The sequence below is a fragment of the Vipera ursinii genome, assembly GCF_947247035.1.
Source record: "Vipera ursinii genome assembly, chromosome: 5".
Taxonomy (NCBI): domain Eukaryota; kingdom Metazoa; phylum Chordata; class Lepidosauria; order Squamata; family Viperidae; genus Vipera; species Vipera ursinii.
In genome coordinates, this window is record NC_139518.1 from 32671690 (window position 1) to 32743778 (window position 72089).

Consider the following 72089-nt stretch of genomic DNA (forward strand, 5'->3'; position numbering starts at 1 on the left):
GAGAGCAATTAGGGATAGAAGCAGGACTTTTCTAATTAAAATTGTGGGAACTTTTGCTGAATAGTGATTCTCAGAAAGCATTATGTAAGGATTTTGTCCATAGAGACAGGTATTACTGGGTAATATAGGACTATAGTAAATGTGGTGTGAAATTGTCATTTTAGTTCCACTTCTTGTTGACTGCAGAAAATCTATTCCTCAGCAACATTAAAAGATCTTTTGGTGCACCAAGAAGAAGAAACAAGGCAGCCTTGATCTCCCTGTATTTAGAGCTCTAGATTCTCTCACAGACTGTTAGATGTCAAATATTCCCTTTATTTATTTCCCTTTCTTATGCTTTTTATGTTTCTTATGATTCTTATATTATACCAGTTTTTGTATATCAGGCCACCAGCCAGGAGACTGGCAGTTCTAGTTCTGCCTTATCCTCAAAGCAAGCTTGGTGATCTTAGGAAGGAGGAAATGGCAGTCTATTTCTGAAAAAATTTGCCAAGAAAACTGCAGGGACATGTCCAGGTCATCTCCAAGAACTGGACACAATGTTTTTGCTAATGAAGAAAGCATACCCCAAATAATCTTTTCAATACAAAGCTGCATCTGAAAGCTATGAATTTCAAAGGAGGTCCAGACTGACTCTAAAGCAGGCATGTCAAACTCACGATGTCACGTGACATCGCAAGACGTATTGCGACTTTTTCCCATTGCCAGCAATGAGGTGGGCGCGGTTTCAGTAAGATGCATTAGACCCGCAGGCCGGCAGTTTGACATGCCTGTTCTAAAGTGTAAAATATGGTAATTTTTTATTAAAAGGCAAATCAAATCAAGATTCCTCTATCCTTAATAATATCTGATAATTACACAAAGATTATACCAACTCAATTTTGAATTGATAAAATACGTGTGTTTCTCTTTGTGCATATAAATCTCAATTCCTTTATTTTTGTGTAAACATACATACATGATACAAAGAACTGAGATCTATTCAAAGAGTGCTATCAACCTATTAGCCTAGATGTCATGTTCATTAATACAAATGTGTTTCAAATGGCTCAGAGCTGTTTTTAAAAATTTTACAGCCTTGTGTCATGTTGCCTACATTAATGGAGATACAGCTAACAATAAACTCAAAAGAATCTCAAATATTTTGTTTCAAGATAAAACATCTGAAGTAACTGCCAGAGTCTATTATCTCCAATACATAAATTTCTTTTTATAATAGCTGTGAGATTAAGTATTAAAAGTCAAACTCTATGACTAGATTTCTATGTAGATCTAAGATATAGTTTGTTTATCCAACATTTATTATATAATTGTCATCTGACAGTTATGAAGCATTTGTTCACAAATTACAATAGAAAAATTTACATAACCTAGTCCGAAAGAAATAACTGTTAGAATTCAATGTGATGTATCAATGTGATCAATATGTATTTATATTTTGAATAAAAATTATTAATGTCCCACACTTACAGAATTGTGAAAACTGGGAGATAATTGCCCAGCCATAGTATGGGAGCTTGAAGTTAACAGAAAAGGAGTTGAATTTCAGACAAACTCATCTGAGTTTATCTAACTTTTATGACACTTGTGTAAGGCAAAATGAAAAGTCTATTACTATCCACCATTGCATCTAGATTTAGCAGTTGAATGTTTCTAACATACTTGCAAGAACATAAAATGGCAGGCAGTTACAGCTCCCTGTTAAATCAATTGAACAGATTTTATATCTGTTAATAGATGAAATCTAAAATTCAACTTAGCCTTGTAGTGATTTAATTTTATTAACTCTTGAGTTTTCTACTTTTGGGTTATTATCAATTGATTACATTTGTTTCTCAAAATGTAGCAAGGAAATCTAGGTATTTCAAGATGGGAACAAATGGCAATATGCCATGACAAATTGATACACCACCACTATAGCACAAATTGATCTGTGTGAACACTACCTTGTCACTTCTAGTTCAACCTCTTCATTTTACAGATTTTTATCCTGTATGGGGGAAAAAAACAACACTGATTCCTTGATTTTTTTATATACACAACGTGGGTCGTAATCTTACTTACACTATATTGCCAGGCTATAGAATAGATCAGGGATAGGCAACCTTGGCTCTTTTATGACTTGTGGATTTCAACTCCTCTCAGGAATTCTGGGAATTGAAGTCCACGAGTCATAAAAGAGCCAAGGTTGCCTACCCCTGGAATAGGTTAATCTACACTGAAAATCAGTTGGACTTTTTAAATTAATAATTCATTACGTTTAAGCATTTAACTTCAACTTTTTCTGCATGTTGAAATTGGTGGAAACAACTTTCAAACCAGGCATGGAACATTGCAAAGGATGTGACTACACTAATGATTCAGAAAGAGAAGTGTCACCTGTAGTTCTACACATTACAAAATAACTTGTTCAAATGCACTGCACTGAATGGTACTGCACAAAAACATTTCTTCTCTTCTAACCTTACCTTCCTAAAAATTAAAGAGTTGAAATAATGAAATAAAGTTGAATGTCTTAACATTGTTACAGGTAGTCCTTGACTTACATTTGTTTAGTGTCTGTTCAAAGTTACAATAGCACAAAAAGGTGACTTATGACCTGTCCTCACACTTATGCACATTTATGTTGCTTTCACATCTGTGAAGGGTAAAACAATTAAATTCATACTGTAGATGTTTGTCTTAATGAAATATTTAAGACTGTGTAGTTGTTTTGTTTTACAAATCACTGGTTTAATTTTTCTATAACCTTTCATATTCTTGTGTCAGAAACCAAATGCTTAAGTTAAATTCCATAATATTCTATTTGAATCTGAATTATGAAGAACTCCACCAAGCAAATTATTATTACTGAGGATGTGTTTTGTATTCTTCACTTTCAGTATAATTCACATGGTTTCAAATTGTAGCCTTCATAGCTTCTCCCCACCTCCTATGATGGAATTCTGAAGTGTTCCTGAAGCTGTTATCTTTTTCTATTTTCACTCTTGCATTTCTCTGCTCAGCCAGTACAAGTATCATTTCTTGGAATTGTTCATCTACTCTGTTTTTGTACACATTGATCTATTTCTTGCCATGACTACTAATCAGAATCTTTGTATTTGAGAAGGAGTGTTGGGAATAAATGTACTTTCACTAAAAAAATGATACCGTTAAGTATAACTGAGTGCTATTGGTAAATACATCAGTTTAATTTGGAGAAGGTCCCATTAATCCCAAACATATCATTGCAAACTGCAAATAGGTCTCCTACAATGAGTCCTATTTAATAATGTCTTCAATGTTTTCACACACATGCATACAAATTCTTTACCAACAGATACTGTATGTAAATATACAGTACACATAATGGAAAACATCTATAGATTCCTGGTTATTAAACCACCTGCTCGAGGCTGCTCAAATAGATCTGGTTAAGTAATTCCCCTCTAAAGGCCATCACAAACATTGTGTCCCTTGGATCCTTAACCTTTAGGTAAGTCCACATAACTAAAAATGATTTATTCTTTCACTGTTGTCTTGACATTTTTAGTCTCTGCTCAGTCTTGCAGGAAACTCACTGCTATGCAAATACATCAGTGCTGTGATGGCTGCATTTGGTGTGCATTGCCCCATATAATTCAAGAAAATAGGTTTGTAGTAAGGATAGTGATCTTTTCCTTTATTCTTTTTGATGAGAATGCTTTTCCCTTGGCTAATGCTTTGCTATAGCTGTTTGCTGATGTGGGAAGCTGTGCATTTTTGTGGTTTCCCCCCCCCCCTCCTAGTTTCCTCCTTCTTGGCTTGGCTTGTTCTTCTCTTATTTTTAGTTTATTTTAACATGGAATTTTTCTCGCAGGCAAAACTAACTTTTATAGAGGAAGTAACAATGATATTTACCATAATTTTTATATATTGTCACACAAACCAAATCTAAGTTTTTAAATATGTAACTTTTGTTTGGGTTTAATTGAACTGAGTTGGGCCAGCTCTCCTATAACGATCTGATATTCAGTTCACATGTCAGATACTTGGTTGGGGCACAATGGGGGCTGTGATTGGCTTACAGACTCATATGTGTCATAATAAAATATTTGTTGGCATAATAAAAATCATGTATCATGTAGAGGCTCTTCAATGTTCTATGCAAGCATGGTCTGTCATTGGCTTCAGACAGCAAAATATCTTATGCTGGATAGATCTCTTCCACTGTTATTTTGTACCAAATAAACATATTTCAAAACTGATTTTCAGTTCCTTGATGGATAGCTATCTGTTTATCAACCATTTTGTTCCGTGGCATGCTATAAAGATTCAAACATCCTATATTTAAATAAATTTTGGCCACTTGAACTGTACTCATATTGTGAAAATATGGGTATTCAGAATGTTTGGATCATTATTATCACTGATGCAAAATGTTTCAAAGAGAAAGACAAAGCTATGTGAATATTTTAAAGTACCTTTTCTTTTTCTTTTTACTGCATATGGATTTCAAGTATTTCTACAACTTTATTAATACTCCACATTTTAAAGAGAGAAAATGGTCTAGTTTCAGTAATAAGAATATTTCATTATTTTAAAAAATAAGGGAAGAATTTGTTAATTTGTTGCTACCCATTTAAATGGATATTACTCAATTCATCCATAGAATAATTCTTAAATAAGTCATTTAGATCACTTGTTGTGATCTAAAAGTAATTACCAAAATTGTGAATAATTAAAAACAAAGAAAAATTGTAGCTTTTAGATTCAATGCAACAACTAGGCTTTATACTTGGATAATCAATCATTTGAACAATTTGAATAGTATTATATTTGCTAGCTCTTTTAGCAAAGCAACTTTTTTCCTCAGCACCTATACATTCCTTAGATATCTCAGTTCTTTAAATACTTTAAGGGGAAATAAAATGAAGAATGTTGATTAATTTATAAAAGACTCTTTTGTTTTTTTCAAAGGTAGAAAATATGACAAAACATATTCTGCATATTTTTGCTCCACTAGACTTGTAATAGCTTGCTTTCTTTGCTGGGGATTAATGATAATCAGAAGACCACCCATAGAAACACAGGATATAGATAATTGTGTGTGTATATTGCTAATTAAAGACAAAAAATGTAACTTGGTTTGTTTGATATATTGCATATAACAATCTACTTTTGCACAGTATCCCAAATATATTTTTTTACCAGTGATATTCACCTTTGAAGTTATGATGGTAGAGTTTGATAAATATGAACTGACAATAAGGCATTTTATATTTACATATGTACAGATCAAATGATGGTTCTTTTAAGGGATGCATGCAGTAACTGACCATCTAGATGGAGAAACATTAAATGCAGTTAGGAAGCATTCTATTATACAATAATTCCAAGTATCACTTCAACTCTGAATCAATAATATCTGAGTTAAGACTATAGAGACATGTCTTCTTGGAAGTAATATCTTTGAAACTGTGGCAGCTTAATAATCCAATTGGTGGCACATTTTCCATTTCCAAAAATGATGTCCATTTTGTTAATCTACTTCCCTGGCAGCCTACTGTCACCATTTATCTTAGAAGAAAACATTCTTGTTTTTTTTACAAGTAAGCTTACTCAAACAAATTCAGGATTGAGAGAATCCTTTGAAAGAAAAATGCTGTATAAATGTATGAGGTTATTATGTCAAAAGAGAATGAAGCTCTCCTTCAAAGTCTAGTCAATGTGTCTCATTCACTCTATTTGCCAGATTGCCTGGTGCATAAGACATTCCTGTCCTGGTGCAATTCTACATTCCTAATGACTTTTATTCAGCATTAATGTGGCTGCCATAAGCACCTCAGTAAGATTTTATTGCCAACTCAGCATTAAAGTATCATTATTGCAAAGTGTTACTGTAAGAGTGAATGCCTGCCAAACATTTCTCAGAAGAGCCCTGTGCTTTTAAGATAAGTGCAATATTCGCTGTCTTCATTTTCATGTAAATGTCAAAGATGAAACTTTTTATTGATTGGACAAAACAACTGTGAGCATCTGAAGAAGTAGACAACAAAAGTTTTAGGTATAAGAGGAATCTATACATTGCAAAAAGAATATTTGACTTCAAAAACCCTGAGTAATAATGGTATATGATATTGCAACTCCATTTTTCTAATGTTGTCTAAGTTTTGTATATGTAGCAATTTCTGCTTATATATTTTTCTTTGGTGGCCATTAATATTCTTAAAAATTGTTTATATCTTCATGCCAAGCCCTGAGATACAATGGATCAAATAATGTCAACTAAAATATCTTTAGTTTTATGTGTAAATTTTGCATAATGAGGCAAGGTGTTGTATTCTTCTGAAGAAAACTACATTCCTGTAAGAAGAAAAAGATAAAAGAAAAGCTTACATCCATGAGAAATAACTATTGTATGTACAGCCTATCTGTTTACTAAAATTTAGATAGAGATGCTAATGCAGAATGCTAAACAAAAGAATTAAGTGCACATTCATACTTAAATTCCAAATCCTTTACTAGCACAAACAAGGAAGAAATTTGTCAGAAAGAACTCATGGCAATTTTAAGACACTACTTAAAATCAAAAGTACTGAAAAGATTGATTGAACAGAGAAAGAGAAGGGAAAAATGGGCTGTCTGAATAGCTTTCATGTAAGCAACTTATTAAACCATTAGGAAAAATATAGCAATGATTGGGGCTATAAAAGTTTAAAACATTTGGGGAGTAGGCATTAAAGCACTGAAGTCAGAAAAAAATGAACAAAATAATAGATGTACAGTATTTATACCCATTATCCCTATAAAGTGTAATCTTTATGTGGTTCACTAAATGAATAACATTTTAAGAGATTGTCTTTTGTCATTTAATTTTGATTTTGTCCTTTATTAATTGAGTTTTCTTTGAGCAATAGAACTGAATAAAAATCCTTGTTCAGCATATAGCTAACTCTATACCACAATATTGATTTTTACGCTCACTAGCTTAGATTATTTGTATTTGAAAAGAACAGACATTGTTCTCCTTCACCTGAAATGAAGCCCAGAAAGAACGTGTACAATTCAATGCATATTTGTTCAAAATTAAGTCTTGCTGTGTTCAGTGAGATGCAAGTGGTCAGGTAAAGGGGTGTAAGTTTGCATTCCTAAGGCATTTCTTAGTTAAATGTGTTTGAGTCACTCATACTGAATTGACTATCAACTTTCTGTTTTAAAAATCAGCTGCATTTATGAGGTGGCTATCTCACATCTTTATTCCATTTGAATACTAAGAATGTCTCTTTAATGTCTCTATACCTCCATATTCTGTAAATTGTAAAGAAATCCCATTCCAAAGTACTCACAAAGGAGCTATAGAAAGTCTTAAAATCGGTTCTGTCAATCAAATCTTAAAGCTGTCAACTTAGAAAATTTGAAAGAGACTATCTAAAACTTGGAAAATCAAACTCTGAAGAACCAATCAGAAGCAGGAAAACTTCTATCTTAAATGTTATGTACTTTTCTTTCATTGGAAGAAGAAACTGTCCTGAAAAGAAATGACAGTCTTAAAAAGCTCTAGCAAAAATACAACTATTTTAGGATTAGAGGAAGCAAGATGAAAATTTAGAACATTGACTTCATTTATTAGATTATCTGAATTGCTAATGCTTATTTTTGTTTGTTTTTTTATCATATTTTCTCCTACCCTCCATTTGTATAAGTAATCCTGCACTGAAACAGCAGTTGCTGAGAGAAATCTCTTCAGATTAATTACACAATTCAACCTCTTACTATCTCATTTTCTATTTCTTTTTCACTCCCACTATTTTCCCAACATTGACATATACGTGAAAATAATATATAATATATATTACTGTATAAACCTAATTTTCTATATTAAATCAGTCCAGTTATTATCAAGTGAGTTAACCCTGACATATAAATGAAAATATCATCATCATTATCGTCACCACCACCACCACCACCATCATCATGTATAAGAATCATGTCAGTATTTTTCCATGCATCAGGTATTTTTCTTCTCTGAGGCATCTCGACTATAGTTTTGTTTCTTATGTAAATTATGACCACCAGCTTTCAGCATTTCAACTGTAACGCAGGCATTTCCTGAAGCTTTGTCATTTTTCACTGGTTTTATGGCACTTGGTACTTCCTCCACTAGGATGTTTGGCATTTCTTCTTTTGTGGGTGTTGTTATTTTTCAGTGATCTTCATCTTTGTATAGCTCTGAATAGAATTTTCTAATAATTTCTAACATTTCCTGTCTTATTTTACACACACACACACACACAAAGCCATCTTCACAGTTTAATGCAAAAACTTTCTTTCTTGTATTTATAAGCTTGAATTTTGTTTTATTTGTTTTCTTCAGTTGCCTTTTTCACAACTGATGTGTTTCTTCTTGGATACATTTTCTTATGGTCTTGCAAGGTTCAACATAATCCATAATTTATTAGTGAAACTTCCAGTATTGTCCGTTGTTTTTTCATTAAATCAAGTTTCATCAGATTTTTGACTGTACGAAGTGTTTTTCTGACAGTGCTATAGATGTAGCAGATTCAATGACATTTTTGACTATTCATTTTGTTCTGTAACATTCATCTCTTCCAAATCTTGCAATAGAGCAAAGTAATTTGATAGATTAATCTCAAAGTTGTTGTTCTCTAACAGCTTATCATTCTTTATTTTTGTTTTTCATGACATCTTTGTTATTTTCATATGCTCTTTTCAACAGTTTATCTTCACTTTAGCTTGTACCATTCTATAGCCACTTCCAATGTTAAAATGATGGATGACAGTACAACTGCAGAATATGGTATTATCACTTGACATGATGTAGTCAATTTCACTTGTGTACCCAGATAGACTCTTCCATGTCCATTTTCTGATAGCTTTTTTCTTATAAAATGAGTTCATGATATAAAGTTCCTGTTCTTCAGCAAACTCTACTAGTTTGTTGCCTCTATTATCTCGTTCACCACTTCCATGTGGGCCAATCACTTTTTCTCTAGGTATTGTTCTTCCTATACTTGCATTAAAATAACTCATTAGTATTTTGTATTGGCATTTTTCTTTGTCTTAAAGGCGAGCCACATCACTGTAAAACTCTTCAACCTCATCATCACTATAGCTTATTATTGGCGTGTAAGCTTGGATTATTTGAAGCTTGTATTGTTTGTTCAACTGAATGATGCATTGGGCTACTTTATCTGATATAGTTTCAAATTTTAGTACAGAGTCTTTCAGCTTTTTGTTGTTGAGAAAAACAACTCAACGACATCATCCATCTTCGGTTACCTCTAGTGCAGAGTAGTTGAACTATTACATTTAACTACATTTTTGCCTTTTCATTGTGTTTCACATAAACCAAAGATATCTCAATGCATATTGTTGAGTTCACTCAGCAGTTCTTCTAGTCGAGCATCCATTTTCATCGTTAGAATGTTGACCATTTGTATGTCAAAGTCCAAAGGCAGCCTGATTTAACCCGGTGATTCTTAGCAACCTTTGCCTTTGGGCAAGCCTTCCCACTGTCATGGGCAGTTGTCCCAGGGTCTCCTTGGAATGAGGGCAGTTTTGGACTTCCACTTCCCACAGCTAGTTTCGTCCTGCCCAAGGCACCCTAATGGGTTCGAAGTCACCCAAAGATATGACCGTGAAGGAGGGCTGCCCTGTTGATCACAAAGCAATGGTGGTTGCTTTGTTTGATCTGGGGGAAGCCCTCCAAACCTGACAGGAGAAAGGCTAGCATGAGATCAGCATATAGCCCAAGCTACTTGCACCTGAACATCGGTGAAGAGCGTGCTTGGAATTGGTGAGAGAACTGATCTTCTTTCTTCTATCTACTAATTGAAGAAAGATCCCCAAAGCAAGAAAACCTCCAGAAGTGAAGGGAAGGGATTATATCCCCATTCCCTTATAGATGGAAGCAGCGAATTAATATTAATATTAAGGAGGAAAGAGATATACTAAAATTTGATTTAAAATACTACAGTCTGGACAAATTTAGGAACTAAAAAACTGTCAATATTATACCCTAAAGAGTTTCTGATGTAATTATAAAAATATATAACAAAAATAACTTTTTGATTGAAAAAAAACTGGAAAAAGAACTGCTGACATCTAGTGGAGAATCAGAGCATAGAATACTAACAATAAGGATTCAGAAATTTGCAGAATGCCTAGAGATAAAGAAAAAGCTATTCCTTTGAATTGTAAATAACCTTGAAGACAACTAGAAACAAAGGAAGAGCCAGCTATAAGATTAAAAAGTGTCTGAAAGAAAAAACAAACACCTGGACTGTTATGTAAAAGAAAAACTTTGTTTTTTGACTAATCATTTAGAAGAGAATTTACAGGAAGGATTTAAAGTGGCTTAATATTCTGAACTGTAATTCTGACTGACTGATAAATTGACTTTTGAATTAAAATATTTATAAATATTTGAATTAAAACATTGATAAATATTTGAAGAGGGGGGACAACATGGATATCACATATGTATCAAAAAATGACAGGACACTACATTCAATACTTTCTCCTGAGCGACTTAGCCTGGAAAATCAAGGGCCTCCAGAAGTAATACTACAAGGCAAGATAAATACTTTCCAGAAGGAAATATATGTTATGTTAGGACAAATACAAATAACAGTAGACTCAAACCATGAAAAAAATACGAAACAATTTTGATATTTAAATAAGCATATTTCCAATCTACAATTAAAAAATACCTAGGAAATAATAATGAATGAACAAATAAATCAGATAACAGAGCACAAATTAGAAGAAAATGATCAAATTGATGAAATAACAAACGAAAAGGTTTACAATTCAACACAGATAGGAAAAAGTCTACAAGATTCTGATACAACAAGAAAAATGGAATGGACTATAGAATTACCAGGAGAACCATCAAAGTTGGGAGACAGAAAGTATTCATCTTACTTACTTCATATTTTTATTCCCAACAACATTTGCAAAAATATAGGAACTGCCGGGTAAGAAGATTACATCAACTTGGAAAACTATGTGGCAAAAGAAGACCAGAGACTTGACTTGCCCTACCAGATGGATTATTACATGAACAAACATTTGTTGGAATATGGCTAAAAGAATAGAGAACTTTGAACATAAAGGGGCCCTATAACAAGAGGGATAAAAGATTTAAGTAATATAGCATGTTCCATAATATATGAAATGCAAAAATAGTAGGTTGATATAACTTTTATTAATATAAGTGAAATATAAACTGATTAAAAATGATGTTATATTTAGATAATATAAGAGATAAAAGTATAGTATTTTTATAATGCATGATATAAAATGTTGGGATGATGTACTGAAATGTGAAAATTTGGACAGTTAGATGACTAACATATGAAGAAATTATGACTGAGAAGAATTGAATTGAATATAAGGGAAATTAAGCGAAAACAAAAATTACAAAAATAGGATGTATGCTGAACTAATGAGATGATGGTAATAAAAATAATATAAGCTGAAAAAATGTTATACATAGAGATTATTTTTATTTGTATAAATATAAAAAATACGTATATCTAATCATTTATATATTGAAAATATTAAGAATTATATTTTGGTTCAGGTTGAAGAAGGAGAATATAAATGGGAGAAGGGAAGATCAAAGAAATATATCATTAATTAATATACTAATTATGGAATTATCAAACTTCATAATTGATTGTTAATTAATTATTATTGTCTTTTTTTCTTGTTAAAATATAAACCAAGACAACATCCTGGCACTGGAGATTGTTATAGTTATAGTTAAAAACCAATAAAATATTTATTAAAAAAAGAAAGGGAATGAGGGCAGTTTTTGAAGTTGTATTGTCATGTGCAAGGAATACACCATAATCTGCCATGCTGGTCCAATGTGGATTGGCACATGTGATGAATGAATGAAATGAAAATAATACATTCTATAATATATATTACTGAATAAGCCTAATTTTCTATATTAAATCAGTCCAGTTATTATCAAGTGAGTTAAGTCAACAGCAAACAGGTATATGTCAGTTACAAGTGTTTCTCTTTTTTCTCTCAGTTAACTTTCTTTTCTTTTCTTTTCTTTTCTTTTCTTTTCTTTTCTTTTCTTTTCTTTTCTTTTCTTTTCTTTTCTTTTCTTTTCTTTCACTATTTCCAGTCTCACTTATGGTCCACTGTGATAAGTAGGTAAAATCCCCCACTGTTTAGTCCTCAGCACTCTTTCACGCACTAATTTTGTGGATTTTGTGACATTCATGAATTTTAACAATGCAAACGCTACCTAATGATCGCTAGCTACCCTTACATCTTCAACAGTCACTAGAACTGCCTACATCCAGATTAGTTATTCTACCTGCACCTATTATCTCCATCAGCGAAGTAAGTATAAATTCTTTTGTTTAAAAATCTGCATGATACATGAAAAGCTGACAAGAAACTATATTTGAGATCAACTTATCACACAAACACATTGGAGCTTCGCTTAGCACAAAGAGGAAATTGTTTTGGAATCGATGAATGGTGATAAAATAGTGAACTTGATCTCCTCAGGAGTGTGGACACTACTGTATGAGGAAGATCTAGAGAACCCTCTAAATGTGAGCAAGTGCCATTACTGTACATGCTTGCATGCAAGTAGTGACTGCAAAAGACAAATTTATGGCAGCCATTTTATTTTTGGTTATTAAATCTATGCAATCCTAAACTGACAGCAATATGAAGGTATATTGCATCCTACTGCTATGTTTGATGGTTTCATTATATATTATTAAAGTACAATATTTTTTTTAGAAAGCATAATTAAAGCAGAGCAATAAAGGGCTTCTTTGTTCTTTATGTCAATTTTCCATGCTTATAATATCTGAAAAGCGCTGTAATATGTTATATAGCACATGCATTCCCACCCATTTCCCGTGGCTGCCTTTTATATTTGGAATAATTTCCATCAATTTGGATCATACTCAAAGGAATATCAGTAATGGACATTTTCTTAATGAAATCAGAACATGCTTTATCAGTAGTTCCCAAATAATCACACAGTTTCACTTCCTTTTCAAATAGAAGCAATGGAGGGAAGAAGCTATGGCAATAAAAGATCATACATATCAAGCTCATAAAAGATTAAGTGTTGAACAGAATAGCCATAATATAATTTCAGTTCACAATCAAAGGTATTTTGAATGCTGAGATAGAGAAAATGATTGAAATTGAACCTCTCAAACACCCTCCCACCCAAAAAACCAATCAATGAGAATATAACCGAAAAGAGATTGTGAATGTATTGGTTGACACTGTATTTTTTGTTCTAAATATTTTTCCTTATATGTATGTGTGTGTGGTGTGCTATCCTTTTATATCTCAATGAAAAAAATGTCATTGACTATCTTTGGTAAAATGTTCCAAAATGATACAGAACATAGTGAGTAAGATCTTAATAATTGTGTATCTTTGTGCCATACTTTGAAGCCAATTATTCTCTTAAAATGTGCTGTTCAAGATTATATTTTGCATTGGTGGAAAATATATTCCTCAATTGCTATTACTTCTTTTCCTTTTGCTATTCTATTTGCATTAGTGATATTCTATTTACATCAATGAAAGCATCTCTTAGTAATCTTGCACTGTTTCCAAGTACCGTAGTATTCGATAGGCATGTTTTTGCTAGATGCTACAATAATAAAATCAATGTTATAATTAAAGTTATTTTCCTGTAAGATATATTTATGAACTATGAATCTGACAACCAGTTACTGAGAAGGGTAGAGATTAATAGTTCCACTATCATTTATAATTCTTTTGGCATGATTGATTGTTGTTGTGATTGATTATATTCACACTAAGAAATTGTATTTTTCAGCAGAATATAACTTATATCAAGAAAATTGATTACATTCTCCTTAAGCAGTCAGACCACAGAATGGAAATATTAATTAAGTTTATTAAATGCTGTATATGAAATGCTTGATTTGTTTAGATTAGCAGGATTTTTGATATTGTAGTTAGTCGTGATAGTCTAAGGTAGTCTAAAATCAGACATATTTTACTAAGACATAACTTTCATGAGCTACAGCTCACTTCATTAATCACATGGAATAGTGTCATCTACTCCAAGAATTTCATCTTTAGAAGCATGAGCATGATGGCCACACCTAGCCAAAACTTCCAAAAGTTAAGCAACATCAAACCTTTTTATCACTTGGTGGAAAAATGCTAGGGAAACTTAAAAGTACATTGGAAAGTTTAAAAACAATCTGGAAAGAAGACAAACAAAACCATGCAAAATTGCCAAGAAAAGTAACTAGGTAGGCTGAGTTCAATTTAAAGAGAATTGTGCTTTTAGTGATAAAAAATAGGAAATATTTTAAAATTGAAGGAGTGTCAAAATTTATAGATTCAAGTTAGAACCTTAGAAAACGTAACAATTTATTCATACTGACATGTAACTAAATTCTAGCTACCTCTTTTTTTACACACATGCACGCATTACTTCTACTACTGCAGTCATATTTTAATACTTTAAACAAAATGGCAGCCTGATTGATTGATTGATTGATTGTAACAGATGCCATATGATTATTTTCTCACATGCTATCCAAGAATAACAATAAATCAGCCTAATAATTAAAACAATCACCACCTATCAGGAAAATATTTTATACACTATCTTATATAATGAAAGTTCACACCACACAAGCATTTAATATGAATGCCACTTGAGGTTTAAACAAAGGGGGAGGGGATTGTGTCCATGGGTTAATAAATTCCATCCATCCTTGGAAATGATTAGACCTATCTGTACAACCTGGTTTTTAAATTCAGTTAACTTTTCAGAATATCCAAGAAAGTTAAAAAGAGAAATATATACCCATTTCATTATTATTATTTTAAAACTTTGTTTTAAATGTTAGAGAGTATTGTTTATCATATTTATTTTGCATCTTGATGTGCTTCCTCAAGCATTAAGAATATCCTAATGGCTATTACATTGATCTGATGATGTTCCAACTCAATTTTTGGAGGACAACTGCATCATCATCACCCATTCAGTCATGTCCGACCCTCAAACCCTCTATGGATCAGCACTCTCCATGCCCCTCTGTCTCATACCACCTCCTTCAGATCTGCCATGATCATCCCAGTGTCATACTTTATAGTGTCCAGCCAATGCATACTAGGGATAATTTACTTTTCTGTATATGTTTAAGTATAAAGGTAGACCTTATTCAGTGACTTCCACTCAGTGACCATTTGAAGTTATGTCCATGCTGAATGATGGGCTATACCATGGTACTTGTGGCCATTATAGTGTCCCTGTGGGCACATAATTCTGATTTGGGTGGCAACCAGTTTTCAGTTATGATGGTCACCACATCCCATTGTCAGTGATCACCATTGCAACTTTCAGGGCTGTCTTCTGCCAAGCAAAGCCAATGGGAAAGCTGCAGGAGGTTGCAAATAGTGATCATATGGTTGTGGGACAATGTGACTATGTGGGATTTACCCAACAATGGCAACTAGAACTATCACAAGAGCCACAATAAGTCAGTGTGGTCATATGACATAGCACCTTATGACAACATCACTTAGTGATGGATTTACTGGTCCCAATTACTGCCAAGAGGTGAGGACTCCTTGTACCATCGTGTATATTTTTTTTGCATTAGTGAAAGGCATTTTTTCCATACAGTTAATTTATCCTTATGATCTACCTTGCAATAAACTCAGAGTTGGGACATTAGGTCTTACTAATTTGGGAAATTGACGTTCCTTTTTGTACTAAATTAGATACCATGGAAATGTAGTGCCATAACACAGCAACTTTGATTTGTTTCTCAAGTTTATGCACATTTAACTTCATAGTAGATTACATATTTGAAAACACCAAGCAAATTCTTTCACTGAGAAACCAGATATATGGCTCTAAACCACATTACAGCTAAATAACTGCATGAACACTGAGCTTCCTGCATGAGGTTTATTCCTAACACTATTTTTCTTATGAAGTAATTTCTAAACTAATTTCTCATATTAAATGGAATTAGTGAAAAAAAATGCAGGGGAACTTATTCTCCCATCCTTAGATATTTAGAAGTGCAGAACATATTCATTTGTGTTCTTAGAGAGATTATATAGTGCAAAGAAATATTTTTCAGTCAAAATCTCAATGTTCTATTGATTATAAAAATGCATTTCAAACTTGTATCATGAAATCAGCAATCCATGCTCTATTTGCTGAAGGTATAGGTATGCCAAATATAAAACCAAGCCCTAATACACCCAGAGTTGCTTTGGATAATGAGATGGAATGCATATAAATTTAATAAATAAATGTTATTTTTTGTTTCCCTCTCTAAATCAATTCTATTCCCAGCGACTACATCCAGGCAGATTTCTTGATACCACACTAATTTCATCTCCTGTTTCTCCTCTTTCCTCCTCCTCTTTTATTGTTATTGATGCCATTTGATTAATTCACGTTTAATTTCTCTTCTGCCAATTAAGTTTAAAACTGTGACAAGATTGCACAATGGAAGCACTTAGGGCTGAATGATGACCCTTAGTATGTTTTTCTTAGAACCAAGGCTACAGACAAGAATAGGACATTGTTTAAATGTGTCTCTAACATCAAACATCAGAACTAACCCAGCAAAATATAATGGTTGATGAATTTTCTAGAAGATTATATACAGGGTTTTATCAGGAAAAAAAGTAAAGTCCTAGGGAACTATTATATTATTCTCAAAGAAAACCTTAGGGCAGCTTCCTTATCATTTCCTTATCCTAGAGCCTTGGTGGAGCAGTGGGCTGATGCCTCCTTAAGTAACACCAGCTGCCTGCAATTAGTGCAGGTTTGCATCCCAGCTGCCTGCAATTAGTGCAGGTTCGCATCCCACCAGGCTCAAGGTTGACTCAGCCTTCCATCCTTCCGAGGTAGGTAAAATGAGGACCCAGATTGTTGGGGGCAATAAGCTGACTTTGTAATAATGCCGCTTGGGGTGTGTGTGAAAGCCCTAACAAGCAGGCATATACATAGAATGAAGGCTACTGCTAAGCTTGTAAGCCGCCCTGAGTCTTCGGAGAAGGGCGGGATATAAATGTAATAAAAATAAATAAATAAAATAAATAAATTTTTACTTGATCATTATCAAGTCAGGGTAAAAATTGGATTAAATGGGGTTTGATTATCTTTAATTTTTTCATTGTTTGAAGTTGAGCTGTTAGGTTTTCTGAAATCTTGTCAAGAGAAAGAAGGAAATATTAGTGAATGGGTGATATCTATTGGGATTTCCTGGTCAAAAGAGGATTTCTTAAAAAGTGAAGCGTATATGACTTCTTTTTCAGGACAGTTGATGCTATTATCTTTTTGAGGTCAATTGCCTTACTTCTTCTTGGATCCACTCTCATCAATAATTCATAAATGCAAGATAGGTAAGAGTACAGATGATTTAATACAAGCCTGTTCATATCCTTGGACTGCATTAACTGAAATTAATTGAAATTGATCCAAATCAACTTTAGCTATATCTACTGAAACAACATCAATAGTGATGCCAATAAACTTCAGTTTGAAAAAGCCTGTTTCATAGACTTAAAATAGGAAAGATTGTTAGACCCACCAGTGCTGGATGGGGCATTTACTGTACATAAGATTGTCAAAAAGCTTTTCTGACTTACTTACATGCTCACATGCAACATAGTGACAGAGGTCTCAACAGGAATGTCACACGTTAAGTAGAAATTATTCAAAGTCCCCTTTGAGTTCCATCTGGAAAAAATAGCAGATATTGCAAAGCAGGAATGGAAAATCTTTGCATGAACATTTGCCCCAAAACTCTTTTTGTAGTCATCCTAGTATAAAAATTCAGTGGCAAATCATTGAAAGTTAACAGTGCAATCTGTGTTACTTTATGAAAGGATAATATAAAAGGCAGATATTCTAATTTTTGAATAGGGATTATTGTGTCTAGAGGTGAAAACAAACCAAGTGTCATGGTTCTGATAAATGAGACAGTTCAAACAAAATGCAGGCATTGTTTATCTAAAAAGTCTTGAAATGAAACATTGGCACTCATGGAGGGATGCCAGAATCTAAAATCTCCTCCCCCCAAACCCATCGCAACATACACAATTCCCACCCTTATCTACACGTCATAAATCACATTATCCAATTAGTTTTACATGTGAAGTTTCACTTCCCAGTCTATATGCGGGCTTTTCTTATCTTCTCAAAACACCCGGTCTTGACTATGTAAGATACTCTATGTTGGGCTGCCTTTGAGGTTGTCTCAAAAGTCACACCCACTACAGAATGTATGGACCAGTTTGTAATGAAACCAACTGTTGCAACATTGATTGCATGGTCACTGCAATAATTGTCAGTAAAGTGCATGCTATTACATATAAAATCCTAAATAACAGTGTATTTGGTTATGTTATGAACTACCTTATACACATACGGTTCTGTTGGTCCTGTAAGATCATTTAGAGGTAATACATAGAGGTTTATACCCATGAAAGTTCAGAGGCACATGAAGGCAGAACTTTTGGACACACGGCTGCTGTGTGTACTTGGTACTGAGCATTCTTTTGAAATGGCATTAGACAGTTAAACGTTTTGCAAAATAAATCAATAAATAAAATGATACAGTTGTGAAATTGTGTTTGTGTGAGAAATAAAGATCTGGATAATAGAAAGAATCTCTGTGTTAAGACGCCTTTAAAGAATCAACCCAGAGCCCTTAGCCAATAGTAATTTCAGCTCCCAGACTGTTTAAGCTGCTAATATTTCACTAGTTTTAAAACATCTGCATTAGGCTCACATTCATGTCAGGACTTATGAGAAGCACTAAGCCTTATAAAAATGTATTGGGAATAAATTTCACCAGAAAAAACCCAATAAAGTGTTTGGGAAAGCTGTATCTCTTGAAAGTTGTATCCCAGCTCCAGGTTGACTTCAAAAAAGGGGTGCAAGGCCCTAAGCTGTAAATTGATTATCACAAAGAATCTACATAATATAAAACAAAATAGAAACTCTTCTTTATATTTCAGTTACCTGGATTTTTGAAGTATAAGTGGAAATTAAAATGTCTTATCCTTCACATTAAACTGAAGGGGAGAGGGGTAGTATTACTGAATGTGCATGATTTTACAACAGTAGTGTTTTAGCAACAGTGTAAACAAAGCTGGTACACATTATTTGGAGCCCCATGAAACTCTGTACAAATGTTACCTGCTTTTGGGGAATAATTATGCACATTCTTTAGCTTCTACCAGTAATGCAAACAGAGGAGTGTAAATTGAGATTGTGCCCTCCTTTAATAAAATTCTTCCTGTCTGTGTCACAAATGTAAAAGAAAAAGTGACCCATTGCAGGATAAATATTGTAGAAGTTTGATCAGTTTGTTGGTTTGCAAATGTCACTTTCGTTCTGTTTTCCATTCTAAGCAACAATAACCTTAAACATTTAATAAGCAGAAAAATTAACACAAGTGCATTTTAGATCAGATTTAGCTGCTATTCTGCAGAATACAATCTTCTAGTGAATTCCTGCAATCTACCTTCTTTTGTTTAAAATCCTTTATTTAACAGAATGGAATGAAGCATTTTTTTTTGTTTTCTACCTCCTTTCTCAACTATTTAATGACAGCTTGAAATGTGTAAAGTCCTTTGAATACAGCCTATTCTCTGCCACTCAAAGTCAGAGAAATAAAAAGAATTCATGCAGAGCCTGACAATTTTTTTATAGCATGTTCCCGAACACTTTCAGCTATTGCAATATAAGAGCAGCTTATATTGGATAACACCAAGATTCCTCTTAGTTCAGCATTTTGTTTCTCACTGTGAATAACCAGGTATCTCTGAGTTCTTCAAGCAGCAGGCGACATACCCTTCTCCTATCATTGTTCTCCTGCAATTCATATTGGGAGGTATGCTGTCTACATTTGGATCAAGGGCAAAATAATTCATTCAGTTTCTCTGAAATCTTCTTATCCTTCTTATTCTTTCTGAATACTTCCCTGGCTAGTTTTCCATCTTAAATGTATTAAAAGAGATTCTCCCCATAGCATTTTTTTGCTAAATGCTTTTGAGATCCTCTCTTTGTATTATCACCTTTTTTGCTGCTTTTGTTTTCATTGCGTACAGCAGACTTTCCATTTCCTTAAGGAGCCCTTCTTCACTTTTATGTTTGTGGCCAGATATTGCCACCCGTGATGATTCTATGGAGGAATATAATGCTTTCCAGTATGTTAAATTATACCCTGTTTGTCACAATGTGCTCTTTCCTGTCCTTGTTATAAATTTGTATCCAGGAATGAGTATATTGCATTGATTTTATTCTTTTCCACAAGTTTCTGTTATATTCACTCTTAGTGGCATTTGGACAATCACTGCTTTCACAGAATGATGAAAGCAGTGTCATGTGTGTAGGGCCATACCTTTGGGACATTTATGCTACATTGTAATACATGTAGAAAAGGGTAGGAGTTGCATTGCAATACCACTTTTGTCAGATCTCCTCCTTCCTCTGCGGATGATGCTTGGTATTATATCGTTATTCACATTTTTAAGCAAGTACTCTTAGTTCAATAACTTCTAACAGTGGTGTAGTAAATTTATGTACTGCGGAGTTTTTCAGGAAAATTGATGTGGGCAACTTTTTTTTGTTCTTTTCATTTTCTGACTGTCATGTCTGATCATTAATTCGGTGGTGAGGTCTGCTCCTCCTAGTGGTGCCTCTGGATACTGCCCGATCGCCAGGGTGGTGCTAAGTTGAACACAGACCAAACCGATGCAGACCCAGGTGAGAAGCTGGTGGGTCAGCCTTTTTGTTGCAACCAATGGATCTACAGCCATCTCCTTCAAAATGCAGACATGACCTGGATGCTGCATTTGATTGTGCAAGATGGCATCCCTTTCTCCAAGGGATCAGTTAAATGTTGCTCTGCTGCTTTGTGATTTTATGTGCCAGCAACCTGATTCCATTTTGGTACAATGACTGTCATGGCTTATTCTATGTAATCAAATAAGATCTGTGTTTTGACACTGATGTGTCATATTTAAAACGATTTGGAGCCAGTACTCCTCAGTGTCAGTACTCTTCATTTTTGAATCCCAGAACCACCCAGTAATTAGTACCCAATTAGCACCAAGCGGTTCAGTCTGTCCAGACAGCTGCAATATGTGAGTTGGATTAAGAAATAAAAAGATCTATGAGAATTCATGCATCACAAAGATCCATGATTTTTTGCATCACAGCAGCACGAAGTAGATTATTGATTGTTATGGTTATTCATGAAGATAGATCTGATATTAATTTGATGGTTTCAGATGGTTCCCACCTAGAAATTATTAGGATCCATATGAGATAACAAAAATCCATATAAGATTTCCCCAAATGTAAGTAAAGTATTTGTTTCACTTTCACAAATTCCATGCAAATTTTATTCCTTGTCATTTTAATTTCTCATTCATTCATCAGATATACAGACTTAAGAATAGTCTTGTTTAGATCAAGCCAAGGACTCTTACTCCAGCAGTTTGGCTATCAGTATCATAAAGATGTCCCTTCTCTGGTGGGAGATAAAGGCATACTCCTGTCCATCCTTTATTCCGCTGCAGCTGATAATTGAGAATGTGCTTCAAACACAGAGATATCAGTGTGTATTCAGGGTCAATAGGCCTCTCTAGACCAGACCTCCATGAATTTTTCCAGTCCTTTTAAAAAGCCACCTATGTTCATGGTCATTACCACAACTTGTTAATCATTTATTTGGTGTGTTCTCCTTCAATTATCTTAATGACCCAGTGTTTTGAAAGAGGAAGAAACACCTTTACCATGCTACACATACATACACATAATTCTGCAAAGTTATGAAAGAGCATGCACAACCAAATAGAGTAGAAATACAGGTAGTCCTTGACTTATGACAGTTTAGCAACAGCTCAAAGATATGACAGCATTGGGAATAGTAACTTGCAACCTGGACTTGTGCTTACGACCATAGCACCATCCCTGCAGTCACATAATTGAAATTCAGATGCTTGGCAACTGGCTCACATTTACAAGTGGTTACAGTGTCTTGTCATGTGATCACGATTTTCAACTTTGTTGTGGATTCATTTAATGGCCACCATAGAAAGTGTCATAAAATCTGGTCTGACTGGAATTATACGATTTACAATGGAAGTACTGGTCTCAATTACAGTTGTAAGTTGAGAACTACTGGTACAATAAGTAGAAAAAGAGAAACAATATGCTTTGAGAATAGGTTCATTGTGAATGTGTATTATGTATTCCTATGTATATAAGTAATTATTATTTTATTCTGTGATATATATGATTGCATGGTATGTTTTCTCATGTTTTGAATTTTACCTGTCCAAATGAAGGATTTCCTATTTGCAGATTTCTACCCATTTTATTAGCTTGTCAAGATCTTCCTGAATCTTGATACCATTTTGTGTTTACTTTCCCCCTACATTTTTGTCTTCACATTTGTATGTATGCATAGACATTTCTGCTTAGGCTACAACAGCATAGCAATTGTCCATGCATGTATAACTGGGGATATGTTTTGAAGCAGCTGTGGAAGACTTCCAATGGGAGTTGTTGCTTGAAAAGCTGAGGAAGTGTGGTTTGCTTCTTCTGACATATCTTAAGAAGGATCTCCCTTTGAATGCTGACCATAACTTTAATTCTTAATCCCCGACAGACTATCCAACATATAGTGAGTGAATGCACTAATAGAAGATACCCAGGAGATTTTAAGGACTTCCTCTGCGTAACAACGGCAGCTACTGACTGGATCTCCAAACTCGACATTAAACTCTGAAATGTTATTTCTGTTTTCCTCTTAGGTTTTATAATTGCTTCTTTTTTAAAAAAAATTGTTTTAACTGTTCTAACTTGTAAATATGAAGTTCTTTTAATTCTGTGTGCGACCAGCCATACGCTAAATAAATAAATTCATTATACAAGTTCCCCTTCTTTCTTGCTATTTTCCCAATTTAACACAAATATAATTACTATGCACCTCCTGTATTATATGTATAAACATCTTTACTATATAAGTTAACAAGTTATACGATGAGGAAAACTGATTTGACAGGAGAACATGCGGGAACTTTGACAGCTGTCAAAGTTCCTCGCAGGGCGCAGGCGCAACCACTGACAGCTCGCGGCTGTCAAAACACCAAGCCATGCGGAAGCCGGAGCTGTCAAGCACAGACGACGCGGATTGGTCGGGAGAGACGCGGCGCCAAAACGAACAATCCTGATTGGCCCTCACTGACAGCCACCGGCTATAAAAGCCGGGCGAGTTATTCTGTTTTGCCTTGCTCTAAATAAATAGTTGTTAATGTAGCCTGTCGTCCGAGTGGTCCTTCGGCTACTTCACTGGCGACGAGGATGGGATCGCTCCTGAGCTGAAGTCACGGCCGTGGAAGAGAGTTCCCGGCCAGAGCTGTCACGGAAGTTTTAACTTCCAACGGAGCGAGACCTAGGACCGGACGACATGGCAAACTTCGGCCGCATGAGGGAATTCGATACCGCCATCCCGAGAGATGGCAATCACACCTGGGACAAGTCGAGGGATTTCTCCTCGTCAGCAAGATCACCGAAGACAGAGCAAAGGCCGCCGCGCTGCTATACATCAGCGGACCCCCAGTGTACGACGCTGCCGTCGGGCTGTTTAGCCCGGTACCCATCACCGAGGTCTCCTACGCGGACCTGGTAGACCAGCTCACGAAGCATTATATGCCGGCCCGCTCAGAACTGTACTGGCGGGTACAATTCGCCCTGAAGAAGCAACGACCCGACGAACCCGCAAACGATTTCATCGCCGGGGTCAGACATGCCGCACGGAACTGCCGTTTCCCCGACCTAGAAGACCGCATCAGAGACCAGGTGGTGATCGGGTTGAGGGACGAACGTCTACAGAAGAAGCTGACATCCAAAACCGACATGAGCCTGGCTGAATTGACCAGAGAGATCATGGCCTACGAGTATAACCACAAGAAGAAACCGTCTACCACGACCCCCGAAAGCTCTGCGACCGTATACCAAGAAAGCGCAACGCTCAGCGACAGCGACGAGTCGGTGGACTTCACGGACGGGGAAGCCCTTCAGCGCCGAATGGAACGCAGACAACAGAGAAGAAGCGACACATCGGAGCGCTGAAGATCCAGGAACCCCCCTCCGCCACCGCCGCGCTACGAGCAACGGGCCGCCTGCGCCAGCTGCGGGGGCAATCATGCCCGAGGAAGCTGCCGGTTCAGAAATGCTAAGTGCCACAATTGCGGGAAGACTGGCCACATCAAACCGGTGTGTCGCAGCCGGGGCCGCGACAACGTCAATGACTTGGAGGCCAATTCCCCAGGTAGGCCAGCTACCCGGGCCAACAGAGGAAAAACGACAGGGGGCCTAGTAGAAACCATAGATAGGGTAAACAGCTTAAGCTCAAAGGTGAGGATCAGGGTAAAAATTCAGGGGGTGCCCTGCCTCATGGAGGTAGACTCCGGGTCGGCAGTCTCCTTAATTTCATTTGAAACGTATAAGGGGATCTGCCAACAAACCAAGGGAAAAATTCCTCTGAAACAAACCCAGGTCCATCTAGCAGATTTTCAAAAAACCCCTATTCCTCTGGAAGGGAAGGCTAAGGTGGCTGTGGAATACAAAAAATTCAAGGGCCCTTTAGAGGTTCTAGTAACGCCAGGGAACCGCACCAACCTGATAGGACTGAACTGGTTCGGGCCTCTAGGAATCGCCATAACGGGGGTAAATACAGTCCAATCACCCAGTCTAGAAGCAGTCTGCAACAAGTATGCAGACGTCTTCGATGGCACGCTAGGAAAATACAGGGGTCCCCCCATCTCCTTACAATTAAATCCAGCAATCCAGCCCATAAAGATAAGAGCTAGGAGAGTACCCTTTGCCCTCAAGGGAAAAATAGAAAATGAGCTAGAACGCCTCGTAGGTCTCGGGGTGCTCGAACCAACGGAGGGGGGAAGCTGGGAGACCCCAATAGTTACCCCTGTTAAACCTAACGGGGAAATAAGATTATGCGCGGACTATAAGGCGACCCTCAACCTAGCGCTCAGCCCCCATGCTTACCCGGTGCCAGCGGTAAGGGACGTTTTTGCTTCCATCCGCTCCGGCGCCATTTTTGCCAAACTTGATCTCACGCAGGCGTATTTGCAACTGCCTGTCACAAATGACACCGCGGAAGCCCAGACAATTGTCACCCACCGCGGTGCCTTTAAAGTAAAAAGGCTCCAATTCGGCATATCGGCAGCCCCGGGTATCTTCCAGGGTATCATGGAGAAAACCCTGAAGGGAATACCCGGGGTCTGCCCCTATTTTGACGATGTGCTCATCGCCGGAGAAAATGAAGCAAACTTAGCTGACAGACTGTCAGCTGTGCTGAGCCGGCTCAGAGAAGCCGGTCTCAAACTTAAAAGGGAAAAGTGCTCCATTGGAGTCACTTCCACAGAATTCCTAGGGTACAAAATAGACGGCCAGGGCATCCACCCCACCACCGAAAAACTAAGGGCTATTCAAACAGCACCAAGCCCAAAGAATAAACAAGAACTCCAAGCCTTTTTAGGATTATTAAACTTTTATCACGCCTTCCTTCCCCACAAAGCCACTATCGCAGAGCCTTTGCATAGGCTCCTGGACAAGGGAACTGCCTGGTCCTGGACCAAAATACACGAAAATAGCTTCCAATCATTAAAAAAGATTATTTGCAATAGCTCAACGATCACCCTTTTTAGAGAAGACACACCAATATGCATCGCTTGTGATGCATCTCCCTATGGGATTGGGGCAGTGTTAAGTCATTTATATAGGGACGGCACCCAAAGACCCATAGCCTTTTATTCACGCACTCTGTCAAAAGCAGAAAGGAACTACGCACAAATAGACAGAGAAGCCCTAGCAATAGTCGCAGGGGTTAAAAAATTTCACGACTACCTCTATGGGAGACCCTTCACTATATTCACAGATCACAAGCCCCTGCTAGGGATATTCACGTGGAATAAAACAACACCTCAGATTCTCTCACCAAGAATTCTACGGTGGTCCACGTTCTTATCTGCCTATTCCTATCAATTAATCCATAAACCAGGGAAGGAATTAGGTCACGCAGACTGCCTCAGCAGACTGCCAATTCAGAACAAGGACCCAGACCCAGCCCCAGCTGGTCTGATTTTAGCAATTTCACAACTCCCAGACTGTCCCCTCTCTGCAAAGATTATAGCTAATAACTCAGCTAAAGACAAAATACTCAGCAGAATTCTCAGGTGGGCCACAACAGGGTGGCTAGCACAAAACCCACACTCCCAATTCCAGCCATACTTCAACAGGAAAAATGAAATATCTTCACATAGGGGATGCCTGCTGTGGGGAAATCGAGTCATAATACCTAACAAAAACATAAATCAAACATTAGACATCTTACATGAGGGACACCCTGGCATTGTCAAGATGAAAGCGATGGCCAGGAGTTATGTCTGGTGGCCAGGCATTGACAAAGAGATAGAAAAATACGTGGGAGGGTGCTACACCTGCCAAGCAACACGGAACGAACCACCCCAAGCACCAATTCACAAATGGGAAACTACAAAAAACCCATGGTCACGCATACACTTAGATTTTGCAGGACCTATCCAGGGACAGAGTTTCCTAATTGTAGTTGACAGCTATTCTAAATGGTTAGAAGTCACTCCCCTTAGAAAAACTACATCAGGAGCCACAATACAAGCCCTAAGGAAAATATTCGCCACACACGGCCTCCCAGACACCATAGTTTCAGACAATGGCCCTCAATTCACCTCTCGTGAATTTCAGATCTTCGCTATGAAGAATTGTATTAGGCTGGTCACGTCTGCACCATTCCACCCATCGACGAACGGGATGGCAGAAATTATGGTGCGTTCCACAAAAGAAGCTTTGAAAAAATTCGTCAAGGGGAACTGGCAGCGACGACTCAGCCAGTTCCTAATGTCACAACACGCAATGCCATGCACAACAACGGGCAAATCACCGGCGGAACTAAGATGGGGGAGAAGGCTGATAACACGGCTCGACAGATTACATCCTGACACTTTCCCGGAAGAGAACGAGCACCCCCAACCAAACCGTACACTCACACCAGGCCAAATGATATGGGCACGATCTTATACAGATAAAAACAAATGGGTCCAGGGGACAGTGCTTAAACAAACAGGACCCATTTCCTATCTCATATCCACACAAACTCACGGCAATCTACGCCGCCATATAGACCAACTCAGACCCAGACAACCACCACACACCCCAGAACCCCAACCGGAGGAACATGACCAACAACCCCCCCCAGAAATACTACCGATGCCTAACCAAGAAGAAGAGGGACTAAGAGATGCGCTACCAGCAGAACCAGACATCGCCCCACTTCCACGCCGCTCCGACAGAAACCGAAGGGCCCCCGCCTACCTAAAGGACTACCAGTGGGCAGGTTCCAACGATCATGGGGGAGGGAACACTCCAGGGGAGGGGTAAGGGGTGTATTATATGTATAAACATCTTTACTATATAAGTTAACAAGTTATACGATGAGGAAAACCGATTTGACAGGAGAACACGCGGGAACTTTGACAGCTGTCAAAGTTCCTCGCAGGGCGCAGGCGCGACCACTGACAGCTCGCGGCTGTCAAAACACCAAGCCATGCGGAAGCCGGAGCTGTCAAGCACAGACGACGCGGATTGGTCGGGAGAGACGCGGCGCCAAAACGAACAATCCTGATTGGCCCTCACTGACAGCCGCCGGCTATAAAAGCCGGGTGAGTTATTCTGTTTTGCCTTGCTCTAAATAAATAGTTGTTAATGTAGCCTGTCGTCCGAGTGGTCCTTCGGCTACTTCACCTCCTACGTCAAACTCTGTTTTGACCAGCAAGTCTTCTACTCCCAACTGTTTCCTACTACTTATATCTATTTAGTACTTTCAGAATAAGTAGATATACTGTACATTTGAGTAATCGACAAGATCTGCTGTCTTTGGTGAGTAAAATGGTTTTAGCAGCAGGGAGGATGAAGAAGTGTAAAGAAGAGAGCAGAAACAAAAGAAAAGGCAGGGCTGGAGAAAAGGAGGCAAAATTAAAAAGTGTTAGCAGAGATAAAAAATAGCAAAGCAATAGAACAATTAGATTTATTACGAATAAGGTGCAAAGAGATTGGAAGCTTGAAGTTACAAGGGGAAACAAACATGCACATTAGAAAAATCATATGAGAAATTAGAACATTCCAGCAATAAAAGGGGAACAAATGGAAGAACTTTCTAAAGTGATAAAAACAAACTAATAAACCAAGGCAATGGCAAAAGAAGGCCAAAGGAGAGGACATTAAAGAGAACAAAATGGGAATGAAAACAACAAGCAGGATCAAGGGGAAAAGAGGGAACATTTAAAAGAAGAACTAGTGGGAGCAGTAGAGGAAATAAAAGTTAAAACAGAGGAGAAGAAAGATTGAGATGCATAAAAGAGGAACAGAGTGGTTTCAAGACAGAATCTAAGAAGGCAATAGCAGCAACATACTGTATATACTGAGGAAGAAAAAGAGAACACACATATTTATACTGAGCTTTGTTTTTATCACTCAATATTCATTGAAGAAGTTGTAGGGAGGAGAAAAAGGCAGCCACATCAAACATAGTTTGCCATTTCCCTCCAATGTCTGCCCTTTTGCTCATTTGTAAATGTTCTTTCTTTGTTTATTTCAAAGCAGTTCTATTTGTGCCCAAAGGTTGTAGTTGTCATGCCTTAGTTGGATTTTCTCCCTAAATCACTGATTTTCAGCCAGTAGTAAACAGATGACAGGAGAATTCAGAAGCAGATAGAAACTCAATCACTGGAACTTTAAGTGTTTAAAATTTACACATGATAAGTATAACAGCAAAATGGCAGTAATCTTACCTGGGGAAAAATGTTTTCTTTATTTTTTTAAATCACGATATATTGGGGTTGAGGTTTTTTTAGTAGATAAGTGGTATCACTTTATATTAAGATATAATAATAATAATAATAATAATAATAATAATAATAATGATGATGATGATGATGATGATGATGATGATGATGATGATGATGTTGGGAATCACTCCCGTTGTTATAAATTATAATGGAGGAATTCTGTTGCCTACTGGGTGGGTGTGGGTGTGTTGCTCATGGAAGATTGGGTGGGTGTGGCCAAGGTGGGTGTGGTCACCTCAATGTCGCTCATGGGGAGGGACACCTGTGGGGGACAGCTGGTTGAAGAGGGACAGTTGCCACCTCTGAGGCATGGTGCGGGTGCCCACAGGGAGGGCTCTGAGTGCCACCTCTGGCACCCGTGCCATAGGTTTGCCACCACTGGTATAGAGTTATACAATGTTAAACATTTCCATGATCTAAACTCGGGGCCAGCTCCAGATTATAAGGGCTGCCTTATCATGCTCTTATTAAGAACTGTTGAATTCTCTGTCTGCCTCTCCACTTGAAGTCTGCTTTTGGTAGATATATGGACCTTCCCCACAGACGACAAAAGGAAAGCAGATGAGATGGCTGTGGTTTATATGGAAAGGAAGTAATACAGATAATGGTGGGGTGATGGCAGTTTTTGACAATTTTACTATCTGGTGCTGTCTACATTAGATTATAATTGATGGGGTGCCCTCAAGTTGATGTTGATGCCAAACAGCTACAAAGACAGACCTTTTCAAGGATGATTTATCCCCATCCTAATACTTCAGGTCTTTCAACAATGCACCCACTGTCTCTATAATTGGCTCTGCCCACTTTGCTATTTCTTGACCACCACTTCTTGTTCCTTCCAGTTTTTCTAGAACTATGGATTTCTCAAAGGAGCTGGGTCTTCATTTAATGTATCCAAAGTATGATCATTTGAGCTTTTTCACTTGTGCTCTGAGTGAAAATTCTGGACTAATTTGCTCTGTGATGCATTTGATTGTTTTCTTGGCTCCTCCCAAGAATCTTCTCTAATATCAAAATCAGTTTCTATTTTTCTTATGACCAACATAAGCTAAACAAATAGAATACTTATATTGGTATTCAATCTCTCTATTTTGAAAATCTAATCAAAATATTTTGCAATCTGTTCAACACATTTACTGAACCTAAACCATAGTGTTTTCTTATGTTGTTTGGACCAGCTTTCCTTTAATCCTTGTTTTCAGCAGGTGACTAATTTTCCAGTCTCTTTCACTTTTTTTTTATTAATCACTTATAATTACTGTAGCGCACTCTAGTATAGGCTTGTTTCGGACAGCATTGTTTACACATCTTTTTTGAAGGATGCTTTCCATAAGGTATGTTGTGATTGATTCATCTTTTTAATAAAATGTGACATTGTGCAGCTTTTATGTTTGTCCCTAGGATGCTCTGGATGTGTTACTGCTGACTTATTTCCTCTTTTCTCCCTCCAGCTAAGTGGCAATCTGCCATTTCAGTCAAAGAGCAGAAAGTATTCTGCCTGAGTCACAAATCCAATTTTCTAGAGTTCCTTTTTTGACATGACACTTCCACAGCCCACATTTCTAGCCATTTGCAAGCCATCCCAGTGTGGGTGGGTTTGGTGGCTTTTTAACCTCTTTCTTCTTTGTGGAACATTAAGATGTGTTGACCTAGAAGGATGTTTACATTTTAATTCCCTTGCTGGAAATCTTTTTATTACCCAGTCCTTTAAGAACTGTGACTAAATGGAATCTTTTTTATAAACAGAGTATTGCAAAAGAAGAAAAGGTTAAGGTAGATCCTACCTGCCTATTATGCATCAGCAGAAATTAAGAATATTATTTTACTCTAGTAGAAAAAATATAATATACCTTATTTAAACTCCTGGATAAGAATTAATGACATTTGCATATATCCTACATAAGACTGTACTTTTTATAGATATTGTGGAAAATCTGTTTAATATAATTCTATATGGAAAATAAGGGATGCGGTGGCTTAGTGGGTTAGGATGCTGAGCTTGTTGATCAGAAGGTCGGCAGTTTGGCGGGTCGAATCCCGAGTGCCGCGTAACAGAGTGAGCACTTGTTACTCGTCCCAGCTTCTGCCAACCTAGCAGTTCGAAAGCACGTAAAAATGCAAGTAGAAAAATAGGGACCACTACGGTGGGAAGGTAACAGCGTTCTGTGCACCTTTGGCGTCTGGTCATGCCGGCCACATGACCACGGAGACGTCCTCGGACAAGCTCTGGCTCTTCGGCTTTGAAACAGAGATGAGCACCGGCCCCTAGAGTCGGAAATGACTAGCACGCATGTGCAGGGGAACCTTTACCTTTTTTATATGGAAAATATTTATTGTTTAGTCTTGAACTCTATTTTATATGGTTTTATATAATTTACATTTTGCTCTGTTTTTTTAACTTTTGTTTATGCTACTTGTTTCTATCTTTTTATTCAGTTTGATATTTGAATATTGCCTTTTTTGTTATAGAGTGAAACTATTTTTCTTTTAAAAGGAAAGTATTTTAATATTTGTATATTTCAACAGTTTTCAGTGGTGCAGTTAAGTGATATTATATTCATAATTGAAACCAACTCAAAAACAATTTGGCATTTGTACAATGTGGTACTAATTATATTAATTTTTTATTTTACACTAATATCACCTTTTTCCCTGACTGAGTTATAGACTATTAACCAAAGGATGCTGCTTCTTTGTACAATCATGTCATAATATACGTTGATTCCTGCCTCTAAATATTTTTTTTAAAAAAATATTAAGCATTAAAATTATACAGATAAAAATTAACACAAACTGAAAAAAGAAAAGAAAAAAGATAGGGAGTGCAAGGAAAAAAAACAATAATTAAAAAGGAAAAAAGAAGAATACATTAAAGAAATAAAAACATATATAAAGAAATAATTTTCTTCTTTATTGCAACAAATGTTAACAATTCTTACAACTTATCATCTTTTCTTAAAATAGGAGAAACAATTCTTCATCTAAGATCTCATCTTTTATCTATAAACAAATCCTTAAACCTTGTTATTCAGTCTTCGTCAGAAAAGATCCATTAAGAGTTAGAAGTAGTAGTAACATGTATTTTAACCTTGATCAAAGAAACCAACTTTATATTCCTCCCCTTTACATCTAACAGCCTTGATTTTTAATTCCTTCAAATAATAACCTAGAACTTGATTTCTTTTCTTTTCTTTTCTTTTCTTTTCTTTTCTTTTCTTTTCTTTTCTTCTTTGTTCACTGTCCCCTAATCTTTCAAAAGGTCCCTTTGTAAATCCACTTTTTTGGCTTGCTATTTGTATGTCCCTTTTAACTATTAAAATGTCTGTTGGTTTCATTTACATATACAGTCTACTTAGATGACAAACATTCTTAAAATTAATTTTTGAATCTATTGTTCACAAATATCCTTCAATATATCCAGAGTTAAAGGATTTTGCTTCATTCTGTATTGGCAGATCAAATTTAAGTGATCTTCTCATTTAATTTAATCTTTAATTCCTCTAGTATTCTTCTAGTATCACTGGAATATGTATCTATTTAAACTCTATTATTTTTGGAAGTTAAAATAACAATTGTTTCCCAGAGGAACAATTCTTTTAATTAATTTCATAATCTCATTTCAAATCCCCATGGAACCTTAGTCCATTTATCACTTTCCATAAACAATGTTCTAATCATTCTTTTGCTATTTATTCACAAAAAATTCTAAGTCTTTAAATTCATACTTTAAAAGTTCTTCCATTAAGGATTGAAGGAAGCTTATTCACTGAATGCTATCAGACTTGCTGCTCTGAAAGTTCTTAATATTGGCAAAACAATATACAAGTAATTCCACAAGTGATTAAAAATGAGCTTAATCAAAGCCAATTTTTGTGTCAGTGTTGGCTACATTAATGACTGTGGGTGAGTTGGAATCCTTCAATATGGGGCCACTTCACCAACAATAAAAAGCTTGGTTCCTGCAGTCTAATCATAAGGAGCAACAATTCAGATTACATGTGCACGATCTCACAATCTCTTCTTTCTTCAGAGAGGTTTGGCCAGCCAGGATCCACCCTTTGGCCGCCAATGTCTGTCATAATACCATATCTTCTCCTTCAGTGATATCTAGATCAACATCTCACTGGAAGTGATCTCTCAAAATCTTTAAAGATTGCATAATAATATTTTTGAACATAGACTAGACCTCCTCTGTTTGAATTCCTCTGCATATGTGGATTTCAACTTCAGAAATGTTCCAGGAAGACTTTGTAAGCTGGAAAACTGAAATCAGCAGACTGTCACATATATAGGGAAACCATGAAAGCTGAATTAACAGTTGTTTCTATATATATAAATTTATCAATACAGGTGTTCATTGATTTGTGACCATTCATTTAGCAACCATTCAAAGTTACAAAGGTACTGGAAAAAGTTACTTACAATTAATGTTCACACTTATGACAATATCTGTGGTGACATGATCTTGATTTGGGTGTTGGCAAGTGTCATGTATTTGTGATGGTTGCAGTGTCCTGGGTTCATGTGATCACCATTTTTGACCTTCTGAAAAGCAGAGTCAGTGGGAGAAGCTGGAAGCTTAATGAATGCATGAATAATTTTATGACTATGTCAAGCAAAGGTGATACAATTGGGTGTGATCACAAGATGATTCATTTAATGACCACTTTGGGATTGAAGTTCAAGTTCAAATTGTGAAAATACATTAGGTCAAGAATTACCTGTATGTGTATTTTTTATTTCATATTATATATTTTTAATTCAAACTTTTTAAATAGTTTTATCATGATTTTGCTTATAAAGCTTTTTTTAAAGAAAAGCAGGAAGAAATCTGTTTATTCAGATTGTTTTTAAGTTCTGTGTTATCTTCTGAAAATTGCTTTTTAGCTAGTTTTAGAATGAATGGATATACTTTTTTCCCCCAAAGAAACTGATAACGACTGAGTATTTGTAGAACATGAAGGAGACTGGTGGTGGGTTGCTGACTAATTGTATAATAATAATAATAATAATAATAATAATAATAATAATAATAATAATAATAATAATAATAATAATAATAATAATAATAAAAATATAATATAATAATAATAATAATAATAATAATAATAATAATAATAATAATAATAATAATAATAATAATAATAATAATAAGAAGAAGAAGAAGAAGAAGTTGGAAGGGACCTTGGAGGTCAGTTTTTGCCAAAGTCTCTAGTAGCTTGCTTTAACTAAATTAAGGTTTGTATGAAAAATCTCTATATTACATTTCCATCTTTCATTTATATAGTTTCTATTATTGAAAGGCCCAATGTATATAAAGCTTTTTTTCATTATTCACTTAAAGAAAAGTCAGTTTAAATGTAGGAAAATATAGAGCTATTGAGAATTTATGTTATATGTTAAAAATTACAAAATAAATTCTTACTGAGCTCAGGGGAATTGTTTTCTGGTATTATTGTACAATAGCAACCTCTTTTTCCAGAGGCTTAAAAACATGCTTCACAAGTGAAATTAGTTTATTCTCCTGTCTTCATAACAGTGTGTGACTGAGAATGTAGACTTATATTGTGAAATTATAACACACTTTTCTCACCTAGCTTATGAATCACGTTTGTTGTAAATGCCATCATGCCAGCTTTTTACACACAGCCAAAGTTTCCTTCATCCTTCAAAAATATAACACTGTTATAAGAGAAAAATTTCTAAATGCAAATCTTATTAAGAGACAAATATAGACATAAACAACCTAAGACTAACCAAATAATTGGCTGAGTATTTGATATCCAGCAACAGTTGGAGTCTGAGAAAGCTGACTATACTGGATTCCATTTAAATGCAAAATTTGGGGTGTGCATAAACAGGACTGTTCTAGAATTGCTGCTTAGACTGAATAAGACAGTAATAATAAATTTTAAAAAGTCTAGCAGAAAGGGTTTGATACAGGCATAGATAAGCTGTCATAGCAACCAAATGAATTTTGTGTGGAATGCTTTTCTATTATTCATCTTTGTGTTGTTAATTTTATAATCAAGTGAAATGTGTAAAAGGATTAGGAGTACATGGATGTCTATATAAAGAATTTGGTAGGAGTGTATGTGAAATAAGAAATGTTTATTTGAAGATTGGCACATTCCATTGTATAAATGCTGCTTATGCAATAGATCTACTGAGCACAAAAATAAGTTGTTTGTAATACAGTAGTTGGCTAAGAGTCAGTTCTGAAATTTGATCTTTACATGCTGGGGTATTAAAAAAGCATTCCCATCAATCATGAGTTTTTATCAAACAAGCTTAATGTCAAACAACTATCAAGAGTTGACAAGATTAATTGACCTATAGAAGTTGACTCATCAGTGCAAATCAAACTACTCCACTGAATACCATGTTTAAATTGCATACCAGCTACCCATAACTTTTTGAAAATTAAATTTGCTTAAGATAAAGGGATAGCAAAAAAAAGGTAGTTAACATTCCCCAGGAGGTGCCATTTAGAATTTGGAGAGTTGCAGTTCTTTTGGTAATTCACCTTTGCAACACTCATTGAAATTTTTTACCTATTAACTGCTAGGGTCTTAAGACTAGACAGCAAGCAAGGGGCACTATTCTTCTCTTTCTCTCTGCTCTGTCTGACTGGAAGACTTTTAGGTGCGCCTTCTCAACTTGCTTCCTATAGGAAGACTAATTTTTACTACTTCTTTTCTGCTCCCCCATGATGGTGACAAAAAAACTATGGGAGTTAAAATGTGGAATTTGAAGAAGCAGGATAAAGAAAATATGAAAGCTTTTGAACTTTGTTGTGGAGAAAATTCCTAAGAATACCATGGATACAAGGACAACAAATAATAGATCATTGTACCAAGGAGTTTAACTTTCTCACTAAAATATAATGTTGTTACAGATTTTTTTTAAAAAAATCAGGATTGGGTTGTTAACTGGGGTTATTATATCAACTCTACACAAAATTGACAGAGCTCCTCTATGCAGAGTCTATGTGATAGGCAAAATATAAATAAAACCACAATGAATAATTGATTCCTGAATTCTAGAACAATACTATCAGAATTTCTTCATTTAAGATTTTTTTTCTTAGACTTGTCAGCTGAAACTCATCTGCTATAGGTAAGGTAGTCTAGATAGGGACCAAAAAATAAGCAGTCAACAACATGTGCAAAGCCAGATGAGATTTCCATTTGTGCCTTAATGATTGTTCCAGATTGAGGAACCAGGTCATATTCAGCATTTTTATGAGACCAGATGGAGCTTTATTAGCCCACCATATTACCACTTGACTCTTGTTTTGTGGTGGTTATAATAAGTGCCAGATACTTTTTTTGAACTTTTTTCCTCTCATTCAATTTGGAAAGAAAAAAAAATGTCTCTATTTTTCCCTTTCCCAAAAGAGAACATTTTGATATTTGTTCATGGATTTTTATACTTTGCTAAAAATGATTAAGAGGTGGTGGACAAGGGACTGCAGCTTTCTTGGTTTTCCATGCCTGAGTTATATCCTTGATTTTTTTTATACCAGGGAGCAGAATTTATAAGCAAGACTGCTTTACAATGAAGACAGATGACTAGAGGGAAAATCCTATCACTACTTTCCATAATATGGCTATCTACAATGATAATATAAGAGAGTGAGAGTCTAATGTTCCCATTTTTGGAATGACATCATTATAGCACAGGGGCTACATTGGCTGGATCCTACTATCTATGGTATCTAAGACACCTATGTCTTATACTCTTCACATTTTACTATATGCATACTAGAGGCTAGAAGGTACATTCGCAGACATGTCAAACTCGTGTCGTCATGTGACTTCGCACAATGTATCGAAGACTTTTTGCCATTTCCGGCAATGGGCTGGGTGCAGCTTCCAGATGACGTGTCCAGCCCGCGTACCAGCAGTTTGACACCCCTGTTCTACAGCATTTAATATATTTAGGCTTACAGATTTCAAATATCCTAAATATTCATAGTGTATGAAATTAAATCAGAATTGGGGAAGCTGAGGCCTCTGGACATATATTAACATTTTAAAAATTTGAATGTGATTTGCAGATCCTTTCAATGGTTGTTACCAAATACCATTTGATAGTATCAGAATTAAAATTCCAGGTTTTTGTTTTGATTATTGTGCATATTTATGCATTTTACCAATAAGATTCAATAATTACTAATTAATTATATCCTGGGACTTAATACAACAATAATTAGAAACTGGATTAACTGAAAGGGTTCAAATGGCTTTTGTATACAAATTGTACTGGTTTGATTCACTTAAGGCAAAGAAATATATTATACACCATGCAGCAAAGGCACGCACAGTTCTTTCAAGTTCCTTTGTCTACCTCTCAATCTGTCATGCGCTTGATAGCTTTGAGAGTGTAAATGCTTATTGCTTACTTCTTATTGTAACACATTATCAATTAATTGCTCACAAATCTCTGCTCTTAGTCTATGTGTAGGTTGTAAGGAGTGGTAAATCATTAACTTTCAGTGACAGTCTGTTTGAATTACAATACTAATCTTGTAAAGTATGACATTTGCAAGTTTAATTAGCTGAAAACAACAGTTTTGTCTTTCCAAATCCTGCTGCTAAGGCCAAGAACACCTTCTCAACCCTTTAGCCTCCTTATAACCCTTTCCCCACTTATTTTTAATTCATAGACTGTCAGCATATTGCCTAGAGAATTTTTCTCACTGGAGTGTTGTCTACCTTTCCCCCTGTCAAGTGCCAGGAAATCAGGAGATTCAGGCAGTTCAAATGAGTATAAAGATTTATTGCAAGCTTAACTCTCCACAAAATCTGAGCTACTAACAGTCAAGGGAAATGACTGGAATTAAGGAATTAAGAGACATTCAAGGTGGGAATGACTTATGACACATTTGACCTTCCCTCAGGCTCAGCCTTGTCATCTCCTACACTATCTTGCTTATAGCTGGAATCTTGAGATGTCAGAATACCTATAGGAAGAACAAAGTCTTTTCCCTTCCTAATTAATGAATGCCAACAGATACTCAACTCAAAACATGAAGACCCAAGCACATGCCTGTTGACAAATTTGCATTATTTAACCAAAAAGAACAAGAAAGATGTACTGAGCACATCATGAAAAGATGTACTGAACACATCATGAAAAGATCATTTACACAATCAATACAACACTTGATCCCTTTCAGAACTATTGGACATCAATCCCACAATCAAACAACTAGCCAGATAGGCTTGTATATTTTGGCAACTGAATTTCAAAACATTTAGATAGCGTGAAGGCTGATACAGAAGATTATTGATGAATGTGCTTTCATGGCCATTTGTTGTGGAACAGAATATTAATTTGTGTGCCATATCCATTTTCTTCTTACTGCATCCTATGCCACAATTACTTTTTCTTCAGTCAATGTCCTAGGAAAGCCACAACACTATAATCATCCCTCAAGTTAAATTTTAACAAGGTAGTTTTAACATGTTGGCTAACAAAGATCATCTATTTATTTCAAAGACTGAGGATAAACCTCAGGCAAATGCTCTCAGTGCTCTATAAAATAAGACCTCATAAGACTATAAAAAATCCTCTCTTGTGTGTGTTATAAATTCAATTACATATTCATTTGATTGCTTTAGGTTATATTGTGCCAAAAAATTCCATAGAAAAACAAAAGGAAAGAGATGTGTTACAGATTCCTAGCTGATGGTCCACTTGCTTTGTAATATTATTATGCTTACAACCATCCTATTTAGATTGGATCTGTTTTCTTGTATATAAGTTCCCAAAAAATACATAAATAAAATAAAATCAACTACTCAGGAAGAAATGGTGAACTGAAGATGACCATGGTGGAATAAAGAGCTGGGTGAGCAGACTAGCAATTCTAGTCCTCAGGTAAAGGGCAGTATATAAATGCAATAAAATAAAATAAATAAATAAATAAAATAAATAAATTTATCCCTAGATAAGAAGACTTGAGATCACTCACAAGTGCTTTAAACAGCTGCTCTCCATGTGGAGACTTGAAGACAGTAGTCACCAGTGGTTTTAGAGCTCTGGAAAATGAAAGGATAGCTATCATTTTGAAACCTTGATCAGTACCTTTGAAACCTTGATTACCTTTTCTAATAACTTTTGGAAATAGCTTCTTAGTTCTTTTTTTAGTTTTTAGGAAACCATAAGCCTGAAAGCAGGGACGCGGTGCCTCAGTGGGTTAGGACGCTGAGCTTGTTGATCAGAAGGTCGGCAGTTTGGTGGGTCGAATCCCAAATGCCACGTAACAGAGTGAGCGCCTGTTACTCGTCCCAGCTTCTGCCAACCTAGCAGTTCGAAAGCACATAAAAATGCAAGTAGAAAAATAGGGACCACTATGGTGGGAAGGTAACAGCCTTTGGCGGCTAGTCATGCCGGCCATATGACCACGGAGATGTCCTCGGACAAGTGCTGGCTCTTTGGTTTTGAAATGGAGATGAGCACCGGCCCCTAGAGTAGGAAACAACTAGCACACATGTGCAGGGAAACCTTACCTTTACCTTTACCTAAGCCTGAAAGTGAGTTGATATTTTCCAAGGACTTAAATAATAAATAAATAAATATCAAGGTGTGATTAGAGTTTTGATTTGGAAAGTTACAAACACTAGGGATTTATATGGATCTGAAATAAGTTTTTGGAGTTAAATATGATAATTATCCCATCATGGCTGATTCATCCCTGCTTGCAACCAAACAACAGAAACAGGGAAGGATGAAGGAAAGTATTGGAATTCAATGGAGGCTTGGGAGGAAATTGAGGAATGTAACTGAACTGGAATAGTCCCAACACCCCAAGGTCAAATATGCTGGGAAAACTCTGAGGTGTACTCAGAATGTTCCCAAAACAAAATGAATGCAATTGATTGGCGGACAATAAACTGTTGGGAAGTCCAGAGAAAAAGGTGATTTTACCTATGTTGATTTTCATGTGAAAACTTTAGAACTGGCTTTGCTACTTCTGTACCTGTGTGCAATTATTAGTAAAATTATACTCTTGGTAAAATAATGTTCTAGGAGTTTCTTTGCTACATTTACCAATAATGTGAAAAAAAATTTTTTTTAAAAAAAAATAGGATATGACTTTGTAGGTTGAACATTAGAGGGAACTAGAGGGATCTAAATGTTACAATTAAAGGAGAAGAACACTTAAATTCATCTTACAAATACAGAATGAAACAAAATATTTTAACATTGAAGGTTTTATCACTGGACACATTGAAGGATATCTTTGAACAATGGACCTAGAAGTTAATTTCATTATCATGAACCAACACCACACTGGAAGTCAGCATGCTCCAATGCTTGTTAGGGATGGCTTGTTTGAGTTTTCAAAACGTCTCACAGTAGATTTCTGAACTGATAGTCGATCCACACTCCATGAACTTCACTAGCAGTACTCCTTTGGCATCTTCACATTTGGCAGGATTTTCTATGGAACCACTTCTGGCTCATGATAATGCTTGCCCTCACTCTGCTAGATTCACCCAAGAACTTTTGAAGCAGTTCCATTGGGACGTTTTTGATCACCACCCCCAATAGATCACATTTGGCGCTAAGTGACTATAAAAGAATTTTCAAATCTTGTATTTGGCCCCCAAGCATAATTTCTGCTTTAAATTTATGTACATTTATCATTTCTATACATAGTAACTTACAGTGATGAATATTGTGTAAAAGGTAACATGGAATTGTAAGATCTAAGGAAAGCATAAAAAGCTACAAAATATTTTGTACCATAATTGTCACCCTAAAGCATAAATGAACAAATTTAAACAGAGCTCCAAACAGAAGAAAAAGACAGAGGCAAAAAAAAGTTTTCTACTATTAAATGACTGAAAATTGTAAAATATCAAGCACTGATATAATTCTATAGTTGCACAGATTGTGATCTTAATTACACTTGCATGTAGCCATTTTGATGCACTATACCTGTGGTGGATTAATTTTTTAATTAGCATATTCTTATCATAATCCATTTTAATAGAGAAGTTAAATATGCCTCATATAGGAGCGAAAAGCAATATTTTAGAAAGTAATGGTGATATTAAGAAGTGGGGGGAGGGATGGATTAACCATGAAATCCAAAGTGAATTAATATTAACTAAAACTAAAGTTGCACAAAGAATATATTAGCTGAGTATGTTAAGGAGGAACATATAAAGGCAGACCATTCGCCTATTTATCTACTCTCATCTATTCTGTTCTAAGAGTTCAAGAAGTTAATACTCCCAGAAGATGCTAGGAACATGATCCTTCCTCCTAGTATGCTACGTGTTGTTAAAATTTTACAAGAGGCTCATGTTTTTCCACAATGAAGGGATACATTGGTAACAGAAATGCCAAAGATTATTTAACTATGTAGATTTTGTGGAGCAAACCAAGGATGTCTACTTCAATTTTTTTTATTTTACTTTCTAATTCTTAAAGATTAGACAAAATTTTAAGAAAGGAAGTGTGAGTGAAAGCAAGGATAAGAAGGATAAAATCACTTTTAAAAATAAGTTAATTAGCAGTAAGTTATCCAAATGGTTCAACCTCAAAATACAGCAACCTCAACTATAACCTGAAAATAACAAGTAACTAGACAATATTTCTTTAAGAGTATGAATGGTCCAGAGGAGACATGTCAAACTTGTGATGTCACGTGATGTTGCACGATGTATTGGAGCTTTTTCCCCATTGCCAGCAATGGGGTGAGTGCGATTTTGTTGTGACACATCCGGCCCGTAGGCCGGCAGTTTGACACCCTGGTCCAGAATATAAAACAAAACACAATTGCTTTGAAGAGTGTCATTTTGAGTTTTCTTGCTGTTCTAAGTGGGCTTGAATCCTGTGATATGATTGGGTTGTTCTTCCTTTCCTAGCTGTCTCATAAAAGCTGTGCAGAGCTTTGGATTAAAAAAAGAAAAAGATACATGGATGAATATAGCATTTATCTGCAAGTACTTATACAGCTGTAACAGTCATGTCCCTGTTAGTTTGGGATGACATGAGATTGGAGTGTTAAAATGAAAGAAACAATTAGCAGTGTACCAGGCAGAAGATGACTACAGCCACATGTCTTTGATGCTGATTTTTTTAAAAAATAAAATAAAATTATGAGCCATCAAATCAATTCTTAGTAACCACATACATTTTCTCTATGATGAACTGCTTCTAACCTGGTCTTTGTCTTCTAACAGGGCACTTTGTCACTGTAGCTGAGTTCATCGGCTTTGCTGCTGATCATTGTCTTCTCTTTTCTTTCATTTCCCAGCATTACAAATTTCTCAAGGGAAAATGTCTCCTTGAAATGTCCCTAAAATGATGATTTGAATTATTAGAGTCTCGAGTGAGAATTCTGGTGCTTTGTTGTACAATCCATTTGTTTCCTTTCCATGGTATTTTCAAGACTCTTCTCCAACATCAGGGTTCAAAAGGCTCAATAATCTTGCCAACCTGTTTCTTTAGAGTCCAACTTTCACTTCCATAGAATGTCATAGGGAATACGATTGCTTGCATTTCTGTGATCTCTGTAAGTAGACACACAGTTGCATAGAATTCTTTATTGGCCATGTGTGGTTGGACATACAGTACAAGGAATTTGTCTCCAGTGCATAAGCTCTCAGTGTACATTCAAGTAATAGTAATAATCATGATCATATACAACTTGACCATATACAACATGCCTTGGTAAGGCCACACTTGGAATACTGCATCCAGTTTTGGTCACCACAAGGTAAAAAAGATGTTGAGACTCTAGAAAGAGTACAGAGAAGAGCAACAAAGATGATTAGGGGACTGGAGGTTAAAACATATAAGGAACGGCTGCTGGAATTGGGTATGTCTAGTTTAATGAAGAGAAGGACTAGGGGTGACATGATAGCAGTGTTCCAATATCTCAGGGGCTACCACAAAGAAGAGGGAGTCAAGCTATTTTCCAAAGTGCCTGAAGGCAGGACAAGAAGCAATGGATGGAAACTAATCAAGGAAAGAAGCAACCTAGTACTAAGGAGAAACTTCCTGACAGTTAGAACAATTAACCAGTGGAACAACCTGCCTCCAGAAGTTGTGAATGGTCCAACACTGGAAGTTTTTAAGAAGAGACTGGACAGCCATTTGTCTGAAATGGTATAGGGTTTCCTGCCTGAGCAGGGGGTTGGACTAGATGACCTCCAAGGTCGCTTCCAACTTTAGTATTATGATTATGATTATGAAAATACATTCATCATAAATCATGAAATACAACACTTCATCATAAATCATAAGATGCAACACTTAGTGATAGTCATAGAGTACTAGCTAAGCAAACAACATAATCATATGAGGATACAAAAAACCCCCAATATAAATTGTAAGATACAAGCAGCAAAGTTATATAGTCATAAGAGATAAGGATAGGTAATAGGAAAGTTGAGGAGTATCATAGTAATACCGCTGTACTAAGTATTTTGACAGTGTTGTAGGAATTAGCTGTTAAGCAGAGAGACGGCATGGGGAAAATCTGTCTTTGTGTCTGGTCATTCTAGTGTGCAATGCCCTGTAGCGTTGTCTTGAGGAAAGAAGTTGGAATAGTTTATGTCCAGGATGTGAGGGGTCTGTACATATTTTCACAGATCTCTTTCTTGCTCGTGCAGTATACAGGTCCTCAGTGGAAAGCAGGCTGGTAGCAATTGTTTTTTCTGCAGTTCTCACTATGCGTTGAAGTCCATGTCTGTCTTGTTTGGTTGCAGTTCCAAACTAGACAGTTACAGAGGTGCAAATGACAGACTCAATAATTCCTTTGTAGAACTGTATCAGCAGCTCCTTGGGCAGTCTGAGTTTCTTGAGTTGGTGCAGGAAGAACATTCTTTGTTGTGCTTTTTTGATGACATTTTTGATGTTAGGTATCCATTTTAAATCTTGAGATATTATAAAATCTAGAAACTTGAAGGTGTCTAGTGTTGATTCTGTATTGTCTTGTATTGTAAGAGGTTGTAGAATAGTAGGGTTTCTCCTGAGGTCTACTATCATTTCTACAGTTTTGAATGTGCTCAGTTCAAGATTGTTCCAGACGCACAAGGCTAGTTGTTCAACCTTCCATCTGTATGCCGATTTATTTTGTCTCAAATGAGGCCAATCACTGTTGTATCATCTGCAAACTTGAGTACTTTAACAGAGGGGTCTGCATTTATTTTCCTTAATTTTTTCCACTGTACTCCTTGACTTTTATTACTCAGACATGCAGATCTTTTGCATTTTTGGCTATCAGCTGGTGTCAACAGGTTCCTGATATTTCTTCCTTCTATTTCAAAACTGCACTTATCTTTTTCCAAAACAGCTTCCCTTAATACATATTCTGCAAATGGACTGAATAAATAAGGGGAAAGTATACAGCCTTGTCTTACTCCTTTGCCAATCTGGAACTAGTCTGCTTTGCTATCTTCTGTCTATATCATGGCTTCTTGTATACAAGAAGAAAGGTACAGTGGTTCAGGGGTTTAAAGAGGCTGGATTTATCTCTCTGCAAGAAGGTTGGCTCTCTGCATTTCAGCAGTTTGAGCCTAGCAACCACATGTTGGAGTGAGCTCCCAACACTTCACTCAGCTGTCAAGTTAGCAGTTTGAAAGCATGCAAATACAAGTAGATAAATAGGTATCATACTGATAGGACTAAAGGCAGAATCAAGAAGCCAACCAGCACCATACTGGCCAGAATGAGAAGCAAAGACCAGTTGACAAAAAGCTCTGGATGACACTGACACTCCAGCAGAAAGCCATTAGCTGTTTTGTGTGCAGAGCTAATTTTCCCCCTGTGGTGCACTCTGGATAGTATGCAAACATGAACTGAATGTGTTAACAATCTCAGGCAGTCAAACTGCTGCTCTGTATTAACATTGTAGACTCCTGGCTCTCACGTACCTATGCCATATGCTAAATAAGTAAATATAAGAAAATTACAGTTCAGACATAAGGCTTGGTAATGCTGTTTTGTAAAGTCAAGACTAATGTGTTGTTTTGTTAAACTTTGCGTTTCTTTTCCCAATATGTATATTTGTATGCTCTGTTGATGTTGAGCTTCAGGGCACATTTAAACATACAAAGACCATGTACTGGTTTGGACTGGCTTGTTAAGCTTTGTTACGTATAGTGTGTGCTTACTCCTTTTGTAATATTAACAGTCATGCAGTTAAAAAGAATAAGTGGAGAGCCTGCATACAAACAAAAACTTAAAGAAAAGAAAAGAACAAGAAAGTTAGGCTTATCTTGAATTTCTGCTTAACATATAAACCACAAAATGAAACCATGCCAAATGGGTTATTTAATTTTGCTAAACAAGAGGGCTGCCAACCAGTATGTATGCAGGCTTTTTTAAGCAAATTATTAAGAATGCTTCGTATAAGAGATGTGTTGATTGAAAGGAATGTCTATACAGAAAGAGATGGATGTTTTGATCATATAAGCTGACTTAGTATCCTCTGCGGAAGCTTTCCACTGACAGAATTCTGGAAAGGGGTGAGGCAGAGCAGGTGATAGCCAGAAGATGTTGTGAATCCTGTTTATATAAAGCCCTCATGGCTCTTATACATGTGCCCAAACTGTATACTAATCCATAAAAGAGTAAGATCAGTTATAGATCCCTTAAGGGTAAGAAATTATATGAAATCAGAGCAAGGAAGAACAGAAATCCTCAATTACTTTAGTAGTTGTGAATTGTTAAAACAATTATCAGTTTTTACATTTAACCAATTTATTAAGGAAAACACTCTTTGTTTGATGAACACAATATTTTATCTAATCACACAGCAAATTTAGAGTGTGCTTTTACATATAGTTTTAGCACAATGCTTCTTGTACAATGTTATACAGTATAAATCACAAAAAAATGAAAACCTAGTTTTTCAAAATGATTAACTTACCCAACTGATGCAGTAGTTTACTTTAAAAAAAATGTTTGTCCAATAATTGTTTATAGTCGATTGTTCTAATAACTGTGCTAAGTTGAAATTATTTTTTTCATACATATCTGTAACTCAAACTACAAGTTTTCTAGTAGGCCTAGGCATATTTCAAAATCTCTTCATAAGATACATAGTATATTAAATGTTTACTATAGGTAGTCCTTGTTTAACAACTTGGGTAACCATTTGTAGTTATGATAGTGATGAAAAAATAGTTTTGCAACCTATGCCCACATTTATCACCTACACAGAATTGCTCTCTCTCTCTCTCTCTCTCTCTCTCTCTCTCTCTCTCTCTCTCTCTCTCTCTCTCTCTCTCGCTCTCTCTCTCTCGCTCTCTCTCTCTCATGTTGTGATTTCAGTCAGTTAGCATGTTTTCCTCTTTCTGACCAATTTTTTCTTCTCCCTCACTTGCAGTGTAGAGCCTTTGCCTAAAAAAGTAATCAGTCTCTGAGCTGTTTTTCCACAGCACAGTGGAAAGTTCTAACAGCACAGTTAACAAGCTCAGCTCTGTACCTTAATTAGTTGATTAGAATACTATAGCCACTTGTGTTGCTGCCTGACACTGAAAAGACCTTAATCAATTTCACACTAAGGCTTTTGTTTGATTCTTAAGTGGTTTGTAGCTCACAGCTGCTAGCACCCAGGGCAAACAGTGGCACTTTCCTTTCAATTCTTATAATTCCCCATTGTATACTTGCTTACTCTCTTGTAATCCCTTCCTCGCCAATGAATGCAAATATATACCTTCCAAAGAGTGAGGTAGTGGAAAAGAAAAGTATAAGATTTGCCCTTTTAACCAGCTTCCTCATGAACTGAGTTCTAGAATCCTTCTCCATCTTTTGGACTCACCCAACTGTTTTTGGGTCCTTTCTTTCTAACCCTGTAATGCAATGGAAACATGAAGTTTAATTATTTATTTACTTGTTAAATTTACTTGCCACCTATCTCATGGGACTACTGTAGGTGGTTTATAGCAGAAAAGGGTAGAAATGAAAAGAATATAAACAAAACAGAAATAAAATAATGAACAATAATATAAACAATGAAAACAAACAAACGGAGAATTCATCAATATAACAAAAAGATGGCCGGGTGGAGAGCAGAGAGCAAGGGGATAGGTGGAATCTGCCATCAATCCAGAAGCCATTTCCAGCATGGAATTCTCCCATTAGTTCCATAGGTCAAGTGGTAGAGCCAAGTCTTCAGGCTCCTGTGGAAAAGTGGGAGGATCAAGATAGATCTTACCCTAGAGATAGGATGTTCAAAAGGCTGGGTTCTGAGGCAGAAGGTTCTTCTGGATCTCAAAAGTTGGAGTTCTTTGGCCAATGGGATCTATAGTATGTCCTCTCTGCCAGTACAAGTACAATGTGCTTGTCCTAGTGGGAGAAGTTCTTAAGTTCTTAAGCATAGTCACATGGTTTTTCACTTAATAACAGCTTCACAATGACTGAATTACCAGTCCCAATTGTCACTAAATGTGGACTCCCTTATTAGAAAATAAAAAATATTCAAAATCATTTATACTGGTGTGAAAATGTGCAATGAATAATTTTGCCTTAAATTGGAATTTAAATCCTATCACTGAAATATTTTAAAATGAGGGATTTTTTTTACATTCTTTCTATACAAAACAATATGTAAGGATCTCAGTGAAGTGATCATCATTTCTGAGGACTGTGAAAACTAATCAAGCAAAGCAAAAAAACCTATGTTCTAGACTTTTTCAAACTACTGCAGTCTTATAGCAAAGAACAACAAAGTCAATTTCAATATTTCACTTTGTCTAAATTGCTGGGCATAGCACTCCCTGCTTATATAAGCCAAAAGTCAGTAGAGTATGTATGTATGTATATATATATTATATATACCTAATAACTCTTAAAATATGAATCCCAGGCATATTTGTGCAATGGTATAAAATCCTTGAACTCTGGGATAATTGTAAAACAGCTGTTTATTGTTTAAGAACCATAAAACAATAAAATCAACCATTTATAAAATCTAAAAATTGACTGTCTTAGCTTTTGCTGATCCACTGTCAAAGTCATCAGAGTAGGTATTAGGGGGTGGGGAGTTTGCTTATAAACCCAATTGACTTCGTGCCCTACTCATTGATCGTGTGATAGGCCCACCCGTCTTTCTTGCGCCTGGCCATCTGGTGTTGTTACTGATCTGTCCTCCAATTCCCTTCCTCCCATAGCCATTGCTAACTGTGTATCCTGATCCAGTGATATGCGTGTCTTTCTGCTATCACCCCACTCTCCTTTCTCCATTGTGTCCACTTGTCACCCCTGACCTCCGTTATTCGCTCCAGTCATTTGTCTGAAATGGTATAGGGTTTCCTGCCTGAGCAGGGGGTTAGATTAGATGACCTCCAAGGTCCCTTCCAACTTTACTATTATGATTATGTGTCCTTCCCAGCTGGTCTTTGGATGCAAATGTGTGTGCACATTGTCTTGTCCGTGCTCGGCTAATGGGAGTTATTGCTGGATCACCCCTCGCTTTGCTCTGCTGTGCGATCTCGGCATGCTGTTTTTCATCTTGCTCGTCTTCCTCCTTGCAAGTCATGCCGTTCTCATCTCCTTGTCATCCTTGCATCACTCTATCCTCATCCATTTGCAGAATCCCCTCCAATCTTTGGGTTGGACACATCCATATATCAACCTCACCACCCTGCCGCTCCTGCTTGTCATCACCTCTCATGGTCGATCCCATTTCCTCTGGGCACCCCCTGTCCATCCATATGTGTATTGGACACGGTCCTCTCTCCACTTGCCTCATCCATATCTGGTCATTGTAAGTTGTTGCTGGATCATTTCTTATCTGTTCCTTTTCTCTAAACTCGGAAGGATGCTGTGCATCTGGTCTTCTTTCACTTGCAAGGATCATGTGGTCCCGATCTTTCTTAGTTTCTTAGTCCTGATCTTTCTTTCCAAGTGTGGGTAGTGTTTTTGATTACTGTTTGTGCCCCTTCAATGCCTGGTATGCCAGTGGTAATTCTATGTGGCAATTAATTGAGTGTGTGTCTGACAGCTAGGCCTCCTTTAGCAGATGGCCTCCTTTGGAGGCATCTCGAGTGATGGCCTCTGCCTGCATGAAGTCAAAAGAGTAGTCATTGGTGACCATGTCCATCCATATTTGCAAATACTGTTCTTGTCATTTGACGGCCAACTTGTGTTCAGGCGGGGAAGATGAAAAAAGAGAGAGAATAACTCCCAAAATTAGCATATACATTAGGGGATAAGACACAGCGAGGAGAGACAGGACTGACTGGAGCAAGTGGAACAAAACAAGCAGAGATGGGAAGAAAGAGAGTGATAGGATTAAAACATGAACAGGGAGATGCGGGACAACTAGAGCAACTATGGTCAATTAGAACAGGCAGGCCCATCACACGATCAATGAGTAGGTGCGAAGTCAATTGGGTTTATAAGCAAACTCCCCACCGCCTAATAACTACTCTGATGACACTGACAGTGGATCAGTGAAAGCTAAGACAGTTGATTTTTAGATTTTTAGATTTTATGGATGGTTGATTTTATTGTTTTATGGCTCTTAAACAATAAACAGCTGTTTTATAATTATACCAGAGTTCAACGATTGTATACTATTGCATATATATTTTTGTTGTTGTTAGTTGCAAAGTTGTGTCCGATCCATTGCAGCCCTATAGACAATGTTCCTGCAGGCCTTCCTGTCCTCTACCATCGTCTGGAGTCCATTTAATCTCACGCCTACTGCTTCAGTGATTCCATCCAGCCACCTCATTCTCTGCTGTCCCCTTCTTCTCTTGCTCTCAATCTTTCCCAGCATTAGGCTCTTCTCCAGTGAGTCCTTCCATCTCGTCTTGGTTTTCTTAATGTTAAGTTTCAAGCCAACTTTTGCACTAATTCCTTAAATCTATTTGTTACCTCTACTGTATATTCATCAGGGATATGATTTAATTTATACCTGAGTTGCCTAGTGCTTTTCCCTACTTTCTTCAGTTTAAGCCTAAACTTTGCAACAAGAAGCTCATGGTCTGAGCCACAGTCAGCTCCTGGTCTTGTTTTTACTGACTGTATAGAGCTTCTCCATCTTTGGCTGCAGAGCACATAGTCAATCTGATTTCTGTGTTGACCGTCTGGTGATGTCCATGTGTAGAGCCGTCTCTTGGGTTGTTGGAAAAGAGTGTTTGCTATGACCATTGTATTCTCTTGACAAAATTCTATCAGCCTGTGCCCTGCTTCATTTTGTACTCCATGGCCAAACTTGCCTGTTATTCTGATTATCTTTTGGCTTCCTACTTTGGCCTTCCAATCCCCCATGATGATAAAGACATCATTTTTTGGTGTTAGTTCTCTGAATTCAATTCATCCATTCCTGTCCATTTTAGTTTGCTGATTCCTAAGATGTCGATGTTCAGTCTTGTCACCTCTTCTTTGAAAACATCCAGCTTTCTATGGAGAAAAAATCTTTACAGCATCAGACTTTCCTTTCACCACCAGATACATCCACAGTTGAGCGTCCTTTCGGCTTTGGCCCAGTCGCTTCATTCTTTCTGGTGCTACTAGTACTAGCCCTCTGCTCTTCCCCAGTAGCATATTGGACTCATTCTGACCTGAGGGGCTCATTTTCTAGCATCATATCTTTTTGCCTTTTGGTACTGTCCATGGGTTTTCATGGCAAAGATACTAGAATGGATTGCCATTTCCTTCTCCAGTGGATCACATTTTGTCAGAACTCTCTGCTATGACCTGTCCATCTTGGGTGGCCCTGCACAGCATAGCTTCATTGAATTACGCAAGCCCATTCGCCATGACAAGGCAATAATCCATGAAGGTGTGTGTGTGTGTGTGTGTGTGTGTGTGTGTGTAAAAAACAAGAAAAAAAATAAAGGAAATGATTGGTCCATTAGTGGGTGAAAGTGGCAATAAGGTGACAAGCAACAGGGAGAAAGCAGAACTATTTAACTCGTTTTTTGCTTCTGTCTTTACAAAAACGGAAAAAACAGACCACCCTATCAAAAACAGTGCCATAAAAACAGAATAGAAACACAAGTTAAGATAGGCACAAGTTAAGAAACACAAGTTAAGATAGGCAAGAAAATGATAAGTGAGCACCTGTCCAGTCTAGACGAGTTCAAATCACCAGGACCAGATAGATTACACCCCAAGGTTCTCAAGGAACTGGGAGATGTGATCTCAGAACCACTGAACTATATTTTTCCAAGATCCTGGAGCACTGGGGAACTACCAGAGGATTGGAAAAGGGCTGATGTAGTTCCCATCTTCAAATGGGAGATGGGAAAATCTTATTGCATTCTTTGACCAAGTGACAAAATTAGTGGACCAGAGGAATGCTGTGGATATAATTTACTTGGACTTCAGTAAGGCATTTGATAAAGTAGATCACAACCTTCTACTTGATAAGATAGAAAAATGTGGGTTAGACAGAATCACCACCAGATGGATTCGAAACTGGCTGACTGGCTGTACTCAGCGTGTGGTGCTCAATGGAACCGCATCTACATGGAGGGAAGTATGTAGTGGGGTATCCCAGGGCTCTGTTCTGGGCCCAGTGCTCTTCAACATCTTCATCAAAGATTTGGATGAAGGGATAAATGGGGAACTCATCAAATTTGCAGATGACACCAAGCTGGCAGGAATAGCCAATACTCCAGAAGACAGGTTTAAGATACAGGAGGATCTGGACAGACTTGAACACTGGATGCTATCTAACAAAATGAAATTCAATGGTGAAAAAAGTAAGGTTTTACATTTAGGCACGAAAAACCAAATGTATAGGTATAGTATAGGGGATACCTTGCTTAATAGTAGTAACTGTGAGAGGGATCTCAGAGTCCTAGTGGACAATCACTTAAATATGAGCCAGCAGTGTGCTGCAGCTGCCAAAAAAGCCAACACTGTGCTAGGCTGCATTAACAGAGGAATAGAATCAAGATCAGGAGAAGTATTAATACCACTTTACAATGCCTTGGTAAGGCCACACTTGGAATACTGCATCCAGTTTTGGTCACCACGATGTAAAAAAGATGTTGAGACTCTAGAAAGAATACAGAGAAGAGCAACAAAGATGATTAGGGGACTAGAGACTAAAAGATATAAGGAACGGCTGCTGGAATTGGGTATGTCTAGTTTAATGAAGAGAAGGACTAGGGGTGACATGATAGCAGTGTTTCCAATATCTCAGGGGCTGCCACAAAGAGGAGGGACTCAAGCTATTCTCCAAAGTGCCCAAAGGCAGGAGAAGAAGTAATGGATGGAAAATAATCAAGGAGAGAAGCAACCTAGAACTAAGGAGAAACTTCCTGACAGTTAGAACAATTAACCAGTGGAACAACCTGCCTCCAGAAGTGGTGAATGGTCCAACACTGGAAGTTTTTAAGAAGAGACTGGACAGCCATTTGTCTGAAATGGTATAGGGTTTCCTGCCTGAGCAGGGGGTTGGACTAGATGACCTCTAAGGTCCCTTCCAACTTATGAAATTGGGGGGGAGGAAAGCAGACACTGTGAAAAAATTGTGAATAGTGCATTTGCATTTAAAAATATTTATGAAGGGAAAAACAAAGATGATGTTGCTAAAGCAAAAGTATCAAAGATTTCCAAGGAAGTATGTTCATGAAATAGTAAAAATTGAAACTATGATGTAAGTGCTGAGTTTAAAACTGTAGTATTGAAATCTAGCAATTTGACATGGATTAAAGAAAGTTGACCTTCTAAAGGAAGTGGATTAAAATAAAGAAATTTCATTAAATGGAATTATTATTTAGGCTATTGATTCCATGGTCAGTGCAAGAATCCACATTTAAGCATCAAAAACAAAAAAAACAACAACTAATATCCTTCCTTCCTTCCTTCCTTCCTTCCTTCCTTCCTTCCTTCCTTCCTTCCTTCCTTCCTTCCTTCCTTCCTTCCCTCTTTCCATCCCTCCCTCCCTTCCTTGAAACTTTTTGATTACCAGACTGCTATTATTAAGTTCTCCTCTCCTTCAGTTGGAATCTGTCTATTTGAATCTGTCATTTTCTATCTCATATTATGCAGAGATCAGCTCTTCTGTATTATATAAAGAATACTTATATATTCTTCATCATCATCTCTTTTTAGTAGTAATTATATTCATATTTTTTCAAATTCTATTTATATGACCTTTTAACTATGGTGCTGGAGAAGACTCCTGTGAGTCCCTTGGACTGCAAGGTGATCAAACGAGTCAGTCCTAGAGGAGATCAACCCTGAGTGCTCTTTAGAAGGCCAGATCCTGAAGCAGAAACTCAAATACTTTGGCCACCTAATGAGAAGGAAGGACTCACTGGAGAAGAGTCTAATGCTGGGAAAGGTTGAGGGCAAGAGAAGAAGGGGATGACAGAGAATGAGGTGGCTGGATGGAGTCACTGAAGCAGTAGGCATGAGCCTAAGTGGACTCCAGAAGATGGTAGAGGACAAGAAGGCCTAAAGAAATGTTGTCCATGGGGTCGCGATGGGTTGGACACGACTTCGCAACTAACAACAAATTTATATGACATGGTTCTGTTCTTTATATCATCTTCATTACTCCTTTTTCAACCTGTTCCAGCTTCTCTGATTTTTTCTTAAACTATAGAACCATAGCCTACATACAGTGTTTATAAGGCGAGTTACCATTTCCAGGCTTATGTATGTTTTGTGTAGGTTTTAGTGAAAAATAGTCACAATAATTTTAAAAAGATATGTAGAAGAACAAAATACTTGGAAAATACTAATAGAACACTAAGCGTGTGTAAGTATATTGCTTATGTGAGCTGATATTTTAGAAATCACAGATTAATGTATTTCTGAAATAGAAGACTTATTAAATATATGAGAAAAGGACATAGACTGGTTTACCGTTCTCTACTCTTTTCTTATTCCCATTCACTATATATGAAAATAACACAATAGGATCGTCTGATGAACTGTGAATCTTATGTCCAGTTTGAAAGCTTCAAAATAGAAATAACTGTGATTAAAAGCTTTGAATGACTTTATCTGATGAATTGTATTTTACTCAAACCTACACTTTCCCCAAAACAATAGTTTTTGGGGCTGTTATTAAGAACCTAGCACACTGTGGCTTATAGAGATGTGATTTAACAAGTATTACAAAATTCATTAGCCAATAAAAAAAACAATGAAGCATAAGGGTTGTTAGATAGCCTAATAATGATCAAACTGCTACCTTTCTGCAATCTAATTAAGCATTTGTTACCATTACCACCCATTTCCAAAAATGGGAGTTTTGCTCTTGAAATCTAATGAGCACCAGCTGGGGCAGCACTGCTGCATTTATAAATAAATGTATATTTAACCTTTGTGCTGTGTGGTTGCCCAAATTATTTTGCCTTGGGGACATTCTCTGAATGGCAGAATCCTGCCAGGCTGTGCAGTGCTATGTTAGAGCCAAATCCCTTACCATTCATTTAATTCTGCTCCATTTGTCATTGTAGTACAAGGATGTCTCTGCAAACATCTGGAAAGTGACTCAGGAAGTTCCTTGTTAATCATTTATTGGTTCTAGCAGAAGAGATTTTAGTAAACAGAGCCTTATGTCAAATGTCTGGCAAGAGTTTTGACTTGCCCAGAGGATCTAAAGGATATTTTCAGCACTGAATCCTTTCACATGCTTCTTTCTAGAAAATGATTAACCATAGAAGGCAAGAGGCAGAATGATTTTCATCTGATTTCTTTGAATGCTAAAAGTTTATGGCTTACCAAACTGAAGTAGACTATCTCAGGCAATCAAGGGTACAACACATGAAATATCTGACCAGGTCCTTTTAAAAATAAGAATCTCAGTTAGTTCCTTCCATTTTTAAATTCCTTCTAATTTTTGAATGATAAAAGATAAAAATTCATGTAAAAATAGCTGATAAATATGGCTTATATTTGTCAAAGGATGGGCTGAAAAATTGTCTTTGTTGGCAATACATATCTATTACTTTTCATGATTGCTGTATGCTATGACTACTAACCAGTTTGAGTATTTTCCAACTCCAAGCCATTTCAACTGGGTCATTAGAGGTCTGCTTAACTCATTGAAATGACTGATATTTAAAAGTGATTATGCTTCATGGGATTGCAGCTTGGACAAAACAAATTCAAGTGGTGGAAGATTGAAATGAAGGAAGTGCTTCACCTTCCAAAGCTCTGCTGTATCAAGAGAAGTGGAGAATTCTGCAATTCTTCTTCCTTCTGATAATGTATCCCAGTTTTAAAAAGTAGGTTTTCTTCTATCCAGTCATATCTGACTCTAGGGCATGACTCATGGACTTCAACTCCCAGAATTCCTTAGCCAGCTATGCTGACTCAGGAATTCTGGGAGTTGAAGTCCATGAGTCATAAAAGAGCCAAGGTTGCCTACCCCTGCTCTAGGGGATGGTGCTTATATTCATTTCTTAGCTGAGGAAGCCAGAGTTGTCTTAAGACACTTCCATGGTCATGTGGCCAGCCTCACTATATACTGAGGTGCACAGAATACTGTGGTACTGATTGATCTTGTGTTTTCATGTTTTCAAATTGCTAGGTGGACAGGAGCTGGGGCAGGTAACGAGAACTCACCTCATTGCACGGCACTCAGGTTTCTAACCTGGGCTGTCAGCTTTCCAGCTGACAAGCTCAGCATCTTTAACTACTGAGCCATCATACCTCCCACTCCAGTTTTAATGAGGAAGAAATTGCTTACTTTACTCTGGGCTACAAAATTAACAGAATCAGTCTTAGATTTATAAACTCTATATAACCATAGCAAAAGTCACATATTTGTTCCTGTACTTCAGTGCAATTAGTTTAGCTAGAAGTTAGACAGATATTTTAATTATGTTAGATTCATATAGTTAATATTAATTTTGCAACTGTGCTTTAATATTGTTACAATCCTTACTTCATGTTGTTCATGTTGGACTGACAGTAGTAGAAATCAGCTTCTGCTATGAAGAGAGATTTCTTGAGATTAAAATGCAATTTCAGCAGGGAATATTATTGAGAACATATGAATCCATGTCTGATATAAAAATGAATTATTGCTGCAATTGTTCATTCTAAATAATTTTATTCCTCCCTCTAAAGAACAACAGAACACGAACAAGGAACTAGTCCTGTCTTTTTGTTATAGGGAGATGTCTACATTCAGCACACCCAGACCAGTGAAAACATGAAAGTCCAGGTTTTAACAGCGTGAGAAATATTGAAAGTTGGTCATTGCAGAAATGTATATTCTGTATGCATAGAAAACAGTGAATCTAAACAAGATATCAAGGAGAATAGAGTCAACAGACATATCTTCATTGTCTTGCCATGTCACTGTAATGCATAAAGTGAGTAAGGGGAGAGAATGGCTTGAACTGATCTCAACTGAGTGAGATGATAGATAGATAGATAGATAGATAGATAGATAGATAGATAGATAGATAGATAGATAGATAGATAGATAGATAGATAGATAGATATAGTGTATAACAGAGGTCCCCAACCTTTTGAGCACCAGGGACTGGTTCTGTGGAGAGAGGTTTTTCTGTGGACTGGAGGGAGCGTGGTTTCATGTACTGCCTGCATCCCACTGATAGGGCTTTACTTGTTTATGCAGACAGGTTTCTGGCATGCTGAGGTCTGGTGCTGATCCATGGACCAGGGGTTGGGGACCCTGGTGTATAAGATGAGGAGCTGCATAAATCTTTGAAATAAATAATAAATAGAACAGGAAAAGATGGAAATTTTTCTTTCTCTGTTAATTATTTCTTCTGGCCGTGAGATTGAATTTGTTTCATCTACAAAAACATTTCAACTTTTAGACTAATCATGTGATTTGTTAACAAAGTAAATAAGGGGTGAGTCAATGAGTTGTTTACCAAAGTTTTATCTTGCATATGTTATGATGTGAAGATATTGTTTTTAATTAGTATTTTATTAGGAAAAAGAATCTTATGCTCAGTCTGTCAATTCACTAATGTTGAAGGTGAACTTTTGAACTTACCATGTTTAAAGCTGATCTGCAATTAGGTAAAATGAGTTTTTATCTTTTGTGTACCTGAATGTTTATCATTCTATCTGTGTATGTATGTATGAAACAATGTGATTACTTAGAATTAACTTCTGAAAGACACATAGTTTTTAAGAACAAAGAAAATATCTCAATTGACAATGAAATGAAAACGAAATCATAAAAGCTAATAGCAGATGAGTACACTTTACATATCACTGTGCCTCTTCTTAAAATATTTTTTCCCAGATTCTAAATGTGCTATGAATATATTGTATAATGGTTCTTCAGAAGTTTCTATGTATAGATCAAACAACTTGGATGTTTAGCTTGAATCCCTGTTTCCTGTTGAATAAATGGTAAAATAACAAGTTTTCACCAGTTTCATCTGTCTCTTAAGTTTTTCTTTTCTTTTATCTATCCCTGTTCTCTCAGGATTTAGAGCAGAGGTGTCAAACTCGATTTCATTGAGGGCCACATCAGCTTTGTGGTTGCTGTCCCATTCACAGCATCCATGGACAAGCAAAGACATACGATGGGGCCATGGCGAGGAAGCCTAGCCTGTTGCTGTCACTGCCATGCCATGGCCCCTACATGCTTGGCCTCCACCATCCAACCTCATCTTCCAGCAAAAACCCTGGGAGCTCAATGGCTGGGCGGCCACCACCCAGGGCACCTGGAAGCCCATGCTGCCATCTGGGGAGCCCCTGCACAGCCCAAGAGGGTTGATGAAGCTCCTTGGATGGATCAGGCCCTGAACCCTGCCCTGGTCCTGATCCCCTCTGCTGGAGACCCCTGGATCCCCCCAGCCCTGACTAGGTCCCCACACTTGCCTCCCGATGCAAGCGATGTGAGCTGGCCATGCCAACCCCAGCCATGCCAGCCCAAGGCATGCCCACCCCAGCCATGCCCACCCAGTTGGCTGTGACCATCCTGGCCATGCCCACCTGCCCCCCAACAGCAACCACAATGCTGATGCAGCCCTCAATGAAATCAAGTTTGACACCCCTGATCTAGAAGCATGAGGAGAAGACCTTTTCTCTTGTACTTTTGTTATATTTATAATTCCCCTTTCTCAAGAGTGATACGTTTTCTAAACTTAAAACTGATTGAGTCAATAAACTGAAAATTAAATCATCCAGAATTATACCAGGAAACAATTGCTTTTATATTATTATCTTTCCTTTGGGATTTGACTAGGTTTTTCAAAAATTGAATTTTATATGTAATGTAAAGAAAGAGGAAAGTATGTAGGACAATTTCTTCTATAATCTATTTTTCCTAATCACCAAAATCACATATTATAATTCCATCTCATATTTCTATTTATTTTTTCAGAATGATATTTGAGTCTTAAAATGTTGCTTATAGAAAGTTGCATACTTTCTGTGCATGGCTCATGCTGTGCCTCAAATAATTTTTAAGTAAGAAGGAGAATATAGGAAAAATGATTACTTGCATTCACACTGACAAATATATTTTATCAGCTTTCTGGAATAGGTTGTTTTATTTCAATTACATTTATTTAATCAATCAATCAATCAATCAATCAATCATTTATTTGAGACTCATCTCAAAATAAAGCAGCTCAGGGCTTTACATTTCAGGATAAGGTGCAATTCTATTCCCATAAATTCTTAACTCTATGGCTGTGGTGATTTTTTTTTTAAAAAGGGGAAACAAACATTTTAGCATTTGAAAATCTACAAAAAAAACAATTCATATCTACAGAGTTTTTTGGTCATTCATCCAAAGAAAGGAAGATATAATACAAGCCAAGCCTAAGAAAACACATTTTGAATTAGTAAGTTATGTGAACCAGGCTGTGTGTCATTTTGGACAACCTCATATTTTAACACAATCTCCTAAGAAGAACAAATTTAATGTATACCCTTGTTTCTATATAAAAATGTCTTGCCAAAGAAATCCCCCACATATTCAGGTCTTCAAATACTTTATGAGAAAGTAGGTTTAAATGCTTAAAATGTTGATTTATTTCTGACCTGAGCTCAAGGAATATTGCTGAAATAAGATAGGAATCGAGGTACTCCAGCAGTTTTATTGAAAGGCCTGCTGTCTCAGGCTTCTTTGCACCCAAATAATCATTATCTAGGACCAGCATTTAACTCGATCCTTGAATCTGCTCCTTCCCCCCCCTCTTTTATTTAACTTTGGTGTCATGTCTCTTAGACTGCTCTATGAACTTTTTAAGTTAAGGAGTTGGAATGAAAATATTTTTAAAAACTTCCTGGTGTTCTATGGCTCAAATAAAAACTCCATTAACTTCTGTGGAATTACTGTGAGATCAATATCTTGAAGATCTAGCAGGAAGTATTTTAGAAGCAACGCTGATGGATTATGAATTACTGCTCTCTGTCCAGCTATAAACTTGATTATAGAATATATAAGAAACAGTGAAAGCAATAATAAAGCAATAGTAATTTGTATCTTTCCTATCCAATTGCTGACTGAATTATAATGAGGTAATCAAAACAGTTCATGTTTATTTTTGCATCCACGTGTATGCTTGAAAATAACCTTCATGAACTTAATGTCCCCCAGTGGTTCAGAATAAAACTTACATTTCTTACAAATGTAGGATGCATACCCACACAATGCATACATGGCATTTGCACTATTCCTTTTTTATGGTAAGCAAAACACAAAAAAGTATGAAATGGTAATCAAATTTGAGATATCTTGGTTTGTTGAATTAAAAATTAAATACAATTATGAAGATCAAGAAATACTGTTTGTTGAATTGTTAAAAGTAAGAAGACGGTTTGTTGAAGAATTAAATTATGAAGAGCAAGAACTACTGCTTCTAAGAATGGTAGACCTGAGCTTTGTAATTAACTAGCTAACAGGTTATCATTCTTGACTGCTAGTGCATTAGTTTCTTAGAATACATATGATAAGTTCTTGTTTCCATTAACTAGAAGTGTTTGTTATTATCAGATACATGATGATACATTGTTTCAATTACTACTCCAGCTTACAGCTGTAACTAATTAGTCTGCTGATGGACCTGCCTAGAAGAAAAGCTTGGTGATAGATGTTACTGCAGAAAATACTGTATTTCTTTGTACATTGGATATAATTTATGTCTTGATTTGCATATTTTCTTTACATGCTCCCAACCATATAAATGTTTATCAGACTGGACCACAAGTCTTTAAAAGTTATGTGTAATTGGCTAACTGGATTTATGAATAAATTCTAGAAAAGTGTAGCTACTATTCACTGAAGAAAAACTCCTGGCAGTAGTCAGTCCATTGGTGTTCAAAACAGGTCACATGAAGATTCATATTTATACTATAAAAAAAGGTAAATGTTCCCCCGCACATGCGTGCTAGTCGTTTCCGACTCTAGGGGCCGGTGCTCATCTCCGTTTCAAAGCCGAAGAGCCAGCGCTTGTCCGAGGACGTCTCCATGGTCATGTGGCCGGCATGACTAGATGCCAAAGGTGCACGGAATGCTGTTACCTTCCCACTGGAGTGGTCCCTATTTTTCTACTTGCATTTTTACGTGCTTTCAAACTGCTGTGTTGGCAGAAGCTGGGATGAGTAACAGGTGCTCACTCTGCTACGCGGCACTTGGGATTCGACCCGCCAAACTGCCAACCTTCTGATCGACAAGCTCAGCATCCTAACCCACTGAGCCACCATGTCCCTATTTATATACTATATGTGGCTATTAAATATGCCACACAGTTTTAACCTGATTATTATTTAACCTGATTATTATTGAATAAGGAGAGCACAATCCATTGTCAAAAGCTTATCTAAAAACTACTCATCCAATATTCATTTAAGGAAGATTTAGGTCAGGGGTGTCAAACTCACAAGTCACATGATGTGTCATGACGTATAGCGACTTTTTTTCCATTGCAGGCAATGGTGTGGGTGTGGTTTTGCCATGACACATCCGCCCCGTGGGCCGGCAGTTTAACACCCCTGATTTAGGTGAAGAGAAAGATCTACAGATGTCTCACAACTTTTAACAGAGACCATTCTGCAAGCTATTACATAAAACTGTCCTTTTGTAGTAGCTACAAGGTAACAGTCTGTCAATCATAGAATAAAAAGTTGTAAGGGACTATTGGGTCCTTAGGTATAATCTCTTGCAAGAATCCACATTGAAATATCCCAGGAAAATGGCTGCTTGACTTCCATTTGAATAATCATAATGAAGGGGACCTACCATTTAAAAGCATCAGCTGTGTGGAGTGGGAAGTGGCAGATAATGAAATCAGTGTCATTCTATCAGCCATAAGGCTTTCCTTTTTGTATGCTTGCTGTGATATTACAAATTTATGAAAAGGGTGGAGTGAATGTTTTAATAGGCAAAAGGGATCCTGCAAATGCTTCTGCTATCACCTCTGCCAGCACACATAGTCTTGTAATAGTGAATGTACTTGTTTATTCATCCTGAACCAGGGTGTATAGCTTAAAAAAACTTGAGAAGTAACTAACTGGCAGTCAATGAAATACTTTGGTATGATATGTGCATGACCAGGTACTTTTTTTTTTAACAATACTTCATTCTGTACCCACCAAAGCTTGTCCAAGTAGAGAGTAAAAAAGATGACCTTGGTGAAGAGAGGGAAGATCTCTTTGTGAAGAGATCTTTTCAAAGTAACAGAAAAGAAAGTTTTGCTTGAATTGGAAGTAGATTACAACAAAAAATGGGTCAGATTCACATAGATATTAAAGAGGGAGGAGGGGGTCACACAAATCAGACAAGTTTGTTACTATTGTCAGTTAAAGTAGTTTTTAAGCTTCCATGAAGTCTACTTCTTAATCTGATCTGCTTGATAGGGCTGACATTGCCCACAGAGGATGTGGTTGAATAGAACAGAACAGAACAGAACAGAACAGAACAGAATAGAATAGAGCTGGAAGGAACCTTGGAGGTCTTCTAGTCCAGTCCCCTGTTCAAGAAGGAGAACCTATACCATCTCATACAGGTGCATGTCTAGTCTCTTCTTAAAAATCTCCAGTGATGGAGTGCCCACGATTTCTGGAGGCAAGCTGTTCCACTGGTTGATTGTCCTCACTGTCAGGAAGTTTCTCCTTAGTTCCAGGTTTCTTCTCTCTTTGATTAGTTTCCAAGCTTTGTTCCTTGTCCTGCCCTCTGGTGTTTTGGTGAACAACCTGACCCCCTCTTCCTTGTGGCAGCCCCTCAGATAATGGAACACTGCTATCATGTCCCCTCTGTTTCTTCTTTTCTTTAGACTAGTCAAACCCAAGTCCTGTAGCCGTTCTTTGTATGTTTTAATCTCCAGGCCTTTGATCATCTTAGTTGCTCTTCTCTGAATTTTTCTGCAAACTGTCAACATCTTTGTGATATGGTGACCAAAATTGGCTGCAGTATTCCACGTGTGGTTTTACTAGGGCTTTATAAAAGGGTAATAGTACTTCACATGATCTTGATTCTATGCTTCTGTTCATACCAACCCAGGATTGTATTAGCTTTTTTGGTTGCTGCTGCACACTGCTGGCTCATAGTCAAGTGTTCATCCACTAGGATGCCAAGGTCCTCTCACAGTTACTGTTTTTAAGCCATGTCTCTCCAATCTGTATTTGTGCCTTTGGTTTTTCCTGCCTAAATGTAAGACTTTGCTTTTCTCCACATTGAAACTCATTTTGTTGGATAGGGCCCATTGTTCAAGTTTGTCAAGATCTTTTTGGATCCTGAGTTTGTCTTCTGGGGTGTTGGCTACTCCTGCCAGTTTGGTGTCATCTACAAATTTGATGAGTTCTCCTTCAATTCCCTCATCTAAGTCATTGATGAAGATATTGAAGAGTACTGGGCCTAAGATGGAACCTTGTAGTACCCCAATGCTTATTTCTCTCCATGTGGATGTAGTGCCATTGAGGACTACTCATTGAGTACGGTTTGTCAGCCAGCTACAGATCCATCTGGTGGTGATGTTGTCCCACGTTGTCCTAGTTTACCAAGGAATAGGTTGTGGTCCACCTTGTCAGATGCCTTACTGAAATCTAGGTATACTATGTCCACTGCATTTCGCTGGTCTACTAGTTTATTGAAGAGTGAGAGGAGATTGGTTTGGCATGATCTGTTTTTAACAAACCCGTGCTGTCTACTAGTTATGACATTGTTTGCTTCTAGTTGTTCGCAGATCTGGTTTTTTTATCATTTTTTCTGGGATCTTCCCAGGTATTGATGTTAAACTGATCAGTCTGTAGTTTCTTGGGTCTGTTGTTTTTTTCTTTTCTTGAAGATGGGGACCACATCAGCCCTTTTCCAATCATCTGGTACTTCCCTGGTGCTCCAGGATTTATGAAAGGTGTGGTGCAACGGTTCTGAGATAACATCTGCCAGCTCTTTCAGAACTCTGGGAAGTAGCCTATCGGTCTCAGAGATTTATATTTGTCAAGGTTGGATAGGTGTTCCCTTACCATTTTCTTGCTTATTTTAATTTTTGTTTCTAGTATGTCTTTTGCAGGGTTTTTTTTGTGTGTTGGGCTATAGTTTCTTTTTGTGTGACACAAAGTATGAGTTAAGCAGCTCTGCTTTCTCCCTGTTGCCTGAAATTTCCTTGCCATTTTCTCTCTTTAGTGGGCCTACAGTTTCCTTGATTTTTTTCTTATTAATATGTTGGAAGAAGCTTTTTTTATTGTCCTTGATTATTGTTGCAAGTCTTTGTTTTTTCTGAGCCTTTGCTTTCTTGACTTCATCTTTGCATGTTCTGGCTGTCTGCTGATAATTAGCTTTAGTTATGTGCCCCTCTTTCCATTTTTTGTCTTTTAGTTTGTTAGAGAGTTATTTGTGCAGCCATGCTGTTTTCTTCTTTAATTTCTTGTTTTTCGTTCTCAGTGGTATTGTGCTGATATGGGTTTTTGTGATCACATTTTTCAGGGTTTCCCACACTTTCTGGGTTGTTTTCCCCTTTAGGATTTTAATCCATGGGATTTTTTCTAGGTTCTCTCTGAGTTTGTTAAAGTCAGCTCTTTTGAAGTTCAAGACATGGTTGGATTGTTTTCTGTTGCTAGTGTTTGCATTATATTAAATTCCAGTATGACGTGGTCACTTTCATCCAAGGTTCTGGTAAATTCAATTCCCTCTATCACTTTTTTTCTGTTTGTAAGGATTAAGTCCAGTATAGTTTTACATCTAGTTCCCTCCTCCACCTTTTGGGTGACAGAGTTGTTGACTAAGTTGGTTAGGAATCTGTTTGATCTTCTGCTTTCTGCAGAGTTTGTCTCCCAGTTGATATCTGGATAGTTGAAGTCTCTCATTACTACTGTGGTATGCTTCCTACATACATTTGTTAATTGGTTGGTAAAGAGTTCATCTATTTCATCTGGTTGGTTGGGTGATCTGTAATAAACACCTATGGCAATGTCATTTTTTTTCTTTTATATTGACTCAAATACTTTCTGGAGAGATTTTATTTTTGATCATGTGCATTTCTGCAGATATGTAGTGTTCTCTTACATATAGTGCAACTGCCGTTCCTCTTTTTGTAGACCTGTTCCTTTTGAACAATTTGTATCCATCCATCAGTCCATTCCATTCATGGGTTTTGTCCCACTGGATTTCTGCTATACCAACTGTGTCATGTACTATTGCTTCTAGTTTACCCTGTTTGTTCCCCAGCTTTGAGCATTTGTATATAAGCATTTAAGATTTTTATGCCTGTCCATGGGATTGTTTCCTGTGTCTCCTGATTGTTGTTTGAGTTTTTCTGTTTTTTCGTCTCTGCCTACCTTATTGTTTGATTTGTTTTCTTGGTTTTGGGTTCTAGAGATTCTAGAGATTGGTCACCCTGCCCTCTCAGTTTTAGTTTAAAGCACTACTGATGAGTTGGGCCAGTATTTTTCCAAATATATTTTTGCATGTTTTTGTGAGGTATAGCCCATCCCTTGCCAAGAGTCCTTTGTGTAGGAAAAGTAGGAAATGCAGTCCATGATCCAGCTTGTAAGCCGCCCTGAGTCTTCGGAGAAGGGCAGGATATAAATGGAATTAAAATAAAATAAAATAAAATAAACAATTTTTTTGGCAACACCAACCATTTAGCCAGTGGTTTATTTCTAAGATTCTTTTTCCCCCTCAAAGGGTGTTGGCCTTTTGTTGAGAGAACTGATGAGAACACTACTTGTGCTTCTAGCTTTTTGACTTCATTGCCTAATTGTTTGTAGTCCCTCACTATTGTGCTCAGGTTGTTTGTTGTATCATTTGTCCCAATGTGGTGGTAGAGGAGGGGGTAGTAGTCTGTGAGCCTAATTATTTTGGTTAGTTTCTCAGCCATATCTTTGATTTTTGCTCCAGGGAGACAGCGTACCTCCCTGGATTGTAAGTCTGGTCTACAAATGGATGGTTCTGTTCCTTTGAGGATGGAATTTCCTATTACCAACACTCTCCTTTCTTTTTTTGGGGGGGTTGCAGTCTGGGGTGCTTTTCTGTTTGTCTCGGGTGTGTTTGTTGATGTGGCTTTTTAGGGCTATTTGAAGTGACTTTTTAAGGTATATTTGAATTTGACTTTTTGCTAGGTGTCTGCATGTCTTCTTTGGGGGGGTTGTGGGTCTGCATGTTTCCATATAAGGGGAGAATTGATTGGTCAGTTTTAGTGGGGCTGTTTCTGGTTGAGTAGGATTGGGCAGAGGGGGTTTGTTTGTTGTATGCTGCTTCTTTCTTTGGGTGTTGTGTTTCCTTCTCTGTGTGACGTACCTCCATTTGTCTTCCTTTTAGGCTTTATCGGAAGGATCCAGTCCTCTGGGAGTTATTTGTTCATTGTTTGGTTCCATTTGGGTGGAGCTTTCTTTCATATGTTGGGGTTTGGCTAGAGTTGCTTTTAAGTCCTAATCTTTTCCTGTAGTAGTTCACATAATTAGTATTTGATGCATGTATAGTTTGCGTGTATTATTTCAGTAATATTCAGTAATATTTCAGAAACAGAAATAAGAATAATTACTTCAGTTTCCTCCCAAGGTCCATTTCACAATTATAATTTGCTTCTTCCTTGATCCCATCCAGGATTATACTTTACCTTTCAGTCCCTAAAGAAATAATCTTCAATCAAATAAGGTATCCAAACAATGATTTACCAGTAACAATCACTGTATACTTTTCTATGAGATCTCAAGATGATTTACATTGGATTTCCCTAATGTGATCCCCACAATATCATATGGGTTAGTTGGTCTCAGAAAGAGACTGGACCCCAAATCATCCAGTGATCTTTGGGACTAAAGTTGTATTTTACAGCTTTATTCTAAGATCATTTTTTAAATCTGCCCTAGGAGGTGGTGGAATTCTCCATCAACACAATCCAGAAACATATTACAGATATTTTTCAGAAATAAAGTATAACAGAAATAAATTATGAGAATGAATAAAGAATATTAGAGAAAGAGAAAAATGAGAGGGAGAGAGAAAAATGAGAGGGAGAGGGAGAGAGGGAGAGGGAGAGAGAGAGAGATGGAACAGAGAAGGAAGAAATTTAAAAGAGATTAGCAAAAAAGTGCCTTGCAATGCATGAAATTAAATTATAATTTATACAGTGAGTCACTTGATAAAACTTTGTTTGGAGTAATCTTAATTTATCTTCTGCAGAGATTATTTAAATTGTATAACGAGATTTCCTCAGCAGTATATATCAGAAATTCTGTGATTAATAATATGTTCTGTGGTGTTCCAGTATGATTATGTTGAACTAGTATATTAAATAGGCTAGTGTGAAAAATAAAAATCCAAAAAAGCGCAAAATTTTAGCTTCCTGTTAAGGGTCTCTATATTTAGCTATTAACATAGATAATATTCAGCACGTTCAGTTTAATGACAATTGTTTGAGGCAAAAAAAAGTGAAATGTGGCTTTACTTTGTGACAGATAATTAAATCCAATAAACGTGCTAAATGCTACAGATACTATAAATATAACCAATGATTCTAAAATGCAATAAATAGGGAAAAGATGCTGGTGGTGATAATAATGGTGGTGAAACGGAACAGTTGCAAACAATACATTATTTGATTTCTTTTTTTACTCTTAAATATAAGCTAGGTTGCATGCAGAAGGCTTTTCAAAACATAATGGAATGATTGCTCTTTCCTTGCAGCAGTTTATGGGCAAGTTGGTCTAATGAAGGTGACAGCTTATAAGCTGATTTCTCTATTATTTTCTTGGCAAATACTCCAGGTGCAACAATAGTAGTATTTTGAGAAGAAAGTGCTGGCACTGTGCCACTCCAGGCATCAGCCACATGTCAGAGCAAATGCCATGGGATCATCGGGCTTGTATTTTAACTGGTATAGGCAGGTAGCGAAGGTGTGAAATTGAAAAAAGGTACAGCTGTCTCCTGCCTTATTCCTCCTAGACAGGTTTCATGTTCTTACTTAGAGCTAAGCCCCCCACAAGGGAGTGTTAGAACCTTTATTAGTTTCTCTATAATGAGATTTTCTTTCTTTGGCTATGTGGCAAAATCACATTCTGTATCTCAGATGCAGGTGTCTTCTACTACAGTCACCGCTGGAATGGGAAAATTTAAACTCATGCTGTTCTGAATTTCACAGCTTCCATTTAACATACTTTATTCTAGTGTTGGACATGTAATTTCTTCTGTTCTCCCCCCTCCAACGCACATGAGTCTGATGGAAAAATGATTTAGAATTATCTTTCAAACAAGAAAATTTGGAGTAATCATAAGTGTGAAATATGGATGCATAAGTAAGCATTTATTTAGTTATTAGGTGCCCCATGGTTGTGTGAATGTTCTGCATTTTGTTGTAAAATCACTACTCCAGTAGGTTTCAGTCCCCCTACATTTTAGTTACTGTTATCCTGAGAGGACATAGAAGTAAACACCTTACATTGGGCCTTTTTAGTAATTATGTTTCTGTCACTGTTAACAGGAGTTCCCAGAGAAACTGTTACAGAAATTCTCCTTCCTCTAAAAAAGATGAGAAATTAACCTGTTTTCATAGATGCCCTGTATAAATGACACATTCTCTAGATACAATGAAGTGTCCAAAATTCCATCAGTGACCTGCTTATTTTGTGAGGTAGATAATACAGCTACAGACTGCTTTCTCCCTTGCTTGCTATTAATGTCTTTGGAGTCTATCAAACAGTGTGATCCTTTTATAAAATTATATTAATTCCACTTGTATCTCCATTGAGTCTGCATTTTGATACTCAATTCCAAGAAATATCCTAGGATTAAACAGAATGTGAATGAATTGGGACTGTGCTATTAGGGATGTCTACAGAATGGGATGTAGTTTCTCATGGATACTTGCCAAAGCAGGAGTGCATTTCCAAATTGCTTTTCATTTGATTAAAATAGCTTTTCATTTGTCACAGTTTACTTCACTTATTTAAACCATAAAAATATTACAATTCCCATGGTACTTTCCATAAAATGAATGTGAATCCAGTGCACGTCCAAATATTACATATCCAGATAATGCAGTCTGAGAATATAGTCATGCCTTAATTGGTCCTGAATGGTGTCTAGTCTTGAGGATTCAATAACTGGAATGGTACCATTGAGAAGTTGGTCTTCTTTATACTGTAGGCTTTCACATTATCTTTCATTGCTAGGAATCCATGCATGCTCATCTCTTACTGAAAACTGTTAACTACAGGCAGAACTTTAATTTCATACTTTAAGACTGTGCAAAAGAAGCAAGTAGGTCAAATTATAGTGTTCCAATTTGAATAACAAAACATAATTTCATATTCTTCATGTTTTTAAAAATCAAGATGATTTTTAAAAAAATCAGGAATTTGAACGTCTATGGAGATTGTGCATTTCACAATAAAACAATTACTGAACACAGACATAGGCATGGTCACTTGACCAGTGGGTCATCAGGTAAACATTGTAATCAGAAGAAAATAAGAAGATGGCCACAATAACTTTTATGTTGCTAGAAAGCTTGCACATGTACCAATGTGAATGTTGTCATCATTCATCCATCTATTTCCAACAGGTAGAGCTTATTTCTTTTCCTTAGAGAAAATTGCTAAAGCTCCCAAATCACGTAATGCCATTGAATCTTTTATAGTAAACTTTATGTACTTAGAGATGCTGCTATTCCTTATACCTTATACCTGCAAACTTGCAGAAGAATAAGAGATGGAAGAAATATAAGAGGTAAAAGGAAGAGAAAGCAAATCTCTGTAATGACAAAAATTGTGGGATAGTGTTAAAAGAGAGAGAGTGAGTAAGAAAAAGAAAACACTGGATTTTCTCCTTTCAGCTATATTTCAGCTATATATTCTTATAATCACATTTTTAAAGATCTCTCCTACTTAAGTGTGCTGGAATATTTTGTTACATTTCAAATACTTAGATAGCAAACCTGTGCTGTTCAGTGGAGCAGCTACTCTTATATTCATTAGCCAAGCTACCCCTTAGTTCAATTATACACCTCTTCAGCTAAGGAAGATAGATGAAGGTCATTTGGGAATCATAAAGCACAAAGCATTGAATGCAATTCTATGTTCTTAAGCTGATTTACACCTTGTTTTACAGCAAAGTGCTTGGATTGAAATACAGGGGCAGTGATTGAAAAGCTGTTCTCCCATTCTTGGTCTGGACGCCTCTCACTATAATTATTAATTCAGTGAAATGCAGGATAGTGAATATTCCTTTCATCATCCAGCAGGACAATTAAAAAAATAAAATTTATACCAACCAAATTCTCCTTCATCCCTGCATCTTAAATATAGCATTATTAGCACTTAGCCAGGAAACAACTATAGAGATTGAATGGAATTATTAAATTGAAACGTGTTCTCTCCAAGCATGTGTCTGTTGGGCCAGGCTCACAGAAAACATTTGATTGGCAAAAGCCATTTGCCTCTACCGAAGACCACTGTTTATACTGATTACCGCCTATATATTTCCCCATGTGAGGAAAACAATGCATATAGAGAAAAAGGTAATTAATATATAAAATGCAAATTAAATAACATCCTGGGGGGTAATCAAATCAATGCTTGCTCTATTTCTAGTCTGATGTGGAGGAATCAGGCGGTCTTGAGCACGTTATCTGGACTGAGTTCGACCCTGTTTCCCCTGATGATGTGGACAGGATCATGGGGAGACTGAGCACCACCACCTGTTTGTTGGATCCGTGCCCCTCCTGGCTAGCTTATGCGGCTCGGGAGGGAACACGAGGCTGGTTCCATGCAGTAATAACTGCTTCCTTGAAGGAGGGTGTCTTTCCTGCCGCCTTGAAGGAGGTGGTGGTGAGACCCCTTCTCAAGAAGCCTGCTTTGGACCCAGCTGTTTTAAACAACTATCGTCCAGTCTCCAACCTTCGCTTTCTGGCGAAGGTTGTTGAGAGTGTGGTGGTGCATCAGCTCCCTCTGTTCCTGGAGGAAACTGATTATCTGGACCCGTACCAATCGGGCTTCAGGCCCGGACACAGCACAGAGACGGCATTGGTCGCGCTGGTGAATGATCTCTGGAGGGCTAGGGACAGGGGTTGTTCCTCTGTCCTGGTCCTATTAGATCTCTCAGTGGCGTTCGATACCATCGACCATGGTATCCTCCTGCGGCGTCTCAGGGGGTTGGGAGTGGGAGGCACCATTTTACGGTGGTTCTCCTCCTACCTCCAGGGCCGCTTGCAGTCGGTGTTGACAGGAGAGCAGAGATCCGCCCCGAGGTCTCTCATTTGTGGAGTTCCTCAGGGGTCGGTTCTCTCGCCTCTCCTGTTCAACATCTATATGAAGCCGCTGGGCAAGATCATTCGTGGTTTTGGGGTGGGGTATCACCAGTACGCTGATGATACCCAGCTTTTTCTTTCCACCCCGAACCAACCCAGTGATGCCCTCTCCGTGATGTCCCGGTGTCTGGAGGCGGTTCAGGTCTGGATGGGGAGAAACAGGCTTCGTCTCAATCCCGCCAAGACTGAGTGGCTGTGCATATCGGCATCTCGGGTTAACCAAGTTATTCCATCCTTAATGATGGGGGGTGAGGTGTTACCCCCCGTTGATAGGGCTCGCAATCTGGGCGTCCTCCTGGACTCACGGCTCAATTTTGAAGACCATATAGGAGCCGTGACCAGGGGGACTTTTGCACAGGTTCACCTGGTGCGCCAGCTGCGTCCCTATCTGGACCGAGACGCCCTACGCACAGTTACTCATGCGCTTGTGACCTCCCATTTGGACTACTGTAACGCTCTCTACATGGGGCTGCCCTTGAAGACCACTCGGAGGCTTCAACTGGTGCAGAATGCGGCCGCGCGAGTTGTAATGGGGGTTTCCCGATACTCCCATGTAACACCTCTACTCCGCGAGCTGCATTGGCTTCCGGTTGCCCTCCGGGTAAAATTCAAGGTGCTGGTTATTGCCTATAAAGCCCTACATGGCCTGGGTCCGGGTTATTTGAGGGAACACCTGCTGCCGGCATCAAACGCCCTTTGCCCAGTGCGCTCCCACAGGGAGGGTCTGCTAAGGGTTCCGCCGGTGAGAGATTGCCGGCGGGTGACACCCAGGGATAGGGCCTTCTCAGTGGGAGCGCCTGCCCTCTGGAACCAACTGCCGGTGGAACTGAGAACTGCCCCCGACCTCCGATCATTCCGCCGGGGCCTGAAGACCTGGCTCTTTGAGCTCTCGGGCCCAGGCTGAGGAGAAATTTTTAATTGGGGTTTTTAAGAGTACAGGGTCAATTTAATATTTTTTAATTTGGTTTTTAACTTTTGTATGTTGGATTTTTTAATTCCCTGTAAACCGCCCTGAGTCCTCAGGGAAAGGGCGGTATATAAATGTAACTAAATAAATAAATAAAATAAATATTTCAAAGAAAATGAAAAGATAATTTCTGCTTTTCTAATTTTAGTAGCCAGCATTATATGCAACCCAGGAGACATATTTACAAAATGGCTGCCATGTATATGGGTCTAGAAGCAAGAAAGCGTGACAGCAAATAGATATAATGCTAGAGGCTGGTGATTACTTTCCTATTTATTTTATTTAAAGAATATTTAACAAATAGTTATAATAGTCCCTCTGTGAGGGGGATGCATGGTCTCTAAATTTAATAAATAAATAAATAATGGATGAGTATAAACAGGTATCAAGAAGGAGTACCATGCTGCTTTAATTATCTCATTACAAAGGATCTAGGAATCGAGAAACATCTTGCTTGAGAGAAAATTTAGATCAGTCATTTGCCTGGTGTGAGGTTT